Source organism: Archocentrus centrarchus, chromosome 19 (genome assembly GCF_007364275.1).
Source record: "Archocentrus centrarchus isolate MPI-CPG fArcCen1 chromosome 19, fArcCen1, whole genome shotgun sequence".
Classification (NCBI taxonomy): Eukaryota; Metazoa; Chordata; class Actinopteri; order Cichliformes; family Cichlidae; genus Archocentrus; species Archocentrus centrarchus.
The window spans coordinates 23,779,548-23,850,136 of record NC_044364.1 but is presented as its reverse complement, the minus strand read 5'-3'; the positions used below and the strand labels follow the sequence as shown (position 1 = coordinate 23,850,136).

Here is a 70,589-nt window from a genome sequence, read left to right as displayed (position 1 = left end):
TCTGAATTTAGACATACGGACCTCTTAATGGCTAAATCTATCAAACATGGAATTTTTTTAGTTTCCTAAAGGTTAAATGTGTGCTTTGTTTGATTATATTTCTTTCTGATATTTTATCTCAGTAAAGTTTTGTAACCTGGGAGTGATGCTAGTTGGTGTGTGATACATCTGCTGCTGGGAATAAGTTGTGGTTTAGTCAAAAGACAGGCAGACATCATGCGCTGACTCACTCCTGAATGCTGCTGAGTCTGACACAATGCTAAGCTCTAAAGAAAACAGTGAAGCAGCAGGCTGACCAGTGGATACACAGACCCCTATGGAATGTGTGGTACTTGTACTAATAATTAAGACTTTGCATTTCTCCATCCATCTCTACCCACCATGACCTCAGAAACCAGGTCCTGTCCCGTTTTGAATTTTATATACATTTTGTGATAAGTCGGCATAAGCCTGTGCCAAATATCAAATCCTTACTTTAAAGGTTCATGATTTTTTCAGGATTTTAATGAGAAGAAAAAAAAAAAAAAACAGAAAAAAAACAAAGATAGATCTAAGTTATAAGATTTTATTTGCACACAGCAGGGCTGAGCAATAACATATCATTAATTATTGTTAAAGTAAAGTGTTAAGCAGTTACTTTATACTTAGAATTTCCGGGGAAAACACTACCTACGCTACTTTCGTGCTTACATTTGACTTATGCTGTGTCACCGGATATGACGCTACTGGTGGCACTTTGTTTGAACAGATTCACACATGAAATTAGGAAGTGTGTCATCACTGGAAAAGGAGGATGGAAATGCTCTTCATGTATGCTGCTGCCTGCCAGGCTGCAATTACCAATAAAGGAAATAGTCACAGTAAATATAAAGAGATACATTCTGTTTGTTTACTTGTTTTTTTTTCTTAATTTAAACTTTTATTAAAAACGAAATTTCCAACACTGGGCCATATAGATGCTCCTTTTTGCAGCACGCCCTCCAAAAAAAACAAACAACTGACTGTTGGAGCTTTGTGTACCCTGAACGGAAAGGCTGCCCATACTGTGTGTTTGTGTATGTGTGTGTACCATGCTGTAAAACTGCAGCTCTCGTGGACCTCTGGGTGGAGGCTGAAGCTGCTTCAGGACTGTTCCATCTGGGTGCTGCAAAATACCTGCAAGAAACACAAAAGATGGCACTGAAAATGGAACTCAGAGCAGAACCATAATCACTATGAAAGCCAACAATGATTAAAAGACACCTCAGTTTAACTGTTTAACTACACTTTAACCATAAACAAAGTACTGCCTCAACTTCCTTTAGCACTGAGCGTAATAATAAACTTCAGAAATCATAAACGTGACTGAAAACATGCACATGCACGCACGCACAGCAGCAATAAAATACAACACATAAGATAGTAAATCACTTAAGGACTCCATGAGAATCTGTCCTTTGTTAATCATCCACCACTTCATCAGGGCCTGAATTCTCACAGTAATAATTAATCTTGACTGACAATTTATTCAGAGCTAGTTTTAGGACTAAGAGCAGCAACGTGACCCAGAAATGCCAGTATGTGGAACAGCTGAGAAACTGGTAGACTATTTTTTATGAATCCAGCTTTTCATTTCTGAGAATTTGTTGCTAAACTGAAGTTTATTTTGAGTTATGATTTTTCTTACTGTTATTTTATGGATGGGAACATTTTGTCAGTCAGAGATGTTACAGTACAGTTACAGTAACAAGGATTGGCTTTTTCCTGCACAGAGGAATTATTAGCCCCTCTAAACAGGTTTTAAATAGAGGAAAAGGAATATAACAATCAAAGAATAACTACAATCGTCAATTGCAGTTGTATACCCTCATCAGCCAGTCAAGCGGCAGTTCATTTAACTGTTACATGGTTACAGGATGCTGCATCTTTATGTTTTTGTTTTAGGCAAACCAGCTTATGGAATGCAACAGTGTAATTGTGGCTAGGTACCATCATTACACCGTGAACACACAGAAGCCAGTGGTATCAATGGAGAACCAAGAGACCACAAGCTCTTGCACCTGCTGCTGCACCAGAACACGAAGTGTTGTAATAAATTATTGTTCAGTAATAAAAAGACAAAACTACTTCATGCCTGAATCATCACCTTCTTTCGACTGCTCCCTTTAAGGGTTTTCAAAGCTGCTAATCTGCCTCTATCTCTAGCATCCCCCTCCTGTCACACAACCCTCTGCATGTCCGCCTTCACTAAATCCATGAGTCTTCTCTGAGGTCTTTCCTCCTGCCTGGCAGTTCCATATTTAACATGCTATGTCCAATATATCCACTATCCCTCCTCTGCATCTCAGCCCTGCCTCTCCAACTTTGTCTCCAAAGTGCTCAATCTGAGCCGTCCCTCTGATGTACTCATTTCTAATCCTATCCATCCAGGTCACTCCCAATGAAAATCTTCTTCAGCTTCACCACCTGTCTTTTTGTCACCGTCTCTAAACCACAAACCATAGCGAGTCTCACTACCATCTTTTTACCATATTTTGAATGCAAATATTCAAACACTTCCACCTCACTAGAATTAAGCCTGTGTGAGAATAGTACAGGTAATTCAATCGATTCAGAGCCAGTGAGTGGATACCACGTGGCACAGTCTATGCAAACAGCAACCTCACCTAAACCAAACATATTTCCAGTCATGAAAAAGCATCTTAAGCAGACCTTTTTGTGTTGTTTGCTACTCTTCAAAATGTGTGTTGTTCAATGTTGCCCTGACTTGAAACCTGGACATATGTCAATCACTTGTGAAAATAGCCATTTAAAAAAAAAGAAAAACGTGGTGGAGAAGTACTAGTGCCCTCAGCAAACAGTGGGAGGAGATCATTCTTAGTCAGGAGCATGACATGCTGAACTTGTTCTACAACTGTTGCAAAAACCACAACAGAGCACCGGTTTAGCTCAGAGGTCAATCAGACACCCATGTGCCCTCTGGGTAAAATGCAGTGGCCCGGGTTCAAGTTTGACCTGCAGTCCCTTCCTGCATACCCCCCCAGTCTACTCTTCTCTGCTAGACTGAAAATTAAATTTAAAGGCATGTGTGACGAGGGGCGCAAAGAAGGAATGCTCAGCAGTCTGAGCTTACAGCAACATTACTAAGAGGTGGTCAAGGATCCACCCTAACTACAAGCTTTACTCAGTCCCAGATGACCAATTTCTAGTACTAATGGCCGTGCCTGTTTGCAAAGTGTGATGATAGTGATCTGTTTCAATAGTGAACAGCTGAAATTCTCACTCACGGCCTACATCAGATGACCTCAAAAGCTCACCTGACAGAGGGGGGTCAAAGACCAAGTACTTTCACCTGAAACCACTGATGGTAATGACCCACATTTTTTTTAACACCGTGGCTCATATGATGATTCACATGATCAACAGTGGGTCCACAATCTCCTCCAACGTCGATAACCCCCACTAGGGTTTAAATACCTGGAACTCTCCACGTTCTGGTTTTAGAACTGAAGAATCCTCTTGGATTGAAACATCTTCAAAAAACTGAAACAAGTCCAGCCACCTTTATTTCAAGCTCTTGAGACCACAGTCACAAATTCATAAATAAGCTCAAATCAAATGTGGCACAACCCACATGTGGTGGTGTAGCTGGTATAGGTTTGTGATGGGAGCTTCACTTCCTGCTCACATATTTAAATAAAAAAAATAATTAAAAACACCATCCCAAAAATAAAAAAAAAAAAAAAGTCATTTACCATTCTTGCTCATTTGTTAATGTTTTTAAAGGTGTGGCTGATACATACTTAAAATTCTTGTCACAAAATCAATAACAGATAAAAGTGTTTGTTTTGTTCCACATTATTGAGAATTCAGTGCAGAAATCTCATATCCCAGACAACTCTTAGAGCTGCCCGCTGACAAAAATACATTTGAAAAAGGGAGGGGGGGGAAATAATGTGAAAGTATGTAAAAGACCAACTGAAAAATCTGTGACAGCAACAAGATGCTAAGGGGGGGTTGGGGTTAATCAGGAGTACCTCTCTGCTGTAACAGACCCTTCAAAATAACAAAACAGCAGTTCAACATAAAATACTTTTCATTTCTTAGAAAAATTGAACTTTTAAGAAAAAAACCCTTTATGTAACAGTGCAAAACAGCAATTTTATTGCATATATTCTTTGGAATAAAAATAGTGTAAAACACTTTAGGTTTCAAATGGACACAGGGTGGCTGTGGCTCAGCACTTAGTGTTTGTCATCCACCAACTGGTCAGTGATTCAATCCCTGTCGCCTCAAAGTGTCCTTGGGTAAGATAATGAACCCCTGATACATTCACCGGAGTCTGAGTCTGAGTGATGTGTGATGATTAGAGCTTTAAAAAGGCACAAAAAGTGCTGGATGAATGTGTGTGAATGGCTAACAATTCACACACAACATGATATGCATGTCTTTGGACTCTGGGGGGAAGAAAGGATATCCAAAGGAAAGGGAGAACATCCCAGCCCAGCTCTTGCTGTGACACTGCTAAACAGCACACCAGCTTCCCAGAGGTTAGCTGTAGCTCAGGAGGTCACCTACTAATCGGAAGGTTGGCGGTTTGATCCCTGGCTGCTCGAACCTGCAAAGTATCCTTGGGCAAGATAGTGAACCCTGAGTATGAATGCGCGTGAACGGTAGATTGAAGAGAAGTGCTTGTATGCAAGCTAACATCCATCCATCTCCTTAACCACTCACCCAAACATCACATGGCAAGAAAAGGAGAACTGACTATCCGTCTTCACAAAGTATAAGAGGAGGCTCTCACAAAATGTTTGAGATTACGACAGGACAATATCAAGCATTTTGTCATTGTTAAACCACACACCAGCATATGTGGAGTGATGCACAGAGTCGCTGAACTGATGAGAGGTACGCAGCTGCAAGAAGAAAAAAAAAAAGTCAAATCTCAAAGTGATGGAGCTCTAAAGGCAAACTGTGGAGGACAAAGTTTTCTGTGGCCATCAAATTTGGCAGGATCGGACGATCATGTCATTCGCACGACTGCTGACTTCTCTCACTACACAACCAAGTCTCTGAAACGGGCTGTGTGAGACTTTTTGTGCAAAAGAAAATTACATTTTATTATTTTGAATCAAGACGCATTTTGTTATGGTACATGCTATCAATAGTTGTCATATTGATTCTTATGAAGCTGGTTGTTGGCTGTCTGGCAGCCTTTTTTGTTGAACTGTAATAAGGAGGCATACACTTTGCTTGACTAGGGTTGTGCCATGTTATACTGTCTATTATAATAGCAGTATAAATTTTTACCTGATATACAAATCTCTTATCACGATGGCATTGCTATAGCAACACCATGCGTTTACGGTCCCTAGTGCACAACAATGATACGAGCCCGGGCACATCTGAGTCATATCTGTGTGTCCACCTCTAATGATGACCTAGTACCTGAAAGGGATCTACTTCAACACCTGCCAACAAAACACAAAACTGTTATGCACCGTGTGACAGGACGCAAATTACTGATGCAGTTACCTGAGGGAAAACCAGGACTTTAAACATCTGCTCAAACCAAGAGCTAAAATCCCAGGAAGAAAATATTGTTCTGTTTTATTATGTGACAGTATTGTCAAGAGTTACAAGGTTACAGTGTTAAGCAGTTGTTTTATACTTAAAATGTTCAGGGAAAAAAAAAAACTGCCTCTGCTACTTTTGTGCTTACATTTGACTCATGCTGCATCACTACTATTGCACTATAATACTGCTGACACCTGGTCTCAATAGATTCACATTAAGAAGTGGGTCATCAGTGACCGTAGCTCATTGGAAAAGAAGAATTTCATTTACTTACACTTATAAATGATGCTGCCTGAAAGCTGCTGTTTTTTTCTAGATCATCAGAAATATCACTATTGCAAATTTCCTGGAAATATCGTGCTAGGATTTTGAGGCTATACGATAAAATGTCACATGTATTACTAACACTGCTCAAAAAGGTCAAATTCAAGTTTGTGTGTTTGCTGTTTTCATACGTGGACCTTTAGACACATCCGCTAAATGGTTTAAGCCACCGTAATTTTCCTGATGTGATTCTGGATGGGATGGTGAGGTTAAACAAACAAGTGTATATTGCTGAAGGGTAGAGGAGGGGTGTATACGACCTGTCTTTTTACACTAAATAAGGATTAAGCCACAATCATTTGTGTAACAGCTGCCGGTGTGTCCTCCTCACACTGAGTGAGATCCTACTGCAGGATCATAAGAGTGTCTCCAGGTGACTTACCCACTTTATCCACTCCGTACTTGTGACCCGCCACCTGATGCGACAGCGGGACGCAGCCGTTGAAGTGAGCCTGGTTCTGTGGCCCCGAGGATAACTGGCCCGATTTTTCTTTCGCGGGTGCGCCGCCAGAGAGCCGCGAGGTCAGGGCGACCCCACCCGCGGAAGCGGCGGGGGTCAGCTCCAGTCTGCCGAGCGCTACAGAGGACTCCATCATCATCTGATGCTGACTTCTTGACATCTGTTTAAAAACGTGATGGTGGAGTGGCGGGACTCAGTCTTTGTTCAGGGCAAAAATCAAAAAGCCAAAGACGTAATTCACATGCTGTTATTACGTAAAGCTCAGAATACTGCCACGCGCACAAATTCAACAAACTGTGTGGGGGTGAGGCTGACGGTCCCGCTCACACGGAGCCAGCCCAGCCGCTCCGGTCCTGCTCGCTGCTTCGACCTCAAGAACAAGACAGCCACAGTGTTGTTACCCCTGCCGTGAGCGCCGGAGAACAACGGCTCCTGAGGCAGCGCTGACTCAATGACTCTCACATCTCGGACAGCAGCATAAATACATCCCGGCCACATCCCACTTCCTACCAGAGTCAAGCCAGCAGCAGCCAGCGGCAGCTTCCGCCCGCCCGCACGCTGCAAAGTAAAGCCACTGAAGGCAGATAGATCATTCAGTGTGCACGGCACTGGTCAAGAACGAAACGCTGTTACACTAGTGAAAAGTTGGCTGTCGTTTTGCCCCAGCTGTACTCCTCTGTTTAATCCCAAACTGCATTCATATAAGCGTAAACAAAACCACTTGGCGCCTTTATTATGGAGATAAAATCACACCACTTCCAGCCTCGCGCTCTTCCAGCTCAGCCAGCCTGACGCAGCTCCACTTCCGTGGTTCAAAGGTAAATACTGCTGTCTCAGTAAATGCTGATGGCACGACACAGACACACAATTCCACGTAGCAGAGAGTCACACAGACCGGGTCATCAGCGACCATGAAGTATCGATATGGCATAATAACTGCCATTCAGTCCTGATTTCACTGCTTACTGTCCATTAGGCTGCCAAACCAGTCCTTTCTCGCGTCACAGTGTAACACACAGAGCTCCACACCTGCTGTACAGCCGCCTTTAAGACGAGGCCCACGCAGCTGGAAACGGGTATATTCGGGATGCGCCGCAGTCCTAAAATCCTTGATATGAAACGAGGTCGGCAGAGCCTTCCTTAGCCGCAGATATCCAGGTCAGTGTAGGCGGCAGCCTCTCTACGTAACAAGCAGCTCAAGCCCAAACGTTTGCGACACTTGCCAGTACTGTCGCAAAACGTCAATTTTCGTCAATGAACGGCAGCACACGTGCCTTAATTAACATTTTCCATCACGATGAAACTCAAAACAGACTGTATTCTGTTCTGTGACTAAATACAAACGCAGTGTCAGTGTTTCGCTGATTATAAAAATAATAAACTTTATTTGTAGAGCCCATTTCAGAACGTTGCCACAAAGTGCTTTGAAGAAGAATACAAATAAAAAAGCAAAAAGAAAGTACACACAGCAAGGGCAACAAAAACAAACCTAAATAAATCAAAGATTAAACAAAATATGCTGAGAGGATAAGAGGGAAACAGGTGAAAAGGTGAAGATGCAAGAAGTAGAAGTAATGAAGGTAGATGAGTTTAAATACCTGGGGGCAACCATCCAAAGCATAGGACAGCAACAAAAGACATGAAGAAGAGAGTGTAGGCAGGGTAGAGCAGGCGGAGGCAAGTGTTACCCTAACAGCACAGCAAATAAGGGATAAAGTGCAGAGAGTAGTGGACAGTGCAATAATGTGTCTTAGTGTGTGATAAGAGCTGTGACAGTTCAGGGGTGAAACTGTCAACATGATTCCATGCTTGGCAGATGGGTTGCACTCTAGAGAGTTATTGCATATGGTATGACAGAATGAATGTATCTGTCCTTGTGATAGTGCAGTTCAGACAGTCTGTTAAAGAAGGTTCTTTGCTGCATGTCCTGTAAGTTGTGCAGATGGATAACAGTTTGACCCCTCCACCACAGCTTCAAATGTGTCCAGTTTACAGCCAGTCACATAGCACGATCCTGATCACCTCATTCTGTTCATTTCCAGTGTTTTGCTGTACATGTTGAAGGATCTCAGCTTCATTAGGAAACAGTCTGCTCATCCCCTTCTTGTATTCAGCCTCTTTGTTGGTCTTCAGCCTGGTCTCAATGTGGATGCCCAGGTACTTGTACCACCATGTCAACATCCTGTCGCAGGATAGACACGGGCCATTTGTAGATAACTGCACCATCCCCTCCCAGATGTAGCATGCAAACTACAGAAGGGGAATAAAACAGATAACATTTTCTTTACTTTATCTTTCTGTACAAATATATTTTGAGTAAAGCGCTGCAGGGCTGTAACCAAAAACTGTAACAAGGTGAGAATGCAGGGAGAAGCTTCATAAGGTGAAGTGAATCTAAAATGTAGGTAGGAGTGAGGCCATGTAGAGGTTTAGTTTAAAATCCAGAGCTCAGTTTATGGCAGTGAATGTTTGCTTTATGTCTCAAACCCGAAGGACATCTTACATACATTTGGTTCCTTCTCAGACTACAAATTTAACATGTTAACAGAGCTTATGAAGTGATGAATCCAGAGTTGAAATGCTTGGTCCAAATCCTCGTCAGTATGTACAGAGCAGGTCAGGAGAACTGTACAATGGCTAGCAGCTGAGGTCTGAATTAGCTGGAGGGGGAGATTTTGGCTGACTGGAGGGAATTACAGTAGCCCAAATGTGACTTTTTCAAGGTCATCCAGTGAAGAAATACTGCAAAATTAAACTTAAAAAGTAAAAACTGGTGGTGGACAGTAAAATGTCTCATGATTGAAGGTTGTAAATGTGATATTCCACTAGGATAGGCAACGAGAATTATGTAACCTCAGAGGCAAAAGTGGAGTGCTTCTTAGAAATCTTTGCGTGAAAGTAAACTATCCCTGAATCCAAGAATGTAGAAGAAGTCCCTCTAGTCATCAGAAAGACATCTGCTTCACTACGCAAAGTTGTCTTTTCACCAAAGAACATTTGTAAAATCCTATTAAAACTCGATATCACCAAGGCAACAGGACCAGATGCGATCCCAGTTAGGGCTCCAACTGAGTTTTGAAAACACAGCACAATCCACAACAATGGAAAACTGGATAAGTTATTCCATGCATGGGAATATATACGTAGATAGACTCTCATCTTCAACAAACAGTTTGACTGGCTGGCATGACCATCGGCTGGTCATGTCACAGCCGATGCCTTAACCTAGAGCTAACGCAGCTGACCAAAAACAGGAAGGAAGACTTATCTGCCTAGATATCAGTAGAGCATTTGACAGGCTCTAGCACAGTGGCTTAATTTCAGAACTGGAAGCTATAGGCCCAGGGGGAACATTTCTAGCTTGGATTGAGGATTACCTTAGTAGTCCAAGGCTCAATCCTAGGCCTGGTGTTTTTATCATCTACATAGACAACCTGCCTGACAAATCGCAAAAACCTTTATGCAGATGACTCAGTAGTTTTTACCATTAGAGACAAAAGTCTCAGACTGCTGCAATATCCTTGAAGGAGAAATTGAATTATGGGATTCCAAGTGAAATGTCTTGTTTGAAAGTGAAAGGCAAACACAAAACACACTGGGGGATAACAAGGGAAGTGTGAACAGTTGGGTAACATAAAAACAGGTGAAACTAACCAGTGATAAGGAGACAGAACCAAATACAGGGCACGAGGGCCAATAAACTATCACAATAAAACAGGAACTAATATGACAATGGAAACTGTAACAAGTTACAGGACTAGGTTTCTAGGAAAACTAGACTAACTAAAAACACAAGGAATCAAAAATATAAACAGTACTATGATTACCAGTGGAAACCAGATAATAATGGTAGTAAGAACTCAAAAATAACAACACTAAAGAAATACTCAAACATGGAAAAGTGAACAATAAGCAAACGAAGACTCTCTGTGATCTTTCTCTTTCCCTGCTGCCTGGCAGATCCTTTGTCCAATATATCCACTATTCCATCTCTGTCCAAATCTTTGTCTCCAAACTGCTCAACTTGAGTTGTGCCTCTGATGTACTCATTTCTAATCCTGTACTTCCAGGTCACTCCCAATGAAAATCTTAGCATCTTCAGCTCTGCCGTTTGTCTCTTTATCAGTGCCACCAACGACTGTAAATCTGTTAGTTTTAATATTGCAGAATGTAGCAGTTAATAATGGTGATGAATGTTCATAAATATTTACCTAGACAGCTAACTTAACCTTTTGCATTAATTAATCCTCCCAGTTGTTAACAAGAATTATTTATTAGAAGCTGGATAACATTACTGTCAGATACATGGGTGGACTTGTACTGTACAAGTTAAACTTCTCTAAAAAAAATCTTTACAGGTGGTGTTTTTATTTATTAATTATTATTATTAGGCCCGAGCCGACGAAGTCTCGGCGAGGAGCCTATTGGATTCACTATGCCACATACCCCAAAATGCGTTAAAATCCCCACGGTCGCATGGGACGCGGTCGCCAGTGACCCCTGACCTCATAGGGACGTGGGTCAGGTCGAGACGTTTCCGAAAAGGTATGCGTCGGGGTGACTGGGAAAACGCCTAATTGTTTTTGCTCGAATTCTCCATTATTCTTTATTATTATTATTTTTCTTTATTATTATTATACTTTCTCTCTCTTTGAACCCAAATTTGACCCCCTGAATGTGCACGAAAAGTCACCATTTTTTGCATGGTGGTCAGGTCTGGCGAAAAATTACGTATTTTTATGTCGCCACAAACTAACTCAAAAACACGGCTCCACTGCGCCCCCTGGAAATTTCATTTTTCGGTGCCCTTATGGGAGAGGCCAAATTCAAGTTTGCCCTAGAGTCATGAAATTCTCGTCACACATAGAGCATGTCTGGGCAAACAATAAATCCTCTTGAGGCACCCCTCCATGACCCACAGGAAATCCACCAGGTTGACTTGAAATTTGGCTTTCGCCGAGTCAGCAATTTCGCTCACCTTGTATTTGCGCGAACTTCTCCGACAGCATTTGACCCACAAACACCAAAACGGCTCAGCATCATTTAGAGACATAGGGCATCTAAAGTTATCGAAGGCTTCGTATTCAATTCAATGGTCTTGTCACACTAGGCCCCTGAAGTTGGCCTTCGTTTGACCAAAAATTCCGGTCTTCTTTCCTGCCATCAATCGCACATGCTTTGCCCGATCTGCCCCAAAATGGAATCATTTATGAACACACCTACACTGAATCCATAAGTGCAGAAACCACGTCGATTGATGCCATAGCGCCCCCTACAGAACAAAATGAAAATTTGTATGGGGGTCCACAAAATTAGTTTCTCTGGTATGCATGAAAATTTTTTTACACAATCTTCTGATCCTCCTGGTCAGAAAAGGCAATCAGACCTATGCCCAATTTTGCACGCCACAGGCGCCACCACACCGCAAATGTGCGTTGCGTTTATATGGGGAGCCAACAATTTACTTTCTCAGACATGCATGCAATTCGAGACTAACATTCTGTACCCCAGCACGATCAAAAAAGTCAATGAGACCCATGCCCACATTCCCACAGGAAATCCGCTAGCTTGGCTTGAAATTCTGTTTTTGCCAATTTTGCACTGTTGGACACCTCATATTTGCTCGAACTTCTCCTAGGGCATTTGACGCGCTAACACCAAAATGCCTCTGCATCATCTAGACACATAGGGCATCCAAAGTTATCGAAGGCTTCGTATTCAATTCAACGGGCTTGTCACATGAGGCCCCTGACTTTGGCGTTCGTTTGACCAAACATTCCCGTCCTCTTTCCTGCCATCAATCGCACGTGCTTTGCCCGATCTGCCCCAAAATAGAATAATTTATGAACACACCTACACTGAATCCATACGTGGAGAAACAATGGCGATTGCTGCAATAGCGCCCCCTGCAGAAGAAACTGAAATTTTGTATGGAGGTCCACCGCATTGGTTTCTTTGAAATGCATGAAAATTTTTTTACATGTTCGTCAGATACTCCTGATCAGAAAAGTCAATCAGACCTATGCCCTATTTTGCACGCTGCAGCCGTGACCACCACCCCAATGTCAAGATGACATCACTATGGAGAAACCACAACCTTCTCACACGTATTGCGCAATCACTCACGCACTCTTTCTGCACTTTGCTTGCATTTTCCTTTCCCTTATGTACTGTACAAGACTTCATTTAGATTTGTGGATTCAGAGCAACAAGTGCACTAGTGCCCCCTACAGATGGAACAAAAGCATTAGATAGTGGGAATCACATTTAGGTTTTCTGAAATGCATGAAAAAAGGTAGAAAACTTCGCCACAGTCAAATAGATAGATTCAACGGTGTTATCATGTCCATCCTTGCCAAGATTTTCATCTTTTGCCAGTGGGGATTACATTTGGCAGAACCGTTGGCTCTCTGACAGCTTGAAGGGGGATCTCAGGTGGCTCGCAGGTGGGTTGCAGGCTGTTTGCAGGGCACGTTGTTCGCAGGGAAGGCAGGTCGCAGGTTGCAGGAGCAGCGGCTCTCAGGCGGCATGCAGTGGGGTTTGCGGGGCTCGCAGGTGGCTGGCTGGAGATTTGCGGAGCTCGTAGGTGGCTCGCTGGGGGTTCGCGGGGGCTCACTTGCGGCTCGCGCTGGGTTTGGCGGTCGCGCACGCAGCGAGGGCCGTAAAACGCCGCTTGCGGCTTTAATTATTATTATTATTATTGATGGACTGAAATTAGAAAATATTTTAAATTTAAAAAATGTTCAATTTAAAAAATTTTGTCCAAAAAAATGATATTGATAGGTCACTCTGAGCTTTGTTTCTTGATTATTATTTTTTTACACATCAACCAGTTACTGAGGAAATAATCAGCAGATGTATGCATTATGAGAAACAATCACTGTGTTTCACCTCCATCAAATACAGCAGTAAAAACCTGCTTTTATATTTATGCATGAGTAATTATAATGTAATGATCTAATATAAACTAGTTTAAGAGTCACATGGGGCAATGCTTGTGCATCAGAATTGAAACTACACCAGCTTACAATGACTTTTACAATAAGTCACAGTGTCATTTGATAACAGAATTTTAGACTTTTTCTTTTTGTGACACCAAGCCTGTAAAAAGCCAGCCTGTCCACTAAGTAATGCAATCAAAGTGAAATAAATTATTGGAGGGGTCAACATCAAAAATGTCCCTCCTGAGAAAGAGACAGAGATTTCGTGCCTCCTCTATAATTTCAGAGGGTCCCAATCATGCCGGCAATTACACTTATCTGTTGGAAAGTTCATGCTATCACTCTAATTGGCCCAAAGTTTCCTAAACACAAATACTGAGATCAGTAAACAGATAGTTCTGTTTAAGAAATGCTGTCTAGGCCATGCTCTCGCTTATGGCAATGTGAGAATGTTTATGCTGTTGGCTTACATAGGCCTTACATAACTACTCTAATTTAGCACCATTTCTGTCTAACAGCAGAGAGGCCTGGAACTCAGAGTGATTTATTCATCGTGTTACTTAAAAGTCCCTTTCAACAAAAGGAAGATCTGTGACAGACCCAGGCTCAGGGAGGGGCAGCCATTTAACGCACCTCCACATGAAATGACTTCAAACACCAGTGGCTTTTACAACTAATGAAGATACCAGTTTCTCTCTACATGCTGTCAGTAATGACAGGAAGGGTAAGGAATGCCACTCCTCAAGTTGTGCTGGTTTTATGTTCTTAGGAAATAACTGTCACGTTCCACATGGAGAAGGACCCAAATGCAAACACAGGAGACACCTTAAGCAAGGGGTGAGCTGTTTATTCAGGTTGATCAAAAAAATCCAACACAGGCAAGCAGATAGATGGACATATGGATGCTTTTTAAGGTTTTACTTTTTCACCACAACTTTTTCTTTTTTAATGCAAGCTGTTTCTATTTAGGCTTTCAGGTGTATTTTAAGGAGCCAATTAGTTTTATTTAAGTTTATTTTAGGCTTCATTAGTTTAAGCTGATATATGCTGCTGGGGCAGCATATATTCCAGGTACTAAATTTACCTGGGGTATAGGCTGGTTTGCATTCGAATAGCACATTTTTTATGCTTACACAAAATTTGTACATCATTTTACACTTTTACATTCACTTTATTTCCCCTTCATAATTGCCTTAATTCTTTGTGGCAAAGATTTAACAAGGTGCTAGAGACAAAACTCTGAGATTTTCATCCATATTTTCATGATAGCATCACACAGTTGCACAGATTTGTCGAGTGCACGTCCGTGATGTGAATCTGCCGTTCGACGACATCCCCAAGGTGCTCTGTTGGACTGAGATCTGGTCCCTGTGGAAGACATTTGAGTACAGTGAACTCACTGCCATGTTCAAGAAACCATGTGACCTGGTATGTTATTTTGCTGTAAGGTACCAAGATGGGTAAACTGTGGTCATAAAGTGGTGGGGAGACAATGTTTTTCCAGTCTTCTACTGTACAGGTTAAGTGAGGCTGTTACAGCTGTAGAACCAGTTTCCTGTTCTTAGCTGACAGGTGTGGTTTTCTGCTGCCGCAGCCGCACATCAAGCTTTGATGCGATGTGTGTTCAGAGATGCTCTTCGGCATACCTTAGTTGTAATGAATGCTTTTTTGTTATTGTTGCTTTCCGATCACCTTGAAGCAGTCTGGACAATCTCCTCTGCATCACCAGATACTTTCTCTTTTTCAGATTGTTCTCTGTAAAAACTGAGAGATGGTTTTGTGGGGAAAACCACAGGAGATCAGCAGTTCCTGAAAAACTTCAACCAGCCATCAAACATGCCAAACAAATCACCTTTCTTCCCCATTCTGTTGCTCAGTTTGAAGTTCAGCATACCCAGAATGTCTTTCCGTTATCTGGATCCTCTGACCGTAACAGTGGAAAATGATCCCTATGAGTGCCACAGACTCCAGAGACTTATCAAATAGTATCAGATAAAAATGTATACCAGTAAAATGCAGGACGTAAAAAAATTAAATTCAATTAAAACCGCAAGTGGTGATGATCGGGCCCTCGCACCCGGCGCGTGCCAACCCATGGCACGCTCAAGCTGTGCCGTGCTTGGAGATTGTTGCGAACAGGAGAGTAGCAGGCTCACCAGGCTTACCTCACATCGTTCGGCTGCTGAACGTCTCCCACGTCCACTAGGTGGCGTCAGCGAGTACCCACTAATTAAAGTGTCATTATTCTCTATGTCAGGGGTGGGCAACTCCAGGCCTCGAGGGCCGGTGTCCTGCATGTTTTAGATGTGTTCCTGAGCCAACACACCTGAACAACAATCAGATATTTCAGGGGTCCATTTCACCCAGAGAGGGAATGAACTGTTCCTGAAGAGCATTCACTCTGCCATAAAGAAGCTTCTTCAGGACCCATTTCAGAGAACATAAACCAACAACCTGTTAGTATGTTATATAAATCAAATTGAATTAAATTGAATTGAACTTTAGTACATATAAAATAAATTCGCAAAAAAAAAAAACGTCCAAAGACTTGCCCTTTATTTACAGATTCTACAGCATGTTTTAAACTCAGAGTTTGTTGAGCATGCTTCCTGGAATTGGCCCCAGCTCACAAATACATTTGAAGTGAATGTGAAATAAATGTGAAGTGAATCTAAAGTTAATTTTAAGTAAATAGGAATGTGAGGTAAGCTGTTAATGAAGATCAAGTTAGGGCTGCCTGATTATGGTTGGGTTTAGGCCACTGGACCCTGTGGTCTTTTTTGTTCGTCTGGATATTTTACATATGTGTACCAAATTTCATACATGTACGTGAAACACAGCAGTGGGAATTGAACTAAAGGTGGCGCTATAGAGCCATTTTGAAAAGGCCATGCCCCAAACCATTAAAATATGTAAATTTTCACCAGACCTGACACGTGTGCAAAATTTCATGAGTTTTTGAGCATGTTTAGGCCCTCAAAAAAGCAATTCATTTGCCTAAATGTCCAAAGCAATTACAATAGGGCCTTCGCACATGTTGTGCTCGGGCCCTAAAAAAGAACGTTATTAATGCTGGGGCAGATTGTTAATCTGGTGATAACAGCGCATTAAAATGAGCTATTTTAATTCCAGTAAATGACTTTATTGCTGAGTGCTGTCAGTGCTGCTGTTGATTTCTAAGGTGACAGCAGCATGTCAAAGCTCTGAAACTTTAAACTAGATCCATTCAAACATTTAAGCTTCCTGTCCCACAACATAATAAAGGAGACGTGGAAATCGGAGCTCAAATTGAAACTAATGTGACTGATTGAACGGGTATTCATGGTGTGTGTTCTCTGTTTCCAGCAGTGAAGACTCATCAGCAGATACGATTCAAGTAAAACAACATTTATACATTTTCTGCATCACCAAATGAATACACGACAATGCAACACACAGATGCACTTCAGTTAGTGGTTTCAAGGTCAGCTAGTACAGTGTAGGTGTACTGTTTTAGGATCAGTTGAGCTTACAGAGCAATAAAACTGTTTGTTATTGTTTGCTGATAACAGAAAACAAGAAATAAAATCAAGGAAGAAAGTTGCGTCTAAGACTGATTCTTTCTGATATTCATCGGGAAAAGTCAGTTTCATATTTAGCTGGAAACATTCAGGGCAGCTTTCCAAGTCTGTAATGAATGTAAAGTTTTACCAATGAAGTCAAAGATGTTAAAATGAATGTCATAGCTTTATAGGTTTTAAATATTTCAGGAAAGTTTTGGGAGGATGAGACATTTTAATTAAAGAAAATGAGTCCATTATGAACAGATCCAGACTGAATAAGCTGGGAAATGACTGAGCCTGAACTGGATCTGGACCATATGCGGTCTGAATCCCTCCAATTTAAGATATTTGAGGTATCTTGAATTGTAATTATGGATATGTGACCCTTCAAATGACAAATCCGGTGACGTCATTTGAGATATCTTGAAAGGAATTTTGACTCGTCAAAATGTAATTGAACATATCTTGAATTATTATTCTTACTAGTCAGAAAGCAAATGCAGATATCTATAATTACCATTCTGGATAGTCAAAATGTAGTTTTGTCTAATCAAAATGCATTTGCTATAACTGCCATCTCCCCACCAGTTGCAGCTATCATTCTCACCTCGGCCGCCAGTTCCTCTATCAGTGTCATAAGTGGCCTCTTGAGGTGCGTGCTCAGCATTATGATGCATCATTTAAAAGATCTACCAGTTTTAGATTAACAGAACAGTGAGGAGCTATTTCTGACAGTACTGGAGATCGTACTTTGAGGATTTCTAAGCCCAAACACAAAGCCAGCATCAAAGCCAAAGCTAGCATCCCTCTTGATGAGCCATGTGGTCCGCTGGAAGTCTGACCCATTCTCCTGTTTCTTTGAGAGAGAACCTCCTAGGGTGTGATGCACTTAAGGGAATCTAAATGCAGCATCTGTTTAATCAGACTCACCAACAAATCCTGACCGCTATGGTGTCCCGAACTCATTTTCATTACTTCCTCAAGGGTCTTAAGCTTAACGCATCAGGTTTCTTGTACACGGTATCCTGTCTCCAATTGAAATTCTTCGGCAGACTTAAATCTCCAGCGCTGATTGCCAGAGTCTTCCTGTATAAAGAACCTATCTGTACTAAAAGCGTGGTCAAGAACGTAGTCTGGTGGCTGGCCCTGCAGCTATCAGGCCCAGAGACCACATATCAATGGCTTCATTAAATGGAGCATTGAGCATTACTTCTGGCGCCCTGTAGAAAATGGGTTGCACAGTGACATCTGGAGTCAATGAAGACACCAGACATGCCAGTCCAAAATCAATAATTTTGATTTTGATGGGAGACTGGCGGCGGTCCACAATCATCAGGTTATCTGTTTTGAGGTCCGTGTGTACTATTCCCATGGAACTTATGTGGGCCAGGGCATTGGTCAGCTAATGTAAAATTGGCCTCAGCTCACTAATGGGAAGAGATTGGAAGTTGCGGTCCTTCGTGTAATCAAACAAGCTCTGATCGAGCAGTTCAAAATTTAAGCATATACGCTCCCTGTCGAGAAAATAGCATTCCATCTCACAATGTTGCAGCTCTCTGGATCCAAGCGTTGCAGCTGCTCGAGCATGAACATTTCCAATTTTGCCTGTTGCAAAATTTTGGGGTCATTCTTGTTGACTTTGACAGCAACGGCTTTGTTGGTTTGGGTGTTGATACATTTGGTTACAAAACCAAAGACACCCTGTCTGAGGAATTTCTCCACTTTGTAGGAGTTTCCCAGTATCGTTCCTTCACCAATGTCAAGATCGTTGGGGCGGAAGGCTGACGTGTTGACTGGTGTTTTTTCAGGTAATTCAACTGGGTTTTTCACACTGCAGTCAATGGTGTGTGGGCTCTTTGATTGGCAACGGGAAGGCTGCTGAGACAGAACGAGGCTTTGCTCTTCTGGTTTCCCTCTATCAGTACGAGGGTCTCTGGAGGAACTCTGTGAGAGGCAGGGGTCAAAGAAGGGATGCTGGAGAACCTCCAAGGGTGTGATGCGCTTAAAAGAATCTAAATTGCAGCATCTGTTTAATCACTCTCACCAACAAATCCTGACCGCTATGGTGTCCCGTTCTCATTTTCATTACATCCTCAAGAGCATCAAGGCTCTTAAGCATCACACATCTGGTTTCTTGTACTCGGTATCCTGTCTCCAATTGAAATTCTTCTACAGACTTAAAATCTCCAGTGCTGATTGCCAGAGTCTTCCTGTAGAGAGAACCTATCTTCTTTACTTTCCAAATAGACCTCAAAGAGAAAGGGAGCCAGATCTTCTGTGAAAGATTTATAAAATTCTGAGACCAGTCCATCAGTGCCAGGTGACTTATTATTTTTTAGTTGATTGATTGCATCTATAACCTCCTCAAGTCTAGGACCATCACACATCTCCATCTTATCTTCAGAGATGGTTTTAGCTGTTAAGGAGTTCATAAAGGCATCAGCCGACCTCTGGCTGTATAATTCTGAATAAAATCAGTTACAGTATATCGATATTATCTTATGATCATCTGAAAACACCCCATTCACGGTTAGCTTATTGCGACTGTTAATCTTGGAGTGATGTTTCTCTAAATTGAGAAAGTAGTGAGAATTTTGTTCTCCTTCCTCCAGCCATCTCGCTCTAGATCTGACAAAGACACCTTTATACAGTTCATCTAATTTAGTTTGCAGAATTAAGAGTTCTAGTTTTCACCCTCCAATAATGTATCTGGGGTTTTACTAGACAAACAGGTGATCCTTGACACCACATTTAACTCCTCAAGTTTTCTAGATTTGGCTAAATCACTACTGAATTTTCTGAAAAAAGTACCAAGCTCAAACTTCAAAAGCTCCCAGTTAACACCGACCAATTTTAGACCAAAATTGTGAAATCAAACACATCATCGCTCATTGAGAGACGGATAATTTTATTTTAATATATATAGCCTTATGATCTGTAAGGAGAGTGGGGTGTTGTGCACCTCAATGCCATTTTTGATAAAACCCTGGGAAACTAACCAAAAATCAATTCTAAATTGCTTGGACCCTGTTTTATTGCTCCATGTAAAAGTGTTTTTATTACACTCTAAAATTTGACAAGTTGACCTTACTTAAAAAAATCTAGGAAACCGATTGCCTTGAAAACTTTAAGTAAGTATAACTATTAAGTCTTATGTTTGTTTACTTAACATATACTTGTTCAGTGTACTTAAGACCTTGTTGTGTCAACTTAATCATGTTAAGTTAAATTAACTCAGAAATATCAAGTAAATTAACCTGTTCTTAACTTAGCTACATCAAGTTAGTCCAACTTACATGAACAGTACAGTTTACTTAGCAGAATCCAGGAAACCAATTGACTTAAATGAAGTAACTACAAAAACTACCTTAGTGGAAACCAAATTTCTCAGCTGATGCTTGGAAGAAAGACAGAGCAGTTAATGCCAGGTTTATGGAGGATGCACCCAGGTACATGATCTGCAGCAAAATACAATGTCACCACTATGAAATACTAAGTGTCTGATGATTGTCACAAACATATTTATATCGGACAACTATGCTTACCTTACAGGAAAACTCGTCAGTGCCTCCAAATATAACAATATTATAGCTAAAAGAAACAGCCTGTGGGTGCGACCAACAGAGCAGTATATGCGCAGACAATGGGTGTCGCTCACTGCCAAGTTTGTCTCCGTGTGTTCAAAGGCCACGCACAGCTTTTGTCGCCTTTTCTCTCTTGCTCGCTTTTTCACTAAAAATAGCGAAAAGGCCTGGTTCGGTGCCGCCATGATTGTTGTTGCTCTTGGTCATTGCCTCCAGTGTTGGTAAAGTTTTATGACTACTGCTGACTGCCCCCTACAGGTTAGAGAACATAAGCAGATGTCATGTACAAAACCTTCTACAAAAAGTTTGGAAAATTGTAAAATCTAAATGTTTTAGACATTTGTGATGAGCGGATCTATTTCTGTACGTAATTTCAGAATAACCAATCCTTTAGGAACACTAGTTACTGTTAGCACTACATCTAGTGAGCAGTAGAACAGTTTTTATTATTATAATTCTAATAAAAGGCGTTAGCAGTAACATACATGTGTAGTTATGGAGTATTGTAGTCTTTTACATTGTGTGTGTCAGGTACTGCACTGACACTGATACTGAAGAAAAGTAAGAGAAAAATATGCTTACCAAAGTGATAGCGCTGGCCACCATTGCTCATCTGTCTCCCAGCCAGTGTTGCCAGATCTCGCGACAGAAACAAGCAACCAGCTCTATGAAAACAAGCCCAAAAGAAGCCCAACTGGCAACCCACAACACTGTGTAAACCTGATCCCGCTTTTAAACAGTATAGCTCTATAGTAGTATAGCTCACTTCTTTGTTTTGTCTCATTGTGTTTTGGAGCAGTAAAACCCATGGTTCTTAGCCTCATAGAAGAGAAGGGTGCACAGTTTTTTTTGTGTGTGCTTCTCTGTATTAGCATGTTGAACTAAATCAGCATGGTGAGCACATGTTTCACACTTGCAAAATCTGGGGAATGCCTTTGACACGTCTCCCATTAGGACCGCAGCTACTTTCAGAGGTGTGTGCGGACACAATTTCTTTTTTTTTTTTTTCTTGGGGGGGGGGGCGACAGGAGGAGGGAGGTGAAGGGGCACAGGGATGCCTAATCAGCGCCGTTCCTCTGTTACTGATCATTTTATATGCGCAGCTGTTAAATACAGAAAATGCCGACTTGAGAAATAATTTCGTCGCATCGTTTTGGCGCAGCCCTCATGTGCGGCGCCCCTATGCATTGCATATAGTGCATACCCACTTTTAGCACCACTGTCTCCCATCTGAGCTCGGATCCATTCTGTAAGTGCGCTCTCTTTCTCCCACTCTTTATTATATTTTTTCTATATTTTCCCCGCTTACTGGAGCTCATTCTTAAGCTGCCTCCTCACTCTGGGCTGTTATGAGTGTTTGTTTGGGTGTGCGCCAGTCAACTTGTGCGGGAACGATAAACAGGAAACGGGGGCTTGGAAGGGACAACTACCTGCACTTGTCTTTTGCTTTATTATAGGGCGCCGATAGATAATCAATGAGTTTCACTCGGAAAGAAAGTCAAAGCCAAATAAGCAACTACAAGCGTTGCGTGATTGGTTGAAAATTGGTTTGACTTCATACAGCATCGATTGCTCTTTCCTGGGGGTGGCGGATGTTTCTTGCGCATTTTTTGACGGCGAATTTTAGACACTGAATTTGAGTACTCGAAAATATCTGCATCACATTTTTAAATGGTGAATTTCTTATCCTGAAATTTTAACTATCGAAAAATAATATGAAAATGAGACGGTGAAATTTCAAAGACTTAATTTCAGAGGCAAAAAATTCAGATACTTTTTTTCAGCATTAAAAAAATTCAGTGCTAGAAATTCAATGGCATTTAAAATTCAGATCCTGATGACACCAGTTTGCTTCTATATGTTTGGCTGTAGTGTGGCGGATTAGGAAAATAAAGTAGCATTCAAAGAAAAGAAGTAAAAGTACCTCAGACTTGTACTTAAGTACAGCAGTTAAATACATGTACTTTCTGTTACTGCCGTAAACGAAGTTTGAGGTAATTCCCGGGATCTGTATTCATACCCTGTAGTACATAGTCAGAACTACATTTCCCATGGTTCAGTTCGAGGGCGCAACCGTAAACAGAAGAAAGCGGAAACAAAAGAGTTTTTTTTTTTTTAAATTAATAAAAACACAAACACATCCCCGGCTGTCGAAGTACTCAGGGAACAAACTACAGCCATTGACTACGCCAGCAATAACACCACACACAGCAACACAGCGTGAGTCCGGCAGCATCATGGCGCTCAAAAGAATACAGAAGGTGAGTTTCACCAGCAGCTAGCTTTGGTTACGCTAAAGAGAGCTGGCTCAGCAGAGGCTAACGACTGAATTTAGTTTTACCAGAGATTTATTAATACAACTTTCAGTATTAATCCCGCTTTGAAACAACTTCCGTCAAAGTTCGTAACATTTCTGAAAATAATGTGACTGCTGACATCTCCACCGGACGCAGCAAACTGACACATTCAAAGTTTCATGCTAGCTCGCTAACAAATGGCCAAAGAGGGCTCATTAACTGCCCTCTCTGTGGCATCCATGTTACTCTGTCACTGTTTAAGAAGCTGTGTTCTCCAGCTTGTATTGAGGAGTGAGACTGCAGCCTTGTTGTACTTTTCTTCCTGGTATTAGATAAGCACTGCAGTGACCAGGGAAGTTTCCACAGAGTTCCTCTCTCGGGTTCTCCGTAGTACGGGCATGTTCACTTATCAAACCAGAAAAGACCAAAGAGATCCCAACAATCGTCAGCATTGTCATGGGAAAGTAGAAAAGGTGAAATAAGCTGTTCCAGCTGATTACACAGGCTTTGTCAAAGCTTTCTAAGAGGCGCAGGCATCATCTCAGCGTCTACGTCCACCTTCTGCCTCTGAGTGGAAAAGAGCAGGTTTGTTTGGGACAGGTTATGTTCTTGCTGATAATGAAGGCCACCACACCCAAATCTGATGCTGCTTGAGTTTAGCAAGTGACCATCCAAATGAACAGAGCTCACATTTAATGTTCCAGTCTAAACATAGATGCTATACATCATAAACATGAACATCTCCTGATCAAGGTTCAGGGCTGAGTAATATTTACTTTCTTTTTCTTCTTGTCTGACTCCAGTCACAGTACAGAGCACCTAGAGAGGTCTGTAGATGTGATCTGGAGCAGTATAAACTAAACCAAACTGCACTTGATTCAACCAGCAATGCCAGAGCAGATATTTACTAATGCTGTGTTCTGCCAAAGATTAATTTATAAATAAGTAAAAATAAAAATAAATGAGAAACAATATAATCCACAAAGTATGCCAGACCTCTTAAATGGATTGCTCCAACTTTACAGGTTCTGGCAGCATGGCCAAGGGGAATAAAAGGACTACCTTTAAAAAACAGTTGTGCAAAGGCACCATTTCCCTGGATGGTATTTGCCATTAATGAACGAGACCAGGCAGTGTAATAAAGTGAATTGTGTAAATTTTTTTCCATGCTTTAGTAAAAGTGGCAGTACTCATAAAGAGCACCATAACACAATCAAATTTCATCAATTCAGCAAGAGGAGACTCATAACTAATGGTTCCACAGTTGGATTTCCAGTTGGTTCACATTAAAATTTGAGTATTAGGTGATCTCAGTACCTGATCAGTCAATCAACTCACAGAGGCTTTTTTTGCTGTGTTGACCAGGAGTTGCAGGACTTGCAGAGAGACCCTCCAGCACAGTGCTCTGCTGGACCAGTGGGGGATGACAGTAAGTTCACATTCCACATTGTAATGTGTGAGCCAAGTGTGTTCAAATGTAGCAGCTTCATTTTGTGTGCGGCACACAAAATATACACAATTTTGGCAAAAAGATGTTTCTGTATATTTCTTCTTAAACTATAAAGAAAAGTATAAATCTTTTTCTAGAGGATTTGTTTTTTTTATAAGGTCAGTTATTAAAAGAGGGGTTAGAGTCAAGCAGACTGAGGCAGATGTTAGACAAGTTTATCAAGATATCAGAACAATATGTTTAATTTGGCAGTAGCTAAACAATGAAGTTCTCCATACAGAGACGAGAGAGAGGCTGGGAACGCAAAGAGAACTGAGGTCTATGAAAGAATCTATAACAGCAAAGACACTTCTAGAAGATTAACTTCTCAACCAGCTTTACCAAGAAGTTCTGCTGGGACGAGACTTGCTTCTGGAAAGGCTTTGAGCCAGACCTCTTCCAGGGAACTCCATCCCTGAACTCCTCCTTATTTAAGTGACACCATGCTTGTTCCCCCATGCCCATTGTTTTAAAGTGAGAAGAGTCCAGGACTGGACCGCTTTACTGTGCCCAAGTGCAGTTGGGAATTTATGATTAATTGGACAGTCAGGGTCTTTCCAAAGGGTTAATTATGAGCTGTTATCTTATAGTTTATCTTTTAACAGGGAAAATGGCTAGAAATGGGAGTGCCTGTTAGTCATCCTGTAATCAGCCAGTTAGAGCAGCAAGGCTGAAGAGAAAACACAGCCATCTCTATGTTCTGTACACATAGTACGTAAGTGATGGCCACCGAGGACTGTGTTGTTGAAATGTACAGCTTACATTCTTATGTGTGCCTCTCTTTTTTTTTTTTTTTCTTTCCTTGCTTCTAGTGTTTCATTGGCAGGCAACAATAATGGGGCCGGTGAGTATCATGCTAAGCCATTTGGGGCTTCTTGTCCTCTCATTGTGTGTTCTGCACTAAAATGCATAAAAAATGGTGATGTGATGAGAAATACTTTATTTATCCCATATTTGGGTAATTCCTTTATTATTACTGTTATTAATAATATAATATTAATAATAACAGTACCTATACATCTTATAGAGGGTGATGGCATGAAGTATGAATGATTTCCTACATCTGTCCTTACGATAGCAAAGCCCAACCTGTCTATTAGAGAAGCTCTGTTGGCTGTGGAGTAAGCGGTGTGGAGGGTGTTCAGGATAACAGCTTGTTCAGTGACCTCCTGCAAAGGTGCCCAGTCGTAGCGAATCACAGAGTTAGTCATCCTGATCAATTTATTCAGTCTGTTTATGTCACCAGCTCCCTCAGCAGAACACATCAGAAGGGATTTCACGATGCACCAAGATGTTACAGTAGACCTGCTTGTTCATGAAACGGTTGAGTCGCACTAATTTGTTCATGCCGTGTCTAGAAATGGAGCCCCGTACCGTAATGGAATCTCCTGTGTTTCACTGTGGGTGCAGTGCATCGAGCATCACAATAGAATTTGTTCCATCTCTTTTCTACTCTGAGCACTCAAAGCGCTTATACAACATGTTTACATTCACCCATTCACACCCATTCATACAAGCACTTCCATGTGTAACTAAGCTGAGTGCTTTTTGTCTAACACTCACACACATTCCAACGCAAGCGTGTCTTGCCCAAGACATGCAGCCCAGAGCAGCCAGGAATCGAAGTAGGTGACCTGCTCTACCTCCTGAGCTACAGCCACCCGAAAGTACCAGTCTCTGCAGCTGACTCCAAAGCATACTTGTCCAAACTGTGAGAATGCTATTTGCCCTATTTGTCTCAAAGACCATCTGGCATCACAAAGCGCTTTAATGTGACCTCTTTCCTTTTCAGTGAGTTCTCACTGTTTTACCATTTTGAACAGGAGTGAGAAATTTCAAACCGAGTTCAAGTTTTTATACCCAAATTAGAGCCGGCACGCTGGACTTCTCTGAGGACTTAGAAAGTGTAACATTCAACCACTAAAACTCATCTTTCTGTTCAGGAATGTAGTAACTGCAATTTGGTAATGTGCTTTACAATTTCTTCAGTTTTTTTTTTTTTGTAAAACAGTAAATTAGAAAATTTGTGGATAACAACAATAATTATATTTTAGCATAAAAAAAATAGGATGATTAAGGAGCTTATGCATGCTTACTATTATTTTAAAGCAGCTGTGGCATATATTGGGTGGTCTAATAAATCTTTTAAGCAAGTGTGTGTGTGGATGCTGGATGGGAATCAATAACTGGTTTCAAATGAGAGCTGGTACTCACATTTCCATCTGAACTGTTTGCAGGCTTATCAGCTCCGTTTATCAGTGCTGCTTGTGCTTTTCTGACAGTTGCACATCGCAGAACTCCTGGCAGTCGAACCTTTGCCCAGCTGAGTCACATGAAGATATTTGTTCTTTTCAGTTGTGAACTGTGATTGGACTTAGATAATAAAACACTGGTGCTTATGCTGAAAAACTGAGTAAGCCTGCTGTGATTGTACACACAAAATTGGTGTGATTGCTGTGTAACTGATCTGCTGCTCCGTCACGAATGCGTCCGTCTGAATTTTTGCTGTTTTGCTGACAGAACTGTCTTTTTGTCAGGGTGACAGTCCTTATCAAGGAGGAGTTTTCTTTCTCACAATCCACTTCCCCACCGACTACCCATTCAAGCCACCAAAGGTAAGAGCTGGTGTGACAAATCAAAGCTTTGTCCTGTCATACTGCTAAATGTGGCAGGGTGGTCATGCAGTCAGAAAACCTCATCAAACATTTGATTTTTTTACTGAAGCCGGCAATTTTTATCACATTCCATTACAGTCCCACATTGTCATATATTTCATGTATACCACAGCAATAAAACTCCACCCACCCTCTTAACCACTTATCTAGTTCAGGGTCATGAGGGGCTGGGGCTTACCTGAGAGAATGAGATGGGGCGATAGGGGGAGCACACCCAGGGCAGGTCACTAGTCTGTCACACATACGGCTAATTTATAATAATCAATTAACATAGAGTGACCATGTAAAATCCACACAGAAAGAACCTAGAACTGACCACAAAAAAAAAAAAATCAACACAATGTGTAATCTAAAAAAACAGTTTTTCATATTTTACATATATAACTTATCATTTTAAGCAGAATTACTGGCAGAGGTGGGGGTGGGGAGATTTACTGCTGTGGTGACGTCTGTTTGGAAGGACGGGTCACTGCACATCAATAAACTGTTCACCTTTTGTCCAGTGATGATAAATTTCGATGCTAACAGGAGAGTCTGCTCCAGGTATGCGATTTGATAAGTGAATCGGGGAATATGTTTCAGAACAATGAAGTTCATTCGGGGAGCTGTCACTGAATGTCAAACTGCTGGTGGCCCATGGTGACTGGACCATGTGCCAGTAAATAAGGCTCTTTCAGCAGGTTTCCCAGACATGAATTAAGCCTAGTGCCAGATTAAAGGAACATTCAGTGAAGAAAAATGGTCTTAGAATAGGTTTAATCCATATCTGCAAAACTGACACTTTCCAGTTTTTGTAGTTTGGCCTCTGTACACCACCATAGGGGGGGGTTTTAATTCAAACAATCAAGATGTGATCAAAGTGCACACTGTAACTGTACTGTAACACACACGTGTAGCTATGATGCTCATACCCGTTTGTGTAAACTGTGCTGTTTTTTTTGTTTTTGTGTGTGTGTGTTTTACAGGTAGCATTTACAACAAAGATTTATCACCCAAATATAAACAGCAACGGGAGTATCTGTTTGGACATTCTCCGGTCACAGTGGTCTCCAGCACTAACCGTGTCTAAAGGTAAGCACTTTCACTCTATCAGATTTTTTTATTTTTAATATATATATATTTAAGAAGCAACATTATTGACCATATGATTAGGGTTGGGGGAGCAGTGTTCTGATACTGTGCAGGGCCTCCCTTTGCTCTCAGTGTCCCCTCTGAGATCGCTTCTTTTAGATTCTGTTCTGTGTTGACATGATTGAAGCGTATCATTTCTACACACTCGTCAGATACACGGTGCAAACTCCGGGGAGGACACTGAACTCATCGCCATATTAATGCAACTATTTTCAGATGACTCCTGGTTTGTAAATCTCATCAGTTAACTGGGATTTTTTTTGCTTTTCTTTTTATTATAGTTTTATTGTCCATATGTTCGTTGCTTTGTGATCCAAACCCAGATGACCCCTTAGTGCCAGACATAGCACACATCTACAAAAACGACAAAGAGAAGTGAGTACACACATGCTCAGGTGGTTCTCAGTAGGCCTCTAACATCATGATTAAATCTGTCTGATGTCATGTCTTTTTTTTTTTCTTCCTCTTCTTAGATACAACAAATTAGCGAAAGAATGGACCCAAAAGTACGCCATGTAAAGAAGATAAGAACAAAGCTGCAAAGACAGGCTGAGATCTCTCTTTGTTTTCCATCCTTTTTTTTAAGTCAAAACACACTGAAATTATAGTACAAACTCATCAGATAATCTTAGGTAACGTCCATCAAACTGTAAATCACCATCATTGTTGATCTGAAGGAAATAACATCGTCAAATAACATCTACATAGCCCCCCCCCCCCCAAAAAAAGGTCTTACTCGCTGATCTTCAGGATCTTCAGGTAGCTCCATGGCTGAGTAACTGCAGGGGGATCTCCATTCCTGCTGCGTGTGAAGGAGACCTCAGAAACATTGAAGGCTGAATGTGTGTGGCCCCTTTTCAAAGGAAAACAGCATAATAGTCTCTTTGCATTGTCACTTCATGGACGTGTTGGCTTATGGAGGGGTTTCTTGATTTCAGTGTAGCAGACCAAGTTGAATGAAATTAAACAATGTACTGTGGCAGTTTTCTTGAAAATGGGAGCAATTTCTTATGTATTACTGTGTTCTTTGATGATGATGATTATTATTATTATTATTATTATTATTAACAACACATGTATTGAGTCTGTCTGGAACTATATTGTTGTTCTGTTTTATTTTAGATTGAACTCATCAAAGTGTAAAGCTGTCATTAAAATGATGCGCTCTTGGCCCCTGAGAGTAGCTGTGATGTTGGGTTGTGGTTGGATTTGCACAGGTACAACAATCAGGTTTTAAGCCCAGTGAGAAGATTTATTTATGCTGTCCTGTTTAAGCTGCACTCCATCGAAACAAAGGGTAAAGATCCTGCTTTTTGTTCCTGTGTAAACAGTTTTCTACCTGTGTCTCTGAGGCCTGTGTGGCACATTTTGTACTGAATTAAAGAATAGTACCATTATTATCATGATGTGATTGCCTAGCTCAGTCTTTATCTCAGTGCTTAATGCAGACGTGGAAGTCACTTTGTATGTGAACTTAGTGCTTTGATGCTGTCTCCTTTCACTTTTGATTGCCTTATATGGTAGCTAGCATTACATGAAACAAACACACATGTAAATGGAAACAAGGATAGCCAAAATGGAAAAAAGAAATCACACAAACATACACGGTAATACAGTAAGACAAAACCAGTCTTCATAATTCCATTACTTGTGACTGAAATGCAGCCTGAACCACAACAAGCTGTGGGAACAGCGAGGAAGAGTTCTGCCAGCAAGTTGCACAGTGAAATTACAGTACCCCTCAAAGGTGTAAGACACCAAATTACTTATGTTTCCTCGAGGAGGGGTCGGAAAGCCTGCTGTGAGGTTTGGTCTTGATGGGCCACAGCATTGTGGAAATATCAGCGCTGGAAAATGCTTCTGCAAACTGAAATGAAACATGCTAACTTTTATGAGATCATGTATAACAGGTTTCATGAAAATTGGACAAAATTTCTGAAAATTGCATTTCACTTTTATAAAATCCAATTTGGTGGAAAGTGACATCACAGGGTGCGTGAGCTCGGCCAGCACCTCTGTTTATTATTCCATTAAACACGAGGACTGAGAAACCATGTTAAACGTAAATCTATATTTCTTTACTGTAAACAGGACTCACACTCAACCGAGCCAGATGTTAATTTCTGGAGGTTGCAGTACAGTCTTGAATAACTACTTGGACAGGTGCCCTGGAAAAAGCATGGATCTAAAAACATTTCTGTATACTTTTTACAGATTTAACACATGGTGCAACAAATCACAGTCAGGACAGTCTCATTGATTTCTGGCTTATATCCAAGGACTTAATGGATGGGATGTCTATTACAATGTAACAATGTCTGTTACATTGTAACAGACATTCCACCTTCACTACTGTCTGACCATAAAACCATTCAAATTCTCATCCCTTCATTCTTTAGTGGATCTCCTAAATTATTTGAGGAAGGTGAACAGATCACTGCATATTTCTTCAGATTAGAGAAACAGCAATTAAAATACAAGTCTATACAGTGTTGATGGTTCAGTCACTGAAGACTCCTCCAGTTACTTCCTGAAGGATGCCTGCATCTTTTTTTAAGTCTCTTAAATCAGATTTCTGAAGCTTACAGTATTTCTTGTGACACTCCTATTTCAATGGATGAAGTCACTAATGCCATTAACCAACCTAAAATCAATAAATCACCTGGAACAGACGGTTTTACTGCTGAATGGTATAAACAGGTTTCAGAGAAACTCGCTCCATTTTTAAAAGAAATGATTGTTGAAAGCATTGACCGAGGCTCCTTACCCCCAACATTAAGTCTGGACATAATTACACTTATTCCTAAACCCCAAAAAAGACATCCTCTTCTTAGAAAACTGACACCCAATCACACTTCTGAGCAATGACTATAAATTTTTTGCTTTAATATTAGCCAATAGATTGAAATCTGTTCTAGAGTCTATCATATTTTTAATAATGTGAAGCTGGTCCTAGATTTGCTAGACTACTCTGAGCTTGTTCATGATGACAGTTTTACCCTTTTTTTCAATTCTTTTGCAGAGTGGTTCAATCCTTATCCACTAATGGAAACAGTTCTATTAAATTAAGCAGCAGCACTTCCCCCAGATTTCCTTTAAATCGATGAGTCCGGCAAGGGTGCCCTCTCTCTGGCCACCTTTTTCTACTGGCTGCTCAGTGCCTTAATTTACACATTGATAAAAGGTATATTAATGGAATTAATGTTGCAAACAAAAATATTTTAATCAGTCAACTGGCAGACAATACTGCCTTGTTTCTAAAAGTTGCTGCTCAAATACCTGTTGCAATAAGGACTATTCACTCCTTCTCTAAAGGGTCAGGTCTCTCCCTTAATCTTAATAAGTGTGAACTGCTGCCAGTCAATAACTGCTCTTTAACCTCTATTTCAAATATTCCTGTAAGAATTTCTGTGACATACCTCAGTATCCATATTACTAAGGATGGAAAATCCAGAGCCCACCTAAACTTCCATCTGGAACTTTATGTCTCGTCATGTTTTTTCACAGTTAGGTGGCCTGAAATTTATCCTGCTATGCAGTTATAACATCCAAAAAGATCCCAATCATACTCTCTGACTTCCATCAACAGGCTGGAAACAGGATTTGCACTGAACTACAAAGATCTCAACTTCCCAAAGTGTTGAGATGTTTGGTGAAGCTCAAGCCAGCTGAGGCCGCGCTCAAAGCGGACACACAAACGACCCACTGCCGTTACACTCACTCAGTGAGTCTCACATCATTTAAACCCTCTGGGAACAACACAAGGCAAGATATTTTTTATGTTTTCACAAATAAATACACACTCATGACGCAAGCAACACGTTTTCAAACGAATATATATATAGAACATTAAGACCAGAAGACGTCTGTCATGCTGAAAGGTGAACACCTGCGACACTGTATCGATGTACACAATAACCATAATAATCACTCAGCTGCAATGACAACAGCGCGCAGCCCTGGTTGTTCCAGCTAAACACAAAGCAGCAGTTGTATTCATTACTCTGACAAGCTGCAGAAAAGCTGGTGGCAACAATCACGCAGTGCTGCATTTGTGTCGACCCTCGGAACAAATTGCGGTTCACTGAACATGAACGACAATCGAGGCCCTTTTTTGGGGGGCCCGTTTCTTTAAGAGGAAACGGAAGTGACGGACAAGGCACTGCGTCTTTGACCTTTTCAGTTGCACTAAAAAATGAATATCAGAGGACTAGAGTATCAAATTGTTTTTAAAGAGCTTGTCAGTGTTTGTGTATTAAAAATGATATGCGTAAATTTCTTTGTTGTAATTAATATTCAAAATGGGAAGAAAAAGTTGACCATTTCCCACAATCCACCGGGAGAGCGTTAAGGCGCGTTTTGCTCGCAGATGTGAGCAGGGTGGACGAGGCTGCATGAGTACAGATACTTGCTGGCTCTGTGGGACAAGGCGCCTGTTTTTACGAGATTTTCCCCCCCGTTTGGACTGCTGCTATGGCTCCGTACAGCTTCAGTGTGAGCCTGCTGGTGAAGTCCTTCAGCCTGCTCTCCTGCAGGAACTCTCTGGCAAGGTAGCTGCTTCAGCTAGCGGCACTAACTGGAGCTGCTGTCTAAGAACGAGAAATATTTTACAAAAGAAGTCTGTTGCTGACGGTAGCATAAGCTAGCGTAAGGTGAAGTAGTAGGAAATAGCGTGACCTTCAGTCATGTAATCCTGCTGCTAAACAGGAATGTAGCCGCTATGTGAGAGTCCTGTTTGTTGTGAGCTGCTCTGCGGCGTTCACGACAGACAGGAAATGCAGTGTTTGCAACCCATCAGTTGAGTCGGTGCTGTTAAACAGGTGCAGCAGTGTTAAATTTGCAGACCAGTACTGTGGCTTCTTCCATAACGGAATAAATTGCATCCAGTAAGCTGTGTGAATATAAATGACTGCACAGTAAATTCATTAGCAAGAGGAGAAATGGGTCAAACGTACTTAAAATCAGTCTTTGTTAATAAATAGTAAAAATGTCCACAAATACCCAGAAGTTCAAACCCCAAAAATATGCAGTGTAGAATAAAACACGACAAAGAGCATCAGAGTGTTTTATTTGGCACAAACCAGATATTTACCTCGGTGTGCTCCGAAAGCTTTGCTAGATTTGTGAAAGGTTTTCTCAGAAACAATGGATGCTGGGTTATGTGTGTGTTTTGTATTTGTGTCCACGCTTTATAGGTGGACCAGTGTCCTCCCATCCACATACTTCAGTCCAGTGAGATGCCTGACCTCTGAGGCCAGCTGTCCACCGAAGAGACCTCTGAATGGATACATGCGATATGTTCAGCAACAGAAACCAATCATGGCCAACCAAAACCCAGGTACGCAGCACTGTGAGACTGCGGGTTAAATTCCCCATGTGCCGAATCTGAATAAGCAGAACACAATGCACACTATGTGGAGAGATGCCAAGTTTGTGACTAATAGCACTTTGTTGGTACGAAAGTACTATTTTATGTCTGCCAACTTTACTAAGTTGTCTGTTATGTGTAGACAACAGGGGTTCATCCCTTAAGTTCTGTCTTTTTTATGCTCAAATGATTCATGGGTCAGAGTTAAGTGGCTCAACAAACAAAAGATGGGAAATGGTAGAGACTGGACTGAAAATGAGTGAAAAAGCAGCCTTTGTCTAAAGAAAAACTTTGAAAGACGTTCAGAAAGTTGGAGAACTGTTGCCCAAGACCTGTTTAAACAATTACAAGAAAGTCTGGCTCCATGAAAGCAAAACATGAAGAAATATTGGGTGGCTCAATACTTTTGCACAGTATAAACACAAAAAAATATCACTCAGCACCAGAAATGAATTAAACACTGGGACTCAGCGTGGAGTCTTCTGGGTGCAGAGTGGAAAACACAACGTTGCCGGGTTATTGGATGGATGTGATGTAGAGTATTTGTCACAGAATCATGTTGTACTTGTGATGGCAGTGAGCCGGTGGGTGCACAACAGCATGCAAGAAAATGCACCCATGCTTTTCTTTATTAAAACTATATCAATATATTTTGTGAGAAGATACAACTTAGCAATAATCAGCTGCCTCCAGTCAGTTCCTCACTCTGTGGACAGTCTTCAGCTCCCTGGAGCTGGTGATGGTATTCCTTGCTCAAGTTCAACATGCAGGAATTGGAGTGTGTCTGGCAGCGGGATGAGTGACTGAATGGCATTGAGGACCATCACATCAGTGGATTGTGCTGTAACATATTGACCTTGTTGTTATCTTGGACAATGATGAAAAAATAAATTGTGAAATATGGATGACTGGCACTGTGCTTGGCCAGCTGGTCCAAGCATGTAACCTGGCCCCACATGGGCTGGATGAGTCATATTTTATTTTCAAGTATAATTTTTATTTCCAACAATTATGAAAACAAGATAATAATATTTTCCTGCATTTTTTCTCATGTTCTAAATCCAGAGGTGTTGGTTCTTACTCTGGTGATGTATTTCTGTTGTCAGTAACCATTTCATTATTGTTTTCTTCAGAAATTAAAGCAGTGGAACTAGTAAGGAAGATTGCCCAGCAGTGGAGATCAATGAGCCCAGAACAGAAACAGGTATTTATGTGTATATGTGCTTTAGGACGTGCTGGGTCACCTGAGATGCTGATAAATTAGAACAGACACTATCTGCTTCTCTTGTGAGTGTGCTGTTCTGACCACAGTATTTAATTTGGTCTCTCGGGCTTGTAGCCATTTGAGGAAGCCTTTCTCCGGGCCATGGAACAGTTCAAGGTGGATCTAAAGCGCTATCAAGCCCAGCTGACTCCAGCACAGCTGCAGCAACAAGCCCAAGAGAAAAGACGGAGGATGGCTAAGAGGAAGACCATCCGGAAGAAGAGGGTAAGAAAGATAGGAGATGGGGACAGATTTAGTCTGGGTTACTCCAAGGTGGGTTTTTATTTCTTGTACTTTTACACACATCATACTTTCTAGTGAGAGCACTCATCTACTAATCTCAGCGTTGGTAGTATTAAAGGGTTTTATCCATGAATTTATGTGAATGTAACCAGCTAACAATATATACAGTGTGTGACACCAGAGCACTGCAGGGTGTGCTTAGCCTGAGCTCTGAGTATGAGCTCTAAATATGTTCTTTGTGTGCATGTGTGTTTTCCAGGAGTTAACAAACCTGGGGAAGCCCAAACGTCCGCGCTCTCCTTTCAACATCTTCATGTCAGAGCACTTTGAGGAGGCTAGAGGAGCTACATCTCAGGTCAGGAAATGCAGTACCTTGATGTGACATCAGATTGAATTTTTAACAAAAGGTGATATGAGGAACTCCCTTGTACTAAAACTGAAGCATGGGCTGGTCTCCTAGTATTGGCTCACACGTGGTGCCATATAGGGATGCTCTAATCCAGCATTTGGATTGGTTATCGGTGTGATCCTGAGTCAGTTGTTACAGGTATCAGTGGCGACACAGCAGCAGTGCACCAGATGCTAGCAGCAGAGCTAACACAGCAGTGAGGAAGCAAACAGAGATTTCACGCTGCTACAGCTCGCCTTTGTTTTTGATTTAAAAGCAAGTAGTCAGGTTAGTTGGTGGGACAGTTTGTGAAGTTCTTTTTATTCCTGGCTGACATTTGGGAACTCCTCATTGATTCTGAGCTCATGAATAGTTGGACTTCAAATTTAAGCATTTTCCTCTCAAAGGAAAAATGGAAAACTCTGTTTTGAGGAGCAGCGTGTTCAACTGTTTGTGCAGGGATGCCGAGTAGACCCGTGATTGTGGCTTTTATTGCAGTAGAAAGTGTCTTGTTTTGACCAACAGTTGCTCCTGTTGTTCATTCAGGCAAAGATGAAGTCACTGTTGGAGGACTGGAGGAATCTTTTCAGCCATCAGAAACAGGTTGGCAACACACACCTTTCATTCTTGTAGCTGAAAGTGCCAATCAAGTGTTGTTCTGACAAGAGTTTGTCCCACATCTCAGGTGTACACACAGCTCGCTGAGGATGACAAAATTCGCTACAAGAATGAGATGAAGTCATGGGAGGACCACATGGTGGAGATTGGACGAGAAGACCTGATCCGAGAGCAGACCCTGTCTGCCAAAAAGAAACCCGCTGCTAAAGCTCCAGCAGCCAAGAAAGTAACAAAGAAGGCTAAAACTGAGAAGAAAGCCGCTGCCACAGCAAAGTCAAAAACCACCAAGAAGACGACAAAAAGCAGATCAGCAAAAACTGTCAGCCAGGCGTCCAAGAAGACATAAGATGTTTATCTAGTGAGTTCAGAGGTGATGACTGTGACATCTCAAGACAGGACTTGTGATTGCCCAGGACTAGGATCAGCCTCGTTTGTTCTCTAACTTGAAACCCACAAAGTTCCCAGAATGCTCTTTAGGTTCAACAGGACAAAGATTTCATAACATTCAGACAGATCAGGATCATTGATGTCTCTGTACAGTGGAAATGACTCCAAATAAACCCTGATGGCAGGATTTTTAAAAGGTACAGTGCGAATTTGTTAGTGCCTCCCGGTGAAATCCTCAGACTGTTCCAGGCCTAGATGGAGTAATAAATGTAATAAAATATGATTGCAGAAGTTTGACTGAGGCTTTAAATGTGTAAGAGGCAAATAAAGTCAAACTGGCTTTGGAGCTTTGACTTGAACCACTGAATATTTGAGGGGAATAGAAAGGTTCCTGTTGCCGTCCCAGAATACCTGCAGTTTTATATTTTTGGTCATATAATCCAGAATATTAATGTTGGCAGCAGTTCTAGTGTTATTCTGCATTTTCTATTATTTCAACAAATCCACAAAAAGTCAGACACCAACAATGTGTTAGTCTCAGTGGCCACGAGTCCAGTGATTCCACCTGAACACGTAAATATCTTGGACAGGTTTGTTGTGAAAAAGGTTCAGGAAGAAATCAGTTGGTCATTATAATTTAGCGCAGTAGCTTAGCAGGAGGAAGCAGTACATTGAGGCCTGGAGCAGCAGGATGGTATGTGAGAGCTCTGGAGACAAACACACTGTCACTTTTGGTCTTTTTGTGTGGTATGTTGACATTAACCTGTTGACTCTCAGCAGCTTTTAAAAAACAAATTTGTAACATTTTCTTTCGATTGCACTTGTTAGATCAAAGTACCGCTGTTCACAAAAAAGAAGCCTGACTGAATTCTACTGTTATTACTGTCACAAATGTAACATAAGCTTCAGTAGCAACCTCAAAATGTGAAGTCCTGCTGTCGTCACGACAAAAGAAACGTTATCAAATGACAGAGTTTGAAACTGTGGGTCGCTCATCGCGCTCAAGATAAGATGTTTTAGACTTATCCGCTTTAAAGGGATTCAGCCAACATCAGTTTAAACAAAAACCCACATTTGGTCTGTTTGGTAATTATGAAGAGCATACCTTTAGTATTGATATTTGCTTCAACTGGTAGAATTACAGTACTTCGTGCTATCATAGATCCTGCTTTACCTACAACCTCTTTCCTTTGTATGGTGTATTTTCTGAATAAACATTCATATGAAATTTTCTTCTGAATGGCCTCTTTGATTTTGAAAAATTTACACATCGAATCCACCGTGCCAGGAATCATGTTCAACAAAAAAAGTGCACATTGTGCTATTGTTGTACATTGTGCACTTTTTTTGTCATTAATTTAGACCACAAGGCTACAACGTGACCTGCCTGACAGGGTTGGTCTGACCCGTTAGGGAACAGACATCGGACGTCAGTGTGTTCTGTGCTGTGTGGTATCAGGATGCTGTTCCTGAGCAGTTTTTACAGTGCGGGGGTGCACCAGGACTCCATGATTCTCAGCAGAACAAGGCATTGTAAGAGGATCAATGTGTTACTGATCTATCAGGTTTTCAGTGTCTTTTTCTCTGTTTTGGTACATTTCATGAAACATTTTTGAAGTTTTCAGCTCTGAAGATTTTCATGCATGCAGTAAGACTGTAAGGCTCCTAAAGAATAAATCCCAGTTCTTGTGGATCAGTGGGTTCATACCATTCATGTTCCACATGACAGTTTTGATGTCTTCTGCAGTAACTTCATTCCAGAGAGGGAAACAACATTTTGATTTTTAAAAATATTTATTTCAAAACTTTTAGAGAACAAAAATATAAAATGTGTTACCTTGATGGTGACTTTCACAGCTGCCTTAAAACCCTCAGTCGTATTACAGTCACTTTCAACATGTTTAGTCTAGTGCGATCAGTTTTTATTCCTATAGAGGGTACTGTTCACGTTTGCTGGGTCTCTGCGGGGAGGCCCTCAGGGGCCCTGTGGCTGCTGTGATGCAGCTTGGCTCAGTAAAGCCTGGAAGTCTGGAGATAAGACCAATTTATGGTGGACGTTCCCCAACACCATCATATCGCCAGTCCGCCCATCACACAGACGCACAGACACCAGTTGCTGCAGAAAAAGGGAGAGATGGCCTCTGAATAAATGGTGTTCACATATTGACTCTATTCCTCAGTTTGCTGACACAGTGCTGATAAATGGTTCTGAAATGACGGCATTGATAAAAACATGAATTTACAGTCTTTTGAAACATCCTGTGATAACCGGCAGATAAAATATGTTGAATCTGATTCAGGGTTCAGTGCTAGGACCTAAACTGTTTCTTTTGCATAAAAAAATCTGCACTTCCTCTACATGATTAGAATTGTCTATTTGTTGATGACACTCATTTATAGCCTGGGAAAAATCTGGGCCAGCTTTTGAAGAAAATTATAATGGAAAAAAAAAGTGTAAAATATATGATAATAGGCAAATAAAGTCAAAATTAGGACCAGTGATTAAGTGTATGAAAATAAATTTTTGGGGAATCTTCTTTTGTTTGTTCCCTTTACAGGCCACCACAGCAGATCATGTGACTCCATCTCACCCTTTCCCATCAGTCTCCTGAGCTGTTCGTCTGATATACTCTGTACTCTGCCCTCCTCTCTTTCTCATTTTCTACATCCATCAGCTTCTCAACATACACTCTTCACTTGTTAACACATTTCTATCTTTAACTACCCAAACCTGTTGCACATCCTTTCCAGCTTGATCTCTGCCTAGCCAATTGATACAAGTCATTTTCTCTTTCCTTAATGACCAGCCTTACATACAACTCACTGTAAGAGTTTTCTTTGCCACTTCTCTCTTTGCCATATGCATTCACCTTCCAGTCTTCCCATCTGCTTTTTTTTTTCCATCTCCCTGATTATCCCACCTTTTTACTTTGCTAATCTCTTCCTTTGAATACTTTCTTGCACTTCCTCATTCCACCACCAAGTAAGTTTAGTCTCTCTTTTAGATTTCACCTTCTGAATAAGCGGTAGTCCACCTGTGTTCTTTCCTCCACTTATGCGTTACCCTATGTTCCTCCCTCATCTTGAAATACATGTTCACCACAGTCATTTCCATCCTTTTTGCAAAATCCACTACCATCTGTCCTCCTTATTTTTCTCCTTAACACCATACCTACCCAGCACCTCCTCATAACCTCTATTCCCTTCATCTACATACCCGCTGAAGTCCTATCACCAATCTCTCCCCCACAGTCTCTACCACGTCATCCAACTTACTCCTTAATTCTTCTCTCTGTTATGATATTCAACCTGTGGTGCATACACGCTGACAACATTCAACATCATCCCTTCAATTTCCAGCTTCAAACTCATGATCCTGTCTGACACTCTCTCCACCTCCACAGCTCTATTTACATATTTTTTCTTCAAGATTACCCTACTTCATTTATCTTTCCATGGTACAACAGTTTGAATCCACCTCAAAGGCACCTGTTTTTCCTTTCGCCTGGTCTCCGGCACATACAGTATGTCTACCTTCCTTCTCTCCATCATGCCGGCCAGCTCTCTCCCTTTTTCATAGTCCCTACATTTAGAGTCCCTAATCTCACCTCCACACTGGCACCTCCACTCCAACATTAGCAAGAGCTTCCACCAGCACCCCTGTTGGCCAGCAGCACCAGAGGCAGTCACTGTCAACTAACTGATCCAGTATGGCAATCTCATTCTTTATGATCTGCATGTTTGACTCGGCCAAGAGTTTACTATGGATGTCCTTCCCATTTATCTGGGCTTGGGACCGGCACCAGGAGTACCCTGGCTTGCGGCCCCCCCGTGGCTGGGTTAACATTTTTTGGGGAATGATAACTGACAAATTATGCTGGAAAGGTCACATAACTAATGCAAAACAAAAATAGGTTCAACCCACTGTAATATTATGTAAAGCTAAAGATAGTGTTATTATTATTTATTTGGGCTTTTTTGGTAGTAGTCAGGAAATGAACAGAATGAGTATAAACCATTTGGAGTAGAATATCCATGACCTCTACACCTCTGACAGATTTTCTCATACTAATTCACGGCTGCAGTGTAAATATAACATCTTATAACAACACACACATTACCTGCAGGAAGGAGAATGCTGCTCCCTCTGAGACATCCATGATGATGTCACCCAGCTTCAACTCCACCTTTCCTGACTTCCTGATCTGCAGTTTACCCAAAAATCCTTCAGGGAATTGTGAGAGCACAGGACAGCCCTCTTTCACAGAATTCTGTGCGCACACACACACACACACACACACACACACACACACACACACACACACACACACACACACACACACACACACACACACACACACACACACACACACACACCTGTAAGAGCTACAGTTATAGCATGTTTTAGTTTGAAATGGTCAATCCTTGACATGCTTTAACCCTAAATTTGTGTAAAACATGACCTGTAAAGTCATCAGGAGTGATTATACCTTAGGAATCACAATTAACTGTGGAAAAATGCTCAAGCACAGACCCTGCATGGCATAAAGGATGCAATCCAACATGGCAGCTGCCCTCAATCCTTTAAACTGGTTTTGTACTATGAACTCACTTGTGCTTGAAAATGTGAGGTCCTCTTTTCTTCAGGCTTTTCTTCCTTCTTTGCAGGTGTCTCTGCTGTAGGCCCAGGAGCTGGGTTGACCTTCAGTCCAGATGCTCTGCATGGCATGCAGTCAGGTAGCTGCATGAAGAAGAGCTCCTCTCTGCCGGACAGGCTGAGATCCCGCAGCAGTTCTACCAGTGACGGCTGTTCTGGTTTGGGTGGCTCAGTCCTGCTGCTCCCTGCTCTGTCTTGAGCTCCACAGGACTGAGGTCTGAATGGTGAGGGGTTCTCTGGACCTGCCAACATAAAAAAATAATAATGACTAATCATAGACAGACATGCAGCATGCAGTAGTTCAGCTGAGGACATAGTTTTATAGTTTCATCCATTGTCTAACATCCACGAGTTCACTCACATCTGCCCCTCATTCAGTGTGAATACAAACTCACTGAGCTCTGCTACACTAGTTGCAGAAATGTACAACCTCACAGCAACAGGAGAACAAAACTGAATCGCACAAATAATTTAATAATTGATCAACATATTGAATTATTTTGCCTTACATAAATCTGGTTACAGCAGGATGAATACATTAGTTTAAATGAATCAACACCCCTGAGTCATAATAAGTGTCACAATGCTTAAAGCACAGGCCGAGGAGGAGGAGTAGCAGCAATCTTCCTCTCCAGCTTATTAATCAACCTGCCAACAGACAAGAGTTTTAATTCATTTCAAAGCCTGACTCTTAACCTTCTCCTCCCTAATTGGAAAATTCAAAACTCTGTTCCGTTTGTTGTTCTCTATCGTCCACCTGGCCCTTACTCTCAGGTTTTTATCTGATTTAGTGCTCAGTTCAGATAAAATAATTATAGTGGGTGATTTTAACATCCATGTAGATGCTGACAATGACTGCATTTAATCTATTATTAGATTCAATTGGCTTCTCTCAAAATGTAAATGAGCCCATCCACCACTTTATTCACATTCTGGATCTTTTTCCGATAGGTCACAGAACATTTTTTTTTTTTTTGGCCACAGCAGCTTTAAGTAACAGTGGAGAGAGACAGGAAATGGGGAAAGATACAGGGGAAGACACGCGGGCAAATTGGCAACGGGCCGGGACGCGAACCCACACCGCCCGCACCGCAGCGCGCCATGCGTATGTGGTTGCCGGCTTCACCACTAAGCCACCCAGGCGCCCACGTCACAGAACATTTAACAATATTCCCTGAAAATCCTTTTTTGTCTGGTCATTTTTTAAGTTTACAATAAGGGATTTCACAGCCGCGGGGAATGTTTAATTACAGTAGAAGTCTGTCTGAAAGTGCTGTAACTAAATTTAAGGATATAATTCTTCCATTATTAGTCAAGTCAAGTTAACAGTATTTTATCTGTTAAATGCCAACACAGTGCAGAGCAGCTACTTAAACTCTACTCCCACAGAGATCGATTATCTCATCAATAGTTTTACATCCTCACTGCACACGATACTGGATACTGTGGCACCTTTGAAAAAGAAAGCTTCAAATCAGAAGTGCTTGACTTCCAGGTATAACTCACAAATGTGCAGCTTAAAACAGATAACCCGTAAGCTGGAGAGGGAATGGTGTCTCACTAAATTAGAAGATCTTCATTTAGCCTGGAAAAAGAGTTTGCTGCACTATAAAGAAAAGCCTTCTGTAAAGCTAGGACATCTTACTACTCATCACTGATTGAAGAAAATAAGAACAACCCCAGGTTTCTTTTCAGCACTGTAGCCAGGCTGACAAAGAGTCAGAGCTCTGTAGAGCCGAGTATTCCTTTAACCTTAACTAGTAATGACTCAATGAATTTCTTCACAAATAAAATGTAAACTATTAGAGAAAAATGTTCATAACTATTTCACAAAAATATCATTATGTATAGTTACATAATGTACAGAGACTTTTTCTCTCTGATCTTGCACAGCAGTGGTGGTTTTCTCACATGTTGTGGAAGTCAGAGTGTGACTCATGGTGAAGCTGCTGGACTGACACAGAGGTAGCTGGATGGGCTTCAGCTTCGCATCATTCCTCAGACCTGGATCATCTATGAACTGTAGACACAGATGCATAACATTAGTTTCCAAGTAATGGTCAGATTATTATCAGCCGATTGTTGTAATTATGAATGAAAAATGCCACTCATTCACAGAAGGATCATCACAAAATAGTGCAAACTCTGTAAGCATTAAACTGTCTTTCTTTCATGTGAATAGAGGGAAGAGACAATAGACTAAATGATCACAAACCAAAATGCTCTGTCCAGCTCCTGGATTGTAGTGTTTACATGTGTTACCAACATAGAAGTTAAAGAATGCCCTCTGGTGGACAAACTATGCAATAGCAACACAGAACATGCTTAAAGGGTATTTCTCCCTGCTCTTCATTACGTTTTCAATTTTTCATTTATCAACAATATATAAAATGCTGATATATATATATATATATATATTGGAAATAAAATTGTTTAAAACATGAACAGGTGTCACCTAGCATGTTAAAACATGAGTGGGTTCAGAGCAAAGGTGCTATCTTTTGAACACTGTATCAGATCCAGATGGAAATTCCTTGATCTTTTGTCTCATACTGATTTTTTTTTGTCAAACCAATGATATGTTTTCAGTCTACAGCAGAAATAAAGGGAATGGCCTCACTGTTCCAATACCTTTGGAGGGGAGTGTAGCTTTTATGGGTGCCTGACGACTGTTTTAATCAATCTTTTAAGGTTCACAGGAATTAAACAGGAAGGACGTACATCATCTCTCTGTAGTTTACTGAGAATCTCATCTTCATCTTCCTGATTCGTCTCTTTCCTCAGCAGTTTGCAGACAGGAGAGGTGGCAGAGTCCTGCATGTCTGTAGCACCATGCCAGCCTATAGCCAGACAGATTGATTAAGAGGGATGAAGAGGAAATGCACACGCAATGGATCTGTTTACAATCCATCAGAAAATCTAACGGTACTAAACAAACGAGGGCTGTGGCTGTGCACCTGTTTTGCGCACGCTGTCGGCAGGACCCTGTTCAAAGATGGAGTGGGACTGGATGGTCTGAGGCCTCTCTTTCCTCCTCCCTCTGTTCTCTCTCCGCCTCTCATTCCTGTCTCTTCTCTCTTTTTTTGGAGCCATGTGGACCTCTTCCTTTAACCTGTGGGGCATTATGAAGTTCAGGATCATTAAACACCACAATGTGATGGTTAAAAGGGTCATAAATATATCATGAATGAAACTGTAATACTGTAATCACTCACTCATCTTTACTCTTCCTGACAGCGTGGACATTAGGCTCAAAGGTTTTCTGATGAAAACAATCCAACACAGAGTGAAGATAAAAATACTGTTAATCCCATTAAGTCTTTATTATGATTCAAGCCAAACAAGTTTCAGATACATGGCAAATTCAACCAGATATAAATGCTTTTATAGTTGCCTCAATAAATATTACAACTCTAAACCTTATTTCTGTTATTACTGAGAGTACAGATTCTTTTCTTTTAAAACCTGACCCCTCTGCTGGCAGCTGGTTTAGGACAGCCGTGTGTTGCTCTAATGGTGACCCTGACCCCCCTCACGGAAAGATATTAAATCCTGGATGGTAAAAAACTTCCTTTAACTACTGACAAACCTGAAGTTGCTATCCTAACAAAGGTGCTTGGTACTCTGTCTGCATACTTTCAAACAGTATGGAATGAACAGGTTCACATTTATATAACCACACACTTCTTTCTTCTATCTACACTATCTAGAACAAATTTGCATGGATTTGGACTGTGGCAGGATGCTGACATGCCCAGAGGAAACCCGCAGGCGCAGGAAGAACATGCAAACTCCACACAGCTCCAGCCGAGGTTCAAACCAGGAGGCCACAGTGCTAACCACTGCACCACTGTGTCGCCTGTAGTTGAACATCTCTGTGTTTTTATGGATTCTTTCCTTAGCGTTGTGAAAGGCAGCTAAGAACCATCACTAAATTAAAGCCAGGTTTTATCTCCTACAGGCTTCGAAAGGTTATTCCTGCTCGTGTCCATCTCATCTGTGCAGCTGTAACTGCCTGTACACGGGGGTATCCATTTCCACCATTTCTTGATCGTAAATAGCTCAAACCCCACGGCCAGACTTTTAACTGACACCAAAAGAGACTTTTCAGCTCAGTTTCTCTGAATACTTGTGAAATACACAACTGAGATTAAAATATTTGCTCAATATTAGATGGATTTATTAACTCAGTATTTTACTATGCCTCTCAAGCCATGCTCCTAAAATCTGGTCAGTACCTCCATCTAGCTTAAACACCACAGGCATTAAAACAGTCTTAAAATGCTGCTTATTTTCTGTTGCTTTTAACAAGTCTGACCTGGTTTTAAACTGTCAGCTGGCTGTAGTCTCTACTTGGTGGGGTTTTATTTTAATTATTCTTTTTGTTGATATTACTATCATGTTTATGAGTTTCATTTCTTGCATTTATACAGTTGTATAATTGTTAATTTGGAAAGCGCTGAGTGAACTCCTGCTGTTTCTAATTGTGCTGCATAAACAAAAGCAGCTGGATTGACCTGAACATCTGTGTGCAACTTTGCAATAACATAACTTTGTCTTTAAGATTTTTACAGATTTTAACTCGAAATCTGTAGAAAAGGTAAATGGACTAGTTCTTATATAGTGCTTTTCTACTCAGTATGAGCACTCATACAACATGTTTACATTCACCCATGCACTCCCAGGATACATTGGCATGTAGCCTGGAGTAGCCAGGAATCGAACCGCTAACCTTCCGATCAGTAGGTGACCCGCTCTACCTACTGAGCTACAGCCACCCCCCAAATAACATCTTTAGACGCATGGCCTCATCTATTTCTCTGTATTCCTGATCAGAAATACACCATTATTACATGTTTGCAGTAATCTGATGGTGTGATGAGATGCAGCAGGCCTGGCTTATTAAGCCGGAGTTAAAGTGAGACCGTATGTATGGTCAGCTGTGGGCAGGACTTCGATTTGATGTAGGCTGCAGAATGATCGGTACCACGTGACATTGTATTGAACTGGGCGCTTTGCTGGGGTTAACAGTATGGTGGTCCACTCTCTCACTAATTACCTTTGTCTTTTTGAAGCCTCCCCCCAGTGTCAGGTCCCTGGTCCGGAGGGAAGTCAGTCTTCCGGGCGGAGTCGGGGAGGTCAGAGTCCTGACCCGGCCTGCGAGCCCTCTGCCCAGCCCAGCCCCGCTGCTCGGGCCGGAGAAGCCGGGAACACTTGCTGCATCCCCTGAGTCGGTCATTTTGTAATACCCGCTCGTATGTACTTTCAGTATTTGATCTTTTTAATGCCTGTCCTTCAGCTTTTTCTCATAACAGAACTCTGTTTACAACAGAATTATGGTCGCTAAAATCCCGTATCTCTTAGGGGACTGATCAGCGACTCCGTGCTTCTGTCACTGCGCTCTTTTCGCTCCTCTGTGCGGCAGAAACGATCCTGCAGTTCATGCTAAGCTGAGCACTAGACCTTACCCACAGCACAACAGCAGCTTATGACCCTCCATTTTGTTCTCACTCACCATATCAAACCACACTGCGACAGAAGCTAAACTGCACTCACGAATCACATTTCCCCCCCAGACAAAGCCCAGAGTCCGCAGCTGCTACTCGGTCCCGGTGCAGAAACAGTTTTCTTCCTGAAAGCTGCGTACAAATGACATTTTGCTTTAAGGCATCTTCTCAGTCGTAACCCCGTGGAGTGTCCTGCCGGCGGTTGTAGAAAAAAAAGCACAAAAACTTAAAGCATTAAACCGCTGAAATTATTCTGAGAACAGTTTCCTTCTCCCGCCTGCTGTTTTGGTCCGTTTAATAGGCTCTAATTTCCTTCCGCAGTCGGATCCTATTGTTCTCAGCGGCACTACACCACTGCGCCCACAAGATGGCGCTGTTTGCGCAGTCATTGTGTGATGCATGTCTATTTCTTAGCGGGCCATGTCATTTGGTCGGACTAACGAGTGCATCATTTGTTCCCATTTCTTTAGTTCAATCTACATAAATGCCAAAGATAACACAGTTTGACAGGCATAAAATAATATCTTTGCACTAAGAAGGTGATTCCCAAAGAGCTGATTGCTGAAAACCTGGTACATCTTGGTATGGTGTGCAAGGTATCCTTCAAGAAATTTTGGGAAACTGGACAAGTGAAGGACAAAAGAAGAAGTGTCAGATAAAAAAAACCAAAACATTTACAGCAGCTCAACAGTATGTCACGTGTTATGTCTGATAGAGTGATGAATCCAAATTTGAAGTTTCTGGTTCAAATCATTGTTAGCATGAGGTGGTGAGGAGAGAGGTACAGCAGTGAGTGTCTACAGGTATCTGTAAAACGTGATGGAGTCTCTGCCATTTTTTGGGGCTGCCTTTCAGCCACCGGTGTTGGAGATATTGTCAAAATTGATGGAAAAAAATTACTGGCTATTGTAAAAACTATTTTCATGCCAGAGTCAGCTGGACACATCTTGAATTTTCAAATGCCTGATGAGCTTTATGAAAAGGGTAATCATAATGGAGTATGTGTCCAATTTTGGTGCTTGTATCCACTTGGGAAAGATTTTCATGCAACATTAAGTTACTGTTTTTGGTTTTCTGTATACACTTGGATAATAATAGATTATTATTGTCATTATTATCATCACCCTCCTAAAATAATTGCATAAATCATCATATCCTCAGTATTTGGTTCAGTTTTTTGTTTTCTGAAAAAAAAAAAGACTTTATTTTAGGACGGTGACGACATGTTGCTTGTTTTCACCTGAGAGTTGCTTCTTGATGCCTTTGGATTTTAATGCTGATCACCTTTGATTGCTTAAAAAAGATGTCGAGTTGCCTCTGACTGTGACACCTCCTTCAGTGGCATATCAATATGTTTTATACACTATAAATCGGGCTTATAACTCCTGCACTACTAGATTGAGTTCACAGGCTGTGTGCGAGCACTGTGTAATCTGTGTGAGCACTTTGTATATATCTGATTTTAAGAGAGTGAACTGGATAAATACATGTTATGGTATCAGGTAATAACAGCTTCTATCGGCTAAAATAACAAATATATATTTGTTAGATGAGAATAGAACGAGTGCGGAACAGGACTCCACCAAATAATCAGATTTATTATTTTCTTTATTTGTAGAATACAATTTATTATCACTTAAAGCTGACATGAAAGCATTAAATTGTCATTTATGGACAATTTGACTACAACAACTATTCTGCTTCAATCATTCATTAGCAATTTACAGACTTACTTTGTCATTTATTTTAACAGAATCAGCTTCATCTACAGCAAACAGGAATAAAAAGTTCTCCCTTAATGACACTAAACTCTAGTAATAATAACATACGCTTCAAATAAAAAAAATCTGAATTTAATTTTTCGCTTTTGTCTCACTTCACCGTTCAAGACAAACATCACACGTGTGCAAAATTCAAAATGTTTTGTTCCTTTTGCACATGGTGTAAGAAGTGGTGATGATGAACAGTAACGCAAGAAATCCAATTACTGCTGAAAGGCCAATCATCACCTTCGAATGTGTATCCATCACAGGAGCTGCAGAAAGAAAGAGAGAAAACACGCACAAGTCACTAAATGAAAGCAAAAAACAGACAATGACACTCCAAAATCCCCCCTACACACACACACACACACGCACGCATGCATGCATGCACGCACGCACACACAAACACACAAAGAAAATAAAAAAAGCTTCATGGTATCTTAGGGAAAGTAACCTTTTACACAGATAAGATATGACTTTACAGCACTTGGATAACACTAGATAATGTCTGATGTCAGGGTTCACTGTGGTCTTATCTCACCATTATGATATACTGCAGGGACTGCTAAATCCACCTTCAACTTATTCACCTTCGTAAAATCAAATAATCTTTATTGTAAAAGATGATTTTAATTCCAACAGGTGAAAGATTAAAAATGCACACACAACAGCAGACACATGAAGCAATAAATTTGAGGCTGAGAATGTTCAGCTTCGCTTCTGACTTGTTCTCTTCACTGTCACTATACGCAATACTGGCAATATAGAAATATAAATTATCGAGTTTGCTGAAGGCTTAAACCTGCAGCTCACAGTCTAAGCTGTAAGATATGCCACTGTCCAAAGGAAGGTTAAGTGTGACACTTTACAATAACCATCATTAATAAGTAGTAAACTGAGTTAAAAGCACGCTGTGTAATTGTGTGAACCTTTGTGTCCTGATTATCTCACTGTTAAGTTTTGTTTCTGCTTGCTTACTTTAGTTGTTTCTGTTGCTAATAGTTTGGTTAGGTTTAGGAACCAAAAGTACTTGGTTAGAAGAAATTTAGAAGTTTAGACAACGTATGACTTTTTTTACTTGAACAGAATATTATAAATTCCAATTTATCTTTTGGCTTTTATGTTTCCATGGGTCTTTAAAAAGTCTCACACATCTAAAGTTCAGTAATCTGTTTTTAGACATTTAAAAGATCTTGAATTTGGCTGTGAAAGTTCCTACATTTTGGGGGGAATTATGAAATTAATGGCACTATTGTTTTGTAGGCTTAACTTCACTTAAAATATGTTTTTGGCAAAAATACTACTGTTTAAGCTAAACAAAGCTATCAGTCATTACAATGTAATTCTTGCAGAAACACTGTTATATCATATCTCTTGCTGTACTTACTCAGGCAGGTACTTCTTTTTACACACACACACACACACACACACACACACACACACACACACACACACACACACACACACACACACACACACACACACACACACATATATATATATATATACTTACCTTCAGTACCTCCAGAGAGCAACATGTGTTTGGAATTGTCCAAGTGTCCGTCATGTAACTCTGGGTTTATTCCTAGTAAATGGCACATCAGTGGATACAGGTCAACAAGATCAAAAGGATCTACCCTCAGGTTTTTCTGGAAGTCAGGCCCCACTGCTCTGAAAAAGGCTTTCATATCCATCACTTGATTATCGAAGCCATGCTCTCCTTTGTTGCCGTTCACAGGTAGCAACTATAAGAACACAGAAATCAAATGTTCTGTGAGAAACATGGTCATATCCACAGTGAAGAAATGAAATAGGTCAAGAGAGCCTACGGTGTTGACAGAAAATCCCAGTGATCACACTTGGTGACAGTGATCGCGCAGCCTTTTAACAGGAAGAGAGCTCTGGCACAACCAGGCTCATGGAGGGGCAGTCACGACAGGTGTGACAGATTGGGGGGATACAGAAGATACAACTGAAAAGCAATTGATATCTCAAGTGTCTCGTGTATTTTAGATGAGTGGACACTGAATTAAGTAGTACCCCTTAGTTTAAAAGAAGGGTAATCAAGGCAAGCAAATCTTAATGTTAACCTAACTTTAGTATGAGCAGAGGATGTCTGGCTTTGGTAACCAGGTGTCTTTGAAAAGATGGAAATTCACTGAATTACACTGAATTGGCTAAAAGTAACTTAATGATGTTCCAGAAGAATGAAAGAGACGGAGGGCTAAATGAGCTGATACTCACCCCATTAACAATGTATCCAGGATCAGCAATGAGGATGATAGGGAGGAGTCGAGGGTGGTTACCATAGTGCAGCCGGACTGGCATCTCTTCCTTTTTATACACATGAAGATGAGGGTGACCTCCTTTCAGGGCCTTGTACACCTTCTCAACCATACCCTCCTTAGGAAGCAGCATCCCAACAGGTCCATAGTCCAACAACTGGAACTGGATATCCCTGAAGCTGAAACCTGGGATTTTAGCGAGGATGATCTTTTCAGCTTGTGCACCCCGTAGAACAGAAGTCATCCCATGGTCAGCAGTGATAATAATGTTGATGCGGTCAGTAAGGCCATGGTCTTGGATTTTGTCCCTGATGTAGCCCACAGTTCGATCCACTTGCTGAACCATCTCCTGGCATTCTGGGGAATCTGGTCCATATTTGTGACCAGCTCCATCGGGTTCTCCAAAATACATAGAGACAAAGTCCAGGTCTTGTTGGTGGAACCACTCTCCAATCACTTTGTCGATGTTCAGCCTCCAGTCTGTTTCATTAGAATAATCATAGAAATTTGGTTCCACTTGCCTCATGCTAACAGTCTCCCCTTTGTAGGTGGCTGCTGTACCAGGGAAATGCAGAGATCCTGCTTTGAGACCCTGAAGGAGTATATAAGAGAAGAGGAAACACACATAAACCTATTTCAAATAAAGTCATAGAGTAAATCTGTGATTGTGACCACACCCAAAACTTGATAGTATACCTACACAACACAGAAACATATAGAACAAGATGTTTAGCACAAGAGGTAAACATATAGAAACTTGAGTGATGAATCTCAAAAACCTGTCTCTGTGCCGTTATCCAGATGGGTAAGCTGCCGTTGTCCCAGTATGAATCAACAAACTGAGTCATATAGTACTGCTTCTTCTCCTGAGTTGTAGTGTTGAACCACATGTTATGGATTACTCCGTGATTCTCAATGTGGCGTCCTGATGAAAGAAGCAGAAGAAAAAAGAAAATACAAAAAAATACTTAAACTTATTTAAAGGTGACCTTTTAATTAGGAAGACAGGTGACAGACAACTAGTTCTCAGGAAAGTGTGAATAAAACCATGTAATTGTCATGATCCTGGGCCTCTGGCCTGGTGCTTTATGTTTGTTTTTGATATTTTGATATATATGTTATGTTGTTTTCCTCGTGTTAGGCTCCTGGTTTTGATTTTCCATGTGTTCTTTGATTGTGGATGTTTGTGTGCTTATTGTTTATCCTGTACGTGTGCCCTAGCCCTAGTCCTTGTGTTTTGTTACTTCCTGTTTTATTTTGGTATGTCTTTGGTTCTTGTGCTTTGGGTTTAGTTTTGTTTCCTGTGTTTCCCTCCCAGCTGTTTCCCACTAGCCCAGTTCCTGGTGTGTATATATTGTCTATGTTCTTGTCAGTTCTTTGTCAGGTCGTTTCATGTTTGATGGTGTTTGGTCCCTCCGCTGTATGCAATCCTTCCGTGTTTCTCCGTGCTTACGGTGATTTTGTAACTTGTTTTGCTGGCCCTGTCCAGCTTTGTTTTCTATGGTTTCCGGCAATAAAGCTGAGGTTTTTTTGAGTTTACATTCTGTCTCTGGAGTCTGTATTTTGGGGTCCTAACCTGCGTCACACAGCATGTTTGATGACAGTAATACTGTATATGTTGACAGATTAGGTTATTTTGCCTCATGAAATGATGCAATGATGAGCAATCGATGATAATTTATTTAGGGAAAACAGCTTTCCAAAGCTGCCTGACCCTATGTAAAAAATTAATTGCAGCAGAATAAGGACAGGCCATTCATGTTGGAAAACCTGTTAATGTATCTAAATTAAAACAATTCTGCAAAAAATAGTTGGCCAAAATTCCTCTACTGCAACGTGAAAGACTCATTGTTAGTCTTGAGATTTGATTGCAGTTCTTGCTACCAAGGGTGGTATGACCAGTTATTAGGTTTAGGGAGCAATTACTTTTTCAACAGGACGGCATCATCCGCAAAAACAGAGATGAGATTCCGATGCCACCAAAGGTGGAAGCCTTTCACCACCTGGCTACACTTAGAAATTCTGTCCATAAAAATTATCAATAGAATCGTTTACAAAGGACAGCCCTGGCGGAGTCGAACACCCACAGGAAACAAGTCCGACTTATTGCTGGCAATGTGGACCAAGCTCTCGCTGTGGTTGTACAGGGACCGAATGGCCTGCAACAATGGGCCAGACACCTCATACTCCCGCAGCCCCCCCCCCCACAGGATACCTTGAGGGGTGCAGTCGAATACTTTCTCCAAGTCCACAAAACACATATAGACACGATGGGCAAACTCCCATGCACACTCAAACATCCTCGAGAGGATAAAGAACTGGTCCGTTGTTCTGCAACCAAGATGAAAATGGCCTTGCTCCTCTTGGGTCCGAGGTTTGACTAATGGAAGGACCCTCCTTTCCTAGCACCTTGTCATAGCCCTTTCTGGGGAGGATGAGGAGTGTGTTCCCCTTATATTTGGCACACACCCTCCGGTCCTCCCTTCTTAAAGATGGGGACCACCACCCCAGTCTGCCAATCCAATGGCACCGCAGTAGATCTCCATGCGATGTTGCAGAGGCATGTCAGTCAAGACAGGCTTACAACATCCAGAGTGCACCAGAAAGCATGTCAGTGGGATTAAGGAGGTCCTCAAAGGTCTATCCAAGTGGAGGCTACCACTTGATGGAGCAAACGTCCACCACCCAACTATAGCCTCAGCTGAAGTCAGCAGTGCCCCACCAACACTATATACCGTGTGAGAATAGCACTGTGTTCCACTCCTGAGTCACCTGACGGTTTGCCAGAATTGCTTTGATTCTTTTTCCATGGCCTCACTGAACTCCTACCACACCCAAGTTTTTATTTCTGCCACCACCCCAGCCGCGTTCTGCTTGGCCTGCTGTTACGTGTCAGTAGCCTCCGGAGTCCCACAGGCTAAACAAACCTGATAGGACTCCTTCTTAAACTTGATGGCTCCCTTCACCTCCACTGTGCCCACTGTCTGGTTCACGGATTACCACTGTGACAGGCATCAACCACCTTGCAGCCACAGGTCTGTGCAGCAGCCTCAACAATGGAGGTGCTGAACATGGCCCATTTGGAGTCGATGTCCTCAGCCTCCCCCAGAATGCTGGAGATGGGAGTTGAAGATCTTGTGGACTGGGGCCTCTGCCAGGCATTCCCTGTGCACCCTCACTATATGTTTAGGTGTGCCAGGTCTGTCCAGCATCTTCCCCCACCACCTGATCCAACTCACTATCAGGTGGTGATCAGTTGGCAGCTCAGCTCCTCTTTTCACCCGAGTGTCCAGAACATATGGCCGCAGATCTGATGATACAATTACAAAATCCATCATCAACCTGTGACTTAGGGTGTCCTGGTGCCAAATGCAGTTATAGACATCCTTATGTTCGAACACGGTGTTTGTCATGGGCAAACTGTGGTTTGCACAGAAGTCCGATAACAAAACACCCCTCATGTTCAGATCGGGCAGGTCAGAATGCCCCTCCAGGTCTCACTGTCATTACCCACGTGAGCACTGAAGTCTCCCAGCAGGACGATGGAATAACCAGATGGAACATTCCTAAGGACCCTGCCCAGAGATTCCATGAAGCCTGGGTACTCTGAACTGTAATTTGGCGCATAAGCGCAGACTACAGTCAGGACCTGTTCCCCAGCCTGAAGGTGCAGGGAAGCATGAAGGGGCAAATACTTTTTTGCAGCACTGTATTATATCATAGAGAGTGATTGCATGTGGAATGAACTATTTCCTCTATCTGTCCTTGTGGCAGCTGAGCTCAATCAGTCTGTCAAAGAAGGTACTCTGTTGCCTGTAAGTGGTGCAGAGGTTGGTCAGGATTATCCACGATGGACCGTGTTAGTTCAATGACTTCCTCTCCACCACAGCTTTGAAAGTGTCCCGTATGCAGCCAGTCTCAAAGCCTGCCTTCCTAATCAGTTAATTCAGTCTGCCAGTGTCACCAGCTCTGATGCTGCTCCCCCAGCAGACCATAGCAAAGTACACTGCGCTCACCACAACTGAGCGATAGAAATTCTCTTGATTAAATTGTTCTTACAAATCTTGGCAATCACAAAACAAAGAAAATAATTATTCTGATACACATCAAACCTTGTTATTACTATTTTTTTAATCTTTCTCCAAAATATAACATTAATGTAAAAATGAATAACAGAGTTTAAAATCTTTTCTGCAGAGGTACATATAAAAGATATGGCCTAACATTCTGCCCTGTGTGCGGCTATCCTGACTGCTCAGCTGTGAGTAATGTAATACTTGTAATGTAAATTGTAATAGACAGATTTTGAATAAATCTCACTGGCTTTGCACACATTGCTGATGCTCCTATGTCCCAACCACACCACCATTTAACTAGAGGAGTTGGTGCTTATAGAAAATACTTGTGCCAAGAGCACTAGTCCTTAAATTAATCACCAAGTTATCACCATCACTATTAACCACTATTAAAATCACCAAACCAAGATGAATAATTGGTGTCATGCACATAAACGCTCATTTAATGTTTCTGAAACTTTGGTGAAGCGATGGAACGCCATTCTTATGAAATACATTCTCTTATTTAATTATTGTGGTATAATAGAAGAACTGTCACCTTAAGAAGCCACTCCTGACAGAATGAAACATTTCTACTCTGATGGACACATTGCCAGCAAACAGCTGCTGTTAATGTTATGCACAAACTGTTGTTTTTACCTGTTAACATTGTGAAATGAGAGGGACTGGTAATGGTGATGAAGGATGGAGTAGCATAGAGTGCCTTGATCCCATCCAGGGCCATTTTATCCAGGTTAGGCGTTTCAACATCTCGGTCGTAGTCCCAGCGGAAGCCATCAAAGGAGATGAGCAGCAGCTTGTTCCTGGTAGACCTGCTGAAAAGTGACTGCTCAACAATGGAATTCTGCAGTGGGGCAGCAGTGCAGGGAGAGCTGGCAATGAGGCAGAGAACAGAAAGGCAGAGGAACAGCATGGCAAAGGATTTAAATGTTGCTGCAGGTAAAAATCCACTGTGCTCCAGCTCAGTTTGATGTTTTCAGCTATGTCTGGTTCGCCCTCAGTTAAATCCTCTGTATGCAATATTCATTGTCCACAAGAAGACCTTATTTTCAGTAGGGACCTGCAGTAATATACTAGTATGACCAACATTAGAGCAGGGGAAATTAGAGACTGTACTGCACAGTGTTAGTGAATGCACCCCTAACTAATTAATGTTTTTACTTAGTCAGGGATATCAGCCAGTCCTTATCTGCTTATGAGCATGTTTTAAACCTTTGGCACTGGATTGAAGTGATACGGCAGGGAAGATGTGTGTGTGTGTGTGTGTGTGTGTGTGTGTGTGTGTGTGTGTGTGTGTGCACGCGTGCCTCTAAGTGTGTCTGTGAAGGGTCTAAATTGCTGACAGTGAAACTGGAGCAGGTCACATGGACCAAAGGAAGGTTTCCTTTAAAGCTTCTTGTAATGTTTGATGAACTGTTTTTTTTTTTAACATAAAACACAGCTAACTTTAATCACAAATATATGAACACCTTTAGAAAAACAAGGCAAGTCATTGTATACTTTGTGTAATATAATTTATTTGATTGCAGGTAAAATGTCTTGCGGACACATTTTGCAGACTCAGCCTTGAACTGAAATGACCCTCCATACTATTCACATATAGACATTTGACACATAAAAGAACAAAGCAAATGTTTTTGCCATGTACCATCCAGACTGCTCTTATGTATCTTGTGCATTGACTCTCCATATTTTCATTTTCATTGAAAATTCAGATAGCCCCTTTGTCCTCTGTGCAGGGTTTTGGATTGTGGGAGGAAGCCAGAGTATCTGGAGAGAACCCACACAAGCAGAGGGAGAACATGCAAACTCCACATGGAAAGGCTGGCTGGTGGATTCAAACTCAGGAGTGAGGAGTGCGCTGCCTTAGGTTAATTAATTAGGTTAACTGGTGATTGTGAATGGCTGCCTCTCTGTGTTAGCCTGGCAATAGATTTCCTTTGACCCTATGACAGCTGGGACAGGGTCCATCCAGCCTTCCTGTGACCCTGAATCGGATAAGCAGAAGAAAATGGATGGATAGAAGGAAACATTTGATAGCACCAGTAGTATATTTAAATATGTTTATAAACGATCAGACATATACGGCAAAATAAGTACTTGTGGGTGGCCCATATCTAATGGAGATAACAAACCAAATGACAGAACTAGTTGTCACTGTGATTGAAGAAGTATTACATTTTGATTAAGGAGTACTTCTGTGCTGTAGCTTCACATTTGTATGTGTATTTGTTGTGACAGTGCAATAGATGCAGTTCAACATAATGTATGTTCACTATTATTCATTTGAGAATATTTGCTCATTCTAATCATGTTCAGTGTCACTGTGGTGGCTCCTATGTAGAAGATACATAGACAGACAACATCAAGTGTAACTCGATCAGGACAAATAGACTCATCTCTACATCTCAGTGCTTAATTAGACACCACTGAACAAAGACTGGAACATATTCTTCAGATTACAGGAACCACAGCAGGCTGCTTTAAGTCATGTTTATCAAGCAGACTCCAGTTTGGTGTCAGTGATGGTTCTTACATGCATGCAAAAGTAAGTCATGGATACTGATGCTTTACTATAGGCAATGATATTAGAAAACAATGTATCATTGCTATACAGATGGTACTCAGTGATATTAATCTTTGACGCTACGTAACTTATAATTGGGGCTGGATCATATGACCCTGAACCATCCTTTAAGAATGGTGCTATGGGCTTCTGCTGCTGGGGGACTTCCTGTCATTCTCTGGCTCATTCTCCTGACTGATTAGGCCGACAGCTCCCCTACCTGTTAACAGGGAGCTTTCCCTCTCCACTTTCGTTGCTTAATGGAATTCTTGGGTTTCCGTTTGTAATACTTTAAAGTCTTGAACTTACTATCTGAAGTTTATTTATGTTGCAATTTGGAAATAAATGCACTGATAGATGCAATAAATTCTACATTCACAACATGATTATAGCAATTTACCCATTTGATCTGCTCCTTAATCACCAAGTGATAAACCATCAAACACCTGAAAATGGCTATTCACCTCCTGATCTGCAGGAAAATATGAATAGTTCATAACTCAGAAGTAACAGACAAAAATCCAGACAAAGATACTCACACAGAGGTATGAAGAGGCTGGTGCTCTTCTGTGAGCAGAGAAGGCAGGATTAAGGGATTTGTTTAGGAATATGAAACCATACTGTATCTAGTAACATCATTTATGTTCTGTGATAAGAAATGGCATTGCATCTGGTACACTGTGACACCCCCTATGTGAGGTGATAATGTCAGCTTAAGGCTGTTATTATTATGCAGATTTGGATCTCTTATCACATCATCTATCTGAATTTTCTGTTGTGGTTGTTATCTTGTTATTCAACACTCTAAGAATAGTAATAAGTTGCAGTGAGTTTTCTGTCATTTTAACCCAAAATATGGCAGTTTTCTTTTTTTTTTTTTTTAGTTGTCATCATCAATTATAAATTATTTCGGTACTTTAATTTTCTTACAAAAACATTATTTGTTTTTGGTTTAATGTAGTGGTGGGATGAGGGGTAATCTATTTCAAAGTGGGTCCATTTGCAGACCTCAGATCCAGAGCTCCACATCTGTGAGCCAAAGATCGTACTTTTGCTTTGATGACAAACAAAACTGTCAGTGATACCCTGGTTGTCCAAAATTAGTGGGCATACTAACAATGCATGCATTTAAAGACTTTTTTGAATTTCATATAATTGTTTGATGATGTGAAATAATTAAGCGTGACAAATATGCACAAAATAATAAATCAGGAAGGAAAAAAATAACATGCTCAAGGCTTGATGCTATTAAAGCAAATTAACCTGGGCTGTTTAATGTCTCGTGATAAAGATACTGCATTCTTTCATACATATGAAAAAACCTGCTAGTTACTTTTTATAACACAAAATTTCTCACTGTTGTTGTTACCTTCTGTATTTTTCTTGGGGACCAGCATTTGTTTGGTATTGTCCAAGTGCCCATCATTGATCTCTATTTTTATTCCTAGTAAATGGCACATCAGTGGGTACACGTTAACTGTCTCAAAGGGCCCAAACACTAAATTCTTTTGAAAATCAGGTCCTACTGCCCTGAAGAAGTAGGCTTTGACAACCATGTCCATCACTTGCTTGTCAAAGCCATGCTCTCCTCTGTGGAACTGCACAGGGAACAACTTTGAATGGAGCGTAAACAAAACAAATTATGTTCTGTGGAAGAGTCAGAGAGTGTAACAAAACCTGAGATGACTATTCATTTAAATAATACATTTTATAATTTTTATTTCCCTGGGTTATAATTCAAAGCTTTTGCAAAGACTTGCATCCTTAAGTTTTATTCAGTAGGATCAAAGTGGACACCAAGCTGTGCAAGGAGGTATTTGATGTATCTTCAAGACTTCAGGGATACTGCCAGCATGGTGGGAGTGTGTCTCCTAATATGCACCAGATTTCCAGTGGGTTGTCATGTCCTGGGCCGTTGGCCCAGCGTTTTGTGTTAATTTATTTCCTGAGTTTGTCCTCCCTGTATGTTTGTCATGTTCCCAGTGTTGTGACTTGTCTGCGTGTTCCTTGGTTTATCACTTCCTGTTTTATTTTGCCAATGTGATTTCCTTGTGCTTTGTGTTTAGCTTTGCTTCCCCTGTGTAATTAGTTTCATTTGCCTCACCTGTTGTTCCCTGCTGTTTCCTCTTGCCCTGATTACCCATTGTGTATTTAAGCCCTCAGTTTTCATTTGTTCTCTGTCGCGTTGATGTTTTGTGCCCGCATGTTCCTGTGTTCCCTGTGCCTGCCCTTCGTCTCCCTGTGCCTCCCTTCCAAGGTTTTTGTATTTGTGTTTCCCCGTTGAAATAAATCCCCTTTTTAGTTATGTTTGCTTCTGGAGTCCTTCATGTGAGTCCTTCCTCGTCCGTTTCCTCCCCGGCCATGACAGAACGACGCGACCATTACAAAACCCCCTCCGGCTCCAATTTTTTCGACGGCACTCGTCTAGCGCTGGGGGGCCCGGCGTCTTTGAACAGTCCCCGTCATCGTCACTCACCTGCCTCCCCTTTCGCTGATCCCTCCCTTCCTCGGCAGCCGCGGAGGAGAGGGAGTTCCCGGCAGCAACGGCGGAAGGCACCCCGAGACCCGAGCGGTATAACGCCGCGGACCGCTTCACCACTTCACACCCAATCCTCCGTTTCCGTGAGTAACACTGGCTTCAACGCTACTATGCCTGCGGACAATTATTCCCGTCACCCCCCTGCCTTTCCCCTCCCTGAGGTGGCAAAGCAGACCATTATCTGTTGGGTGGATTCACTGGTTATGGACCTTCTGGCTGACCCATGTGAGCAGGAACAGCAACAGCTCACGGCCCAGCTGCAAGGGCTAGTCGATGATTACCCTTGGTTATTTGGCTCTCTGCATGGGTTAGTGCAGGATTTCTTAACCTCCACCCTTCACCTACAGCAGTCCCCAGTGTCAGCTCATTCTCAGTCCCCAGTGTCAGCGCATTCTCAGTGCCCGGTGTCAGCTGTGTCTCAGTCTCCCCAGTCAGCTGTGCCTCAGGCTGCTTCCACGCAGTCAGCTCCTCTCCCTAGCTCGCAGTCAGTCTCCTCGCAGTCAGTCTCCTCGCAGTCAGTCTCCTCGCAGTCAGTCTCCTCGCAGTCAGTCTCCTCGCAGTCAGTCTCCTCGCAGTCAGCTCTAACGCCCTTAGCTCCTGCTCTCTCTAGCTCGCAGTCTGCTCTTTCTGTCTCCCGGCCTGCTTCCACGCGGCCAGTTTTGACGTACTCAGGCCCCTCTAGCCTTCAGTCGGTTTCCCTAATGTCTGTTCACCCTAGCACTCTGTCAGTTCCTCCAGTGTCAGTTCCTCCAGTGTCAGCTCCTCCTCAGTCGCAGTGTTCCCAGTCAGCTGTAGCTCCAGCTCCTCCTCAGTCGCAGTGTTCCCAGTCAGCTGTAGCTCCAGCTCCTCCTCAGTCGCAGTGTTCCCAGTCAGCTGTAGCTCCAGCTCCTCCTCAGTCGCAGTGTTCCCAGTCAGCTGTAGCTCCAGCTCCTCCTCAGTCGCAGTGTTCCCAGTCAGCTGTAGCTCCAGCTCCTCCTCAGTCGCAGTCTCAGACCCCTCAGTTAGCTCCAGCTCCCTCTGCTCACCCTGCTCCCGCTCCCTTGGCTCCAGCTCCCCCTGCACCCGTACCTGTTCCGCGGGTGGGGGCAGCCACGGACGGGCTGACCTCTGCACCCGTACCTGTTCCGCGGGTGGGGGCAGCCACGGACGGGCAGACCTCTGCACCCGTTCCTCTTCCGCGGGTCGGGGCAACCAGGTCCAAGCCTTCGCATCGGTTTTCTGTGTTAGCTGCAGCAGCAGGGTCTCAGTCAGCTCTAGCTCCAGTCGCTCTCCCTCGCCTTCAGTCAGCTCCAGTAACTCTTCCTCGGTCCCCAGTGTCAGCTGTTTCAGTGCCCTCTCAGTCAGTTCCCTCAGCCCCTGTCTTAGTTCCTTCGGTTTTGGTCCCAGTTCCCTCAGCTCCTGCTCCTTCTGTAGCTCCAGTAGTGTCAGCTCCCTCTCAGGCCCCAGTGTCAGCGAGCTCTCGGTCTGTCTCCACGCAGCCAGATCTCCCTAGCTCTCGGTCTGTCTCCACGCAGCCAGATCTCCCTAGCTCTCGGTCTGTTTCCACGCAGCCAGATCTCCCTAGCTCTCGGTCTGTTTCCACGCAGCCAGATCTCCCTAGCTCTCGGTCTGTTTCCACGCAGCCAGATCTCCCTAGCTCTCGGTCTGTTTCCACGCAGCCAGATCTCCCTAGCTCTCGGTCTGTTTCCACGCAGCCAGATCTCCCTAGCTCTCGGTCTGTTTCCACGCAGCCAGATCTCCCTAGCTCTCGGTCTGATTCCACGCAGCCACATCTCCCTAGCTCTCGGTCTGTTTCCACGCAGCCAGATCTCCCTAGCTCACAGCCCGCTCTCTCTGGCTCCCGGCCTGCTTCCACGCAGCCAGTCGTCTCCCGGCCTGCTTCCACGCAGCCAGTCGTCTCCCGGCCTGCTTCCACGCAGCCAGTCGTCTCCCGGCCTGCTTCCACGCAGCCAGTCGTCTCCCGGCCTGCTTCCACGCAGCCAGTCGTCTCCCGGCCTGCTTCCACGCAGCCAGTCGTCTCCCGGCCTGCTTCCACGCAGCCAGTCGTCTCCCGGCCTGCTTCCACGCAGTCCCCTGCACCTCTGCTATTCCTCGAGCAGCCCCTGCTGCTCAATAAAGCAGCAGTGTGCCCTGTTCCGCGGTCCCAGCCTACGCATCCGGTGCCTCACTATGTAGGCCCCGTTCAGCCCATGGGCTCAGCTCACTCCAAGCCGATGGGGGTCTCCGCTCATTCCGAGCCGATGGGGGTCTCCGCTCAGTCCGAGCACTCCGCGCCAGAGGGCCCCGCTCAGTCCGAGCCGATGGGGGTCTCCGCTCAGTCCGAGCCAGGGGGTCCCGCTCAGTCCGAGCCGATGGGGGTCTCCGCTCAGTCCGAGCGCTCCGCGCCAGAGGGTCCCGCTCAGTCCGAGCGCTCCGCGCCAGAGGGTCCCGCTCAGTCCGAGCCGATGGGGGTCTCCGCTCAGTCCGAGCACTCCGCGCCAGAGGGTCCCGCTCAGTCCGAGCCGATGGGCGTCTCCGCTCAGTCCGAGCGCTCCGCGCACGAGGGTCCCGCTCAGTCCGAGCCGATGGGGGTCTCCGCTCAGTCCGAGCGCTCCGAGCCAGGGGGTCCCGCTCACTCCGAGCCGGTGGGGGTCTCTGCTCAGTCCGAGCGCTCCACGTCACCCGAGGGTTCCCCACCAGAGCCCGGGGTCGCCCTTCTCCGCCGCCGCATGCCCCGCGGTCGGCCCCCAGTGTCTGCTCCCCGTCGCCGCCGCCGCACGCCCCGCGGTCGGCCTCCGGTGACCCCTCCTCGTCGCCGCCACCGCTGGGAGCGCGGTCGGCCTCCAGTGACTCCCCCTCGTCGTCGCCGCCGCCGCTGGGAGCGCGGTCGGCCTCCAGTGACTCCCCCTCGTCGTCGCCGCCGCCGCTGGGAGCGCGGTCGGCCTCCAGTGACTCCCCCTCGTCGTCGCCGCCGCCGCCGCTGGGAGCGCGGTCGGCCTCCAGTGACTCCCCCTCGTCGTCGCCGCCGCCGCTGGGAGCGCGGTCGGCCTCCAGTGACTCCCCCTCGTCGTCGCCGCCGCCGCTGGGAGCGCGGTCGGCCTCCAGTGATTCCTTCTCGTCCTCGTCGCCGCCGCCGCTGGGAGCGCGGTCGGCCTCCAGTGATTCCTTCTCGTCCTCGTCGCCGCCGCCGCTGGGAGCGCGGTCGGCCTCCAGTGATTCCTTCTCGTCCTCGTCGCCGCCGCCGCTGGGAGCGCGGTCGGCCTCCAGTGATTCCTTCTCGTCCTCGTCGCCGCCGCCGCTGGGAGCGCGGTCGGCCTCCAGTGATTCCTTCTCGTCCTCGTCGCCGCCGCCGCTGGGAGCGCGGTCGGCCTCCAGTGATTCCTTCTCGTCCTCGTCGCCGCCGCCGCTGGGAGCGCGGTCGGCCTCCAGTGATTCCTTCTCGTCCTCGTCGCCGCCGCCGCTGGGAGCGCGGTCGGCCTCCCTCGTTGGGATTTTGCTTTGTGGCCCCTTGGCCTCTGCGGCCTCCTGAACTGTGTGTTTTTTGTTTTTGGATTTCCCACTGACTCCCCTGAACTGTGGACTGTTTTTTCCCCTGCTGTTTTTTGTTTTGTCATAGCTCCTGGACTGTTCCTTGTTTCGGCCCCCTGTTTTGGACATGGGAGCTCTCCGGCCTTGTGCCGTCGCTTTTTGTTTCATCCGGTTGTTTTTTTTTGCTTCTCGTCCCCGTGTTTTGTTCTTGTTTGGACTGTGTTGCCTCTGCTCTGCCTCATTTTGATGCCCCCTGTTGGACTGTCTCCGGCCTTGTGCCGTCGCCTTTTGTTCTGGTCCTGTGTTTTTGTTTTCTTCCTGTCCGGGTTTGATTTGTTTTGTTCACGCCCTGTGATTTCTGTTTTGCTCCCTGTCTTTGTTTTTGTTTCGGGCCCTCCCTCCTGGTCCCCCGCCTCCCGCCCTTGTCTGGTTTTGTTTCTGGTTTTGGCCGTCGGGAGCCGGCCTTTGAGGGGGGGGTACTGTCATGTCCTGGGCCGTTGGCCCAGCGTTTTGTGTTAATTTATTTCCTGAGTTTGTCCTCCCTGTATGTTTGTCATGTTCCCAGTGTTGTGACTTGTCTGCGTGTTCCTTGGTTTATCACTTCCTGTTTTATTTTGCCAATGTGATTTCCTTGTGCTTTGTGTTTAGCTTTGCTTCCCCTGTGTAATTAGTTTCATTTGCCTCACCTGTTGTTCCCTGCTGTTTCCTCTTGCCCTGATTACCCATTGTGTATTTAAGCCCTCAGTTTTCATTTGTTCTCTGTCGCGTTGATGTTTTGTGCCCGCATGTTCCTGTGTTCCCTGTGCCTGCCCTTCGTCTCCCTGTGCCTCCCTTCCAAGGTTTTTGTATTTGTGTTTCCCCGTTGAAATAAATCCCCTTTTTAGTTATGTTTGCTTCTGGAGTCCTTCATGTGAGTCCTTCCTCGTCCGTTTCCTCCCCGGCCATGACATGGGTCAGGTTTGGGTTTTAGCCACATGCAAAATAGGCAACTTTTCAGAAACTATGCTAGATCTTTCTGTTAAAAGGTTTTCTAGGAAATCTGTCCAGATAGCATGATAGATAGAAATGTCTGATGGATGTCAGATTGATGGACATTGGTAAGCCTCTAGGAATGGAATAAAGCACTGTATGAATATGTGTGAATGGATGCATGATGAATTTGTTTGATAGGGACCGAATAATGCTTTGAGTGCTCAGTAAGAGTAGAAAAGTGGTAAATAAGCACCAGCAGTATTGTCCATTATTTAATTCATAATACTGTGCAAAAGCAACTTGTGGTTCTAGTCTTGTTCATCGAGGATTTAGAAATATGAATGAAATGAAAGAATTATTATCACGCTTGAATGTGTTTTTCAATGAAATAAAAAAATGCAAGGTCTCTATAGACACCAGGAAGAATTCAGAGGTTAAAATCAGAATTGTGATGACACAACCAGTGTGTTGCCCTTAAGATAACTTTTTGTTGCATTCCTGTAGTCCATCAACTGCACAATAACAGAAATGATGAATGTATTAACACAGCAATAACAATAAATAGCAATAAAATCAAAACCACCTACTGGGCGTCATTAATCACAACAGAAGTTTCAGTCATGGCAGCCTGTTAAACACATTAACATCCAGAAAAATCAGCTAAAGCCAACATAGCTGAAGAAAAAGTTTGACAGGAATAATGGACTTTTTCTATTGTTTTGCAACAAAAAGAGTTAGAAAATAACACTTGCTTGTCAGAGACAAACATCGTATTGTATATTGTTATAAAAAAAGTATGCATAATAAATATGCTGAATGTCTACGCTCAGTTTCAGATTTGGGTTTTGCATGTGCAGACTGTGCATTTATAGTTATAGTACACAGTACCTGCTGTAAAACTGTCATTCTGAGCCAGTCACAGCTTCACTTTGGGTCAGAATAGATCCGCTAGCAATAAGCAGTGTAAAACATGACTTAATCAGTTAATAAATAGCCCCCCCCCACCTCATTTCAAAGTGTTTCTGAATTGTTCATGCTATGCTGGAGCCTCAATTCTCTAACTTCTCTCCCCTCGGAGCGAGGCTGCCGATGGCCAGGCTTTACTACATTTAGCTTGTTAACTGGCCACGTCCACGGGATGTATGCAGTGCATGTTATATGGCAGGGTAGACTCCTATTTTCAGTGACACCTCATTCGGGTATCATGTAACTGGCCATACCAAAATCACCTGAAAAAGCTACGTGATGGCCTCTGGTTATTATTGGTTCTGGAAAACCCACTTCTTAACGTGATTGGCCAAATGAGGTGTCAATCAATGTGGGAGGGTCTAGCCTGCCTTATAAAAGGCACTACATCTGCCCGGCCAAAAGGACGTGGCCAGTTAACAGCCTACTACATGGGTTTTCCAGAGTCAATAATAACCAGAGGGCTTCACCCAGTTTTTTCAGGTGATTTTGTTAACAAGTTAATGTCTGTATGCTCGATACAAAATATCCCAATTAAAAGCAAAGAGAGATTAACTAATTGTGTTTCATGTTATTATGCTCAATTTCAAGAATACAGCACAGTTCGAAAACACTGCTTATGACCGGAGATTTCATTTACGCTACACGAGAGTGCATTTACCTCCAGAACACAGTGGCTGCCAAAGGGACTGAGGTTTGAGAAAGTTTGATGATTATTTATTTCCAGAAGTTTTGTATTGGTGGACTACAATGCGTAGAATGCGTGGAGGTGGTCATCAGCTCTCTTAAATGTACAGTGTGTGCAAATATCCCAGTTATATATATATATTAATCGCATTTTAATCACATTTCAATATTTAACTTGAGAAATATTAATTTAAGTTTGGTTGATAAATGAATCAATATACATAAGCTTAAACTTCAAAATTTTGTTTATTTTCCCACCAGTCTACTACACAGACCAACGAAAGGTGGAAGTGCTCCTGTGATAAGCAAACTCCTGAAATTAAAGTTAAGCATCATAACTGGATAGTTTTAGTCAATATTAATGTCTCACTTAATATAGTTGGAAATTAATCATTCTCTCAGCTGTATTCCTTGATGTTGAAATGTGTTATGCTTGTTTTAACAGCTTATTTTGAATAAAAGAATTAAAATTAAACCACAAAAAGGAGAAAAAGTTCGTTCTCCATTTAACCAGCTGCTTTTCCAAAACTGTGCTTCGCACTCACGATGCTAGGCGACATGAGCTACGCAGAGGTGAGGGCAGGCGACGCTGATATGAAGGCCAGCTGCTCACTTCCGGCCTTTGCGGTCTTCGTGGACTGCGAACGATGCGGCCCCTGAATTTGGACATTGTGCGGCGATATAATCTGTATGCCTGGAATTCGTACACTGAGAAACGTTCCAAAGTGCGATTAAAATGTGTTAAAAATTTTAATTCATTATTTTCCCCATAATTAATTAATCGAAATTAACATGTTAAAGTCCCACCCCAATATATATATATATATATATATATATATATATATATATATATATATATATATATATATATATATATATATGGTTTTTGTCATAGCACTGGCAAGAATTTAAAACTACTTTCACCCCTGTGGATAGATAAAGCTGGGTATCATCTGCATAGCAATGAAAATGTATGCAATGCTTTGTAATAAAAGGAAGGCCAGGCTAGAATTTGTAAAGAAGTACAGAGATAAGCCTCAGAAATTCTGGGACAAAGTTTTATGGACTGATGAGAGAAAGATGAATCTTTACCAAGGTGATGGAAAGGCTGAAGTCTGGAGAAAGAAAGGACCTACTCATGATCCCAAACATACAAACTCTTCTGTGAAGCACAGTGGACGCAATGTCACGGCTTGGGCTTGCATGCCTTATTCTGGGATGGGCTCATTAATCTTCACCGATGATGTCACGCATGATGGCAGCAGTACAATGAACTCAGAAGCCAGCAGGTCAAGATGCAACCAAACTGACTGAGAGATCCTTCATCATGCAGCAAGATAATGACCCAGAACACGCTGCCAAAATTACAAAGGAGCTCATCAGGGGCAGGAAGTGGAAGGTTTCAGGCTTCAGAACGAAGGTGCTATCTTCTGAACTGTATAGTAGATCCAGATGTAAATGCCTGGAAATAAGAGTGGAGATGTTGATCTTTTGTCTCATATTGATTTTTTGATGTCAAACCCAAATGTTTTCCATCTACAGTAAAAATAAAGGGATTGACCTCACTGATTCAATACTTTTGGAGAGGAGCGTATGCACTCGCAGTCACACTAAAACCATATAACTTGGTACAATTAAGTTAAGCCCGTAGTTACTTTAACTGGAACATGTGCAATACGAAGAAGGTGGTGGGAAGGAAGAAGCAATGATTTGTCCATGATTTGTCAGGAGGTGAGGTAAAAGAGAAGACAGAAAAGAGAGCTATCATATCTTTCAAAATTCACACCACAGTTCTAATTTTTATGTATAACAAATTGGAGCTTACACAACTGGCCCACTTACCTTACTATAACAAGTTATAGTATCATAGCCAAAAGCCAATTCATGACATCCTATCAGCCACTCACAACATAAACAGACTGATTTTTAAACAGCACTTTTCTACTCTACTCTGTACAAAATGTCTCATTTACTCAAACACTTTTTTCTACACCTAAGTGCTTTCTATCTAACAGTCACGCTCTGATGAATGGATCAGAGAGCAACTTGGGGTTCAGTATCTTGCCCAAGGATACCTTGGCATGCAGAATCTGGAGCAGCCAGGGGTCAAACCACCAACTTTGCAATTAGTAGGTGATCTGCTCTACCTCCTGAGCTGCAGCCACAGTGACTGTGTCCACAGTGTGTTCACATAACAAGGGTGAAAATAAATGTCATCAAATCAGAACAAGGTTGTGTCTTTACCAGTATTTATTTATTTATTTTTATATTTCCTGTACATTTGGGACTTAACTTCATCTTGGGTGGAGCACCCAAGAGCTATTCTATTCTATTCTATTCTATTCTACTCTGTTTCTTTTATACAGGTGCACTTACAAATCTTTGTGCATAAGTAATGTAGTAAAGTCTTTTCTATTTCTTTCGAATGAAAGCCATTAACGAGATTCAAACATTACAGACAGGAAATCATTGAGGTTTCCTGTTATAAATCTCCTACTGAGTACAAGCTTATTGTTTTTAGAGTATTTTATATTTGTATTCTATTTTTTTTAATTTACTGGAGACCTGATACGGTCACTGCTTTTTCTCCCACTGGTCACAAATAGAATGAGATACACTAAAACTGTCAGCCATATTGGAGAGAAATGTATCATAGTTATTAGACTCAGGTTGTGTTTGTGCTCTAAATAAGTATGTTTATCCAGTGTTTCTGCACAGACACTTGTTAAGTTGACATCAAGAATAAAAAGTTAAACTCAAGATTATCATCATGCATGATGATGACAGGATCTAGTCACACTGGAACATTAAAAGAAGGCAAAAAGCTTTAAAACTGAATGCACGTCATCCACATTGAAACACCAGCCTTTAAAATTTCATCTGGGTACCCGTGCTGCCTGGGTGGGACTGGGTTGTGCTCTGTGGCCTCTGTTCGGTCTTGGTGAAGGCCCCAGGCACTGGTGAGATCTTTCTGCATGTTTCTGTCTTGGCCTGCCAGTGTCCACTACTTCTTGGCCACTTGGGGTCTCTGAGCTCTGGCCATTTGGGTTCTTATCACCATCCTGTGTTGTGGCCAGGGTTATAATAGTTTTGGATTTTACATTATAGTTTAGTTTTAGTTAGTTTTTACTTTTTTTTCTTTAATTCAGTTAGTTTTAATTAGTTTTCAGAGTGGATTTTCTCGTTTTTATTAGTTTTTATTTTTGGTTTCATGCTTAGTTTTAGTTAGTTTCAGTTAGTTTCAGTATTAGTTTTAGTATTTTCATACCTAATCAGGTGCAAGATTCAAGGCGCAAAAGTGACTGTTGTGTAATGAAAACTTGACAAAAGATACAGTTTAAAGAAATATATTCAACAACCAACTGTTCACAAGACATGCTAAATGTGTGTAATATTAAGGACACACATGAACATCAACAGGGAGAAACAAAGAAAAACATGAACTCCCAAACTCAATAAATTCTACAATAAACTCCACAATAAAGTTCAGCATCAGTGCAGCAGATTAATAACAGCTACATGTGGTGTTTGACAAAAACAAACTCTTTGAAGGAGCCAAAGCTCAAATCCAGCTGCATCCTGATGTTCTCACCACCTGAAGCTGCTTCTGTTTTGGAGCTAGCTTGGTTAGATGCTCGCTAATTAAACCTGCAGGGTCTTTGCGGCCTCTGTACACAACCTACGGAAGTTGCCGACCTCATGTCCACATTTATGCTTGTGTAGCTGGATTGTGTGTGTTAATTACCTTGTGGTCGTGTGCAGGTGTTTGTACTCAAAGAACCTCCATACGGGACTCTGCCGCTTTCTCGGCAGACCGCAGCCATTACTTTGCGGACCAGCGCGGTGAGCGCACGCACATGCGCACTCACACAGTTGTCCTGTGGCGCTCCCAGCTTAAACTCGGAGAGCGGAAACAATGATTTCATATCAATCCACAAGGCTTAAAAAAAAAACAAAACAAGTAAATGAAAGTCAGCTTATCGATAATTTCAGTTAGTTTTAGTTAGTTTTGTAAACTCACAATTCAGTTTTAATTAGTTATCGTTTTTTCCTTTTAATTATAGTTTTTATTTATTTCAGTTAACGACAATGTTTTTTCAATTTCAGTTTTCGTTATTTCGTTCGTTTTCGTTAACTATAATAACCCTGGTTGTGGCTAATGATGTATCAAAAGAATACCAGGTGTAGCAACCTGTAGCTGATTGCTAAATCTACATCTTTTCAAACCCATAAACTGTAACTCTTTCATGGTCTCTGTCATCCACGTCACTGTTGAGTGGTAGAGTACAGGCCAGCCAGCCCCTCCAACATCAGTGCTTTGCTCCTCTATCTTTTCCCAGCCCTCTGCTTCCCTCTGCTGCATATGAATGGTACAAGTCAAACACTGGCTGCAGTAGCAGCAGGTATATTCCATCTGTGTGTGCATTTGCATGTTCATGGAGTGGGTATTTTCTGCGCATTTCAAATCTTCTGAGATTTTTATTACAAACTGACAACGTGATGCCAGAAATTCTCCTGCTTTGTAAGCAGCGAGAAGTTAAATGACCTGCAATTAAGATCGAGCTCAGTTGATGATGATGAGTAGGAGGAGAATGCCAAGCAGAACTGAAAAGAGAGGAGGATGTGCTGCTGATGTTTATGCACTTATACTATTATGGCATTAACAAACATGTTTATGTGTGTTATTAATCTGCCAGTTACATATTAGTATAAGCTGCCTCAGTATTTGAGTCTGCATCGTTTCACAGTTTACAGTCGCTGCATGTACAAACAAATATGTTCTTTGGTTTGCATAGC

At 42.4% G+C, this 70,589-nt stretch overlaps 5 protein-coding genes across 5 annotated transcripts in view; 2 read left to right on the top strand and 3 right to left on the bottom strand.

The window, feature by feature from the left end:
• The window catches only part of ipmkb (inositol polyphosphate multikinase b), a 21,751-nt gene extending 14,224 nt beyond the window's left edge, over positions 1 to 7,527 (bottom strand). Inside the window, exons 1-2 of the mRNA XM_030755705.1 lie at positions 6,263 to 7,527; positions 1,070 to 1,155 (exon numbers count right to left, since the gene is read on the bottom strand). Coding sequence (XP_030611565.1) covers positions 1,070 to 1,155; positions 6,263 to 6,500 — 324 coding nt within the window. The 5' untranslated portion in view covers positions 6,501 to 7,527. The remainder of the gene's footprint in view (positions 1 to 1,069; positions 1,156 to 6,262) is intronic.
• A 14,954-nt stretch (positions 7,528 to 22,481) lies between these two features.
• On the top strand, positions 22,482 to 29,399 carry ube2d1b (ubiquitin-conjugating enzyme E2D 1b). Its single transcript, XM_030755071.1, has 7 exons — positions 22,482 to 22,668; positions 24,070 to 24,133; positions 25,006 to 25,037; positions 26,731 to 26,808; positions 27,834 to 27,939; positions 28,281 to 28,374; positions 28,473 to 29,399. Exons 1-7 carry the CDS (start codon positions 22,645 to 22,647, stop codon positions 28,516 to 28,518), a joined length of 444 nt encoding a protein of 147 aa, XP_030610931.1. The 5' UTR covers positions 22,482 to 22,644; the 3' UTR covers positions 28,519 to 29,399.
• Positions 29,400 to 32,320: 2,921 nt separating this feature from the next.
• Positions 32,321 to 37,499, top strand: tfam (transcription factor A, mitochondrial). The gene is made up of 7 exons (XM_030755751.1): positions 32,321 to 32,549; positions 33,195 to 33,337; positions 34,501 to 34,571; positions 34,707 to 34,856; positions 35,134 to 35,229; positions 35,809 to 35,865; positions 35,948 to 37,499. Exons 1-7 carry the CDS (start codon positions 32,473 to 32,475, stop codon positions 36,224 to 36,226), a joined length of 873 nt encoding a protein of 290 aa, XP_030611611.1. The 5' UTR covers positions 32,321 to 32,472; the 3' UTR covers positions 36,227 to 37,499.
• A 543-nt stretch (positions 37,500 to 38,042) lies between these two features.
• LOC115798362 (DNA-directed RNA polymerase III subunit RPC4) lies at positions 38,043 to 46,757 on the bottom strand. The gene is made up of 8 exons (XM_030755196.1): positions 45,984 to 46,757; positions 44,140 to 44,186; positions 43,882 to 44,036; positions 43,646 to 43,764; positions 42,836 to 42,944; positions 40,880 to 41,166; positions 40,389 to 40,538; positions 38,043 to 38,383 (listed from the first exon to the last, which is right to left on the bottom strand). Exons 1-8 carry the CDS (start codon positions 46,161 to 46,163, stop codon positions 38,243 to 38,245), a joined length of 1,188 nt encoding a protein of 395 aa, XP_030611056.1. The 5' UTR covers positions 46,164 to 46,757; the 3' UTR covers positions 38,043 to 38,242.
• Positions 46,758 to 48,344: 1,587 nt separating this feature from the next.
• Positions 48,345 to 55,468, bottom strand: LOC115798497 (ectonucleotide pyrophosphatase/phosphodiesterase family member 7-like). The gene is made up of 5 exons (XM_030755356.1): positions 55,195 to 55,468; positions 51,259 to 51,404; positions 50,439 to 51,071; positions 49,708 to 49,939; positions 48,345 to 48,466 (listed from the first exon to the last, which is right to left on the bottom strand). The coding sequence occupies exons 1-5, from the start codon at positions 55,466 to 55,468 to the stop codon at positions 48,345 to 48,347; spliced, it is 1,407 nt and encodes a 468-aa protein (XP_030611216.1).
• Positions 55,469 to 70,589: the final 15,121 nt, after the last annotated feature.

Excerpts from the sequence above, each read along its gene's own strand:
- LOC115798497 (XM_030755356.1), bottom strand. The coding sequence starts at position 55,468 with ATGCTGTTCCTCTGCCTTTCTGTTCTCTGCCTCATTGCCAGCTCTCCC. Across the intron at positions 51,405-55,194 it reads TCATTTCACAATGTTAACAG|GACGCCACATTGAGAATCAC; the intron begins GTAAAAACAACA and ends TTCTTTCATCAG. Across the intron at positions 49,940-50,438 it reads CTGGATACATTGTTAATGGG|TTGCTACCTGTGAACGGCAA; the intron begins GTGAGTATCAGC and ends GTGTTCTTATAG.
- ube2d1b (XM_030755071.1), top strand. The coding sequence starts at position 22,645 with ATGGCGCTCAAAAGAATACAGAAG. Across the intron at positions 22,669-24,069 it reads CGCTCAAAAGAATACAGAAG|GAGTTGCAGGACTTGCAGAG; the intron begins GTGAGTTTCACC and ends TGTGTTGACCAG. Across the intron at positions 25,038-26,730 it reads AGGCAACAATAATGGGGCCG|GGTGACAGTCCTTATCAAGG; the intron begins GTGAGTATCATG and ends TCTTTTTGTCAG.
- tfam (XM_030755751.1), top strand. The coding sequence starts at position 32,473 with ATGGCTCCGTACAGCTTCAGTGTGAGCCTGCTGGTGAAGTCCTTCAGC. Across the intron at positions 34,572-34,706 it reads TGAGCCCAGAACAGAAACAG|CCATTTGAGGAAGCCTTTCT; the intron begins GTATTTATGTGT and ends TCGGGCTTGTAG. Across the intron at positions 35,866-35,947 it reads TTTTCAGCCATCAGAAACAG|GTGTACACACAGCTCGCTGA; the intron begins GTTGGCAACACA and ends CCCACATCTCAG.
- LOC115798362 (XM_030755196.1), bottom strand. The coding sequence starts at position 46,163 with ATGACCGACTCAGGGGATGCAGCAAGTGTTCCCGGCTTCTCCGGCCCG. Across the intron at positions 41,167-42,835 it reads CACTCTGACTTCCACAACAT|GTCCAGAGAACCCCTCACCA; the intron begins GTGAGAAAACCA and ends TTATGTTGGCAG. Across the intron at positions 38,384-40,388 it reads CAGCATTCTCCTTCCTGCAG|CAACTGGTGTCTGTGCGTCT; the intron begins GTAATGTGTGTG and ends CTTTTTCTGCAG.